This window comes from Diadema antillarum, unplaced genomic scaffold (assembly GCF_040938485.1).
Source record: "Diadema antillarum isolate AM-2024a unplaced genomic scaffold, OU_Dant_1.0 scf00000027, whole genome shotgun sequence".
NCBI lineage: Eukaryota > Metazoa > Echinodermata > Echinoidea > Diadematoida > Diadematidae > Diadema > Diadema antillarum.
The window spans coordinates 2,667,562-2,739,650 of NW_027270916.1; the positions used below are offsets into that span (position 1 = coordinate 2,667,562).

Sequence of the window (72,089 nt, forward strand, 5' to 3'; positions counted from 1 at the left end):
TAATTACACTCCCCCAAAAATCTCTTCATTCTTATATTCATGTTTTTGTTTTATATTAACGTCAAACACACACACACACACACACACACACACACACACACACACACACACACACACACACACACACACACACACACACACACACAAAACCCCGAGAATTTCAGCATAAAGATGATCCACATCCTTAATGTTTTACTATAGTAAAACAGTAAGGAAAGGAAGGAATAGAGAAAAATAAGAATCGATTTAAATCATCGTCTCATCCCCATCTCCTCCCACCTCCCCCTTCCCCCCCCATTCCCCCCACCCCCATTCCCCCCCCCCCCAAAAAAAAAAAAAAAATCGACATGTGTATTCATCACATTCTAATCAGCTGAAATTTGCCTGGTGCTATGCTATGTTGCGATCTGAGCATGCATTTTCTGGATTAATTGTAATAATAACTATCGTTCGTGTAACTCGTGATTACAAGATCCATTGTTTTGCTAAGAAAACATTTTTATCTTCTGATGATTCAAGGGAGCAATAATGTGACATATTAAGCTTTCATAAAGGTCCTCCTAACACAGGTATTTTAAGAGGCTAAATCGACGCAATACTGATATTTTATTTTCGAAGCGCCTATAAATGCATATGCATTTAAAAAAAAAACAGGAGCTATAGGTTCATATTGCTCTGTTTCGATTATTCCTCTATGTGCTTTGAGAGCTAGAAATAGCACAGAAAATCTGATACTTTTGTACACTGCATAAAAGTCCTGGTATATACAGAAATGGTTAAGGGACATCGCTAACGCACCGTCCGATTTTTGGTGCATTTTTTTAGGACACCATAACAATCATCCAAGATGTCGCGAAATTATCCTTAGGCGACAATTGGTACCATAAAACATATACCATGATTTTTTTTTAATCATTTCGAAGGTAATCTAGAGACACTAGACTAACCTTTCGTGTGACTTGGGTGCCGAGTGTACTGTACACACTGCCCAAACTTCCAAAGTCGCGTACATCGACATGCAGAAGGGATTAAACAATTGGCTGATGCGGAAACCTGATAGATCCTGTTTAACAGTCTTTATTGAGTTCTCGGAATTTCGTAGGAAAGAGGTTGAAATGTCGCTTTGGCTTCGGTCATCATGCAGTCCAACCGTATTATTTATCTGCGCATTTCTCAAGGAAACGGATGACACCGTTATTATAAACTGTTATGCTCGTGGATTACAAAATTGAGAAAATGAATAATAATCTGTCTGGCTAAAGAGTAACAAATATCGGGATGATCATTATAGCAGCATCACGAGTGTGTGTGTGTGTGTGTGCGTGTGTGTGTGTGTGTGTGTGTGTGTGTGTGTGTGTGTGTGTGTGTGTGTGTGTGTGTGTGTGTGTGTGTGTGTGTGTGTGTGTGTGTTTGTGTTTAATCTCAAGTTGTAAAAAGTATAGTGGTATTGCAATTTCCTGATATCAGCTCAAGTTTAGACATGTTTTAAATATGACAACAGTGCCAGAAATGACTTTTTTTTTTCTCGTAAAAATAATACCACTCAGAGGTTCGTCACTTTACAGTTTGTTTGGGAAAGAAAACAAATTAGACTTATGAACAAAGGGAGGGAGGAAATTAAAAGCAACCCCAAGAAACAGAGAAATGGAGAAAAATGAGAAGAAGGAGGGGACTCAGTTCTTTAAGTTCCGCATGCAGAGCATGGTCTATGATATATTAATATATGTATGTATGTATATATATATATATATATATATATATATATATATATATATATATATATATATATATATAATATCCATAACGTGATGAGCATATTATTGTAAATAAAACCACTGAAACATTCGTGACAATAGTTTGCTCGACATGAGTTAATGGAGAGCTTGAACCCCCCCCCCCCCCAAAAAAAAAAAAAAATTAGAATCGGTTAAACCAATGCAATGTGTATCATTATTCAAACGTCTCGCGTTGTTTCCCAATCCTTATAGCTATAATATGTCTTAATCACAGAAGGGTCCCCCCCCCCCCATTTACCCCTCCTATTTCTACAACCGAATGCAACATATTTATCGTAAAGCTTCCACCCTCTTACGTCAATATTGGGTGTTGTTTTTTTCTTTGTCAACTACTTTTGTTTACGACACCGAAGCCAACGTAACAAAATAAGATATGCAAACTGCTGTCACTAATTGCATTTCCCCTTCGTTACAAATTACAAGTATTTTGAAACCTTCTTCGCATTGAATCCAACACCTCACAAAAGGTCGTATACACCTCTAGCGTTGTTCTCAAGTAATTAAAACATTGCGAAGTTATCGGCAAAGTATAAAAGCGTGATCGATATTGTAAACAGCTATTTCATATTTCTTGTCACCTAAATTGCGCTGGAATACTTTGAGTGAGAAATACACGAGTTTTAAAATAATAAAACTATGGCGCTGATTGACACATAATTATAGCTAACGGCCTGTATGTACAGTTGTACCTTCAAACCTGTAAATATCACAGTGCAGGGATTGACATTCACTTACTATTCACAACATTGGCAACCTGCTGTTTGTATATGTATATATATTATAGATATATATATATATATATATATATATATATATATATATATATATATATATATATTTTAATGATATGGACTAACTTTCAGTCACAACACACAACACACACACACACACATACACACACGCACATTAAAAACGTACGCACAGACACGTAGCCTACACTCGCACACACACGTATAACACACACGTATACACACACACAGACACGCACTCACAAAACAGTCAACAGAAAAGATTCACCGTATACAACAGAAAGACGGATGCAGATAATTTGATGCCCAAATTAGCAGATGTAAACAAACACTCACCCTCTCTATCTTTCCCCCTCTCTCCTCCTCCCTCTCCCTCTCCCTCCCTCTCCCTCTCTCTCTCTTCTCCCTCCCTATCTCTCTCTATTTCTCCCTTCTCTAAGTCTCTGGCGCCATCTGCATGGCTGTCTGTCCTTGTCATGAACGATAATTTTAAATCTTATTATTCTCTTTCGAATTTAACAGTAGGTTTGGTAACCTGTACACATGACATTTAAATTGTATTCTCCTCAGTTATCATCCTACACAACTTGAAACCCCATTTCCCCTCCAGATTCGGTATATTTAGTTCTATGATTTCATCCTAAATACAAATTTAAGCAGAAACGTTGACTCTGATCCAACTAACCAGCAAACTAGCAAAAATAAGCATTAATGCAACACTACAATTTTGATAACATAAAGTTTATATGATATATATATATATATATATATATATATATATATATATATATACAATGTTTATATTCATATACAATTATAACAAAATCAATCGTCGACATCATCATCTATATTATATAAAAGTCTGATCAAAAGATTATCTTTAAAATTGATGTTACATGCTGTCTTCTTTAGATAACCGTGAAAGGAAAAAAAAGCTTTCTTATAATGATTTCTGATGTTTCTGATATATTTGATCTTTCTTGTATGGAGAAAGAGTCATTCTGAGAGAGATTTTTCTGTCCAAGCAAGCTCTGTAAAAACAACAACGAAGTGTAATAGGCGGCCATGCCAAGTTATAGACGAAGCATCGTATATACTACATAGTATTATAGAAGATGCTGAGAAGACATCAAACTTAAGAGTTTTAGGACGAGCATCGGACTATCACGATTATATAGCAAATGCTCTCTCGTATAGCTAGAATAGAATGCAGTTTGAAAGAGAGAAATATTTGCTTAGTTTCTAATCGTTTTATCAATATCGTGAAGCACGTGATTACATATCTATTTGGAAAAGATGTTGGAAAACGCCCCCTAAAAAACACACACGAACGAACAAACAAACAAACAAACAAACAAACAAACAAACAAACAAACAAACAAACAAACAAACAAACAAACAAAACAAACACATCAAATATTTAAAAAACTCCGACGCGGAAAGGACACCATGTGCCAGTTCATGATGATCAATTATTACACTACTGAGAAGGAGAAGCTGGGATTCAGTGTAAATATGTGTCAATTTTTTAAACACAGAAGAACAGATTTTAAGAAAAAAAAAACACACAACAAACATACAAACAGAGCTTGCTTTTATGTTGCAGTCACAATTATACCACCGTCAAAAGAGACTTAACGATTTCTTCAAATTGCATTATATTTCGTCCATTCCTTCGAATCATTCGTGGAGGGCATTTCATGAAGCATTTTGTCTGATATTTTTTCTGACAAACTGTTATAAGCTATCAAAATCCTTGCATCTGATTGGCTTAGAGCAAATTTGTCCGACAAAGTTGTCGGACAAAACGTTTCATGAAATGCTCCCCGGATCTTGCGTGTTTTATGTACACCGCATCTTCCCATTTGATTCATTCAGACAAGGGTGTGTGTGTTTCCTCTTAGAAGTAGAAAAGCAATCCGGCGGATTAACCAATTAAAGGGATCATACAGTTTTGGTTGAGACCTAATCTTAGGTTTCTAACATTTTTGGTGAGATAATGAGAAACCTCTTATGAAATATAAAAGAGCATGTAATTTTGAGGAATTCAGCGTTTATTTGAGGAAAATTGGTTTTGAAATGGCTGAGATATCCAAAAAAGAGCAATTCTGATAAAGTGTGGGACCCACACTTTATTACGATCACTTTGTTTTACTTTGTTTTTAGATGTTTCAGTAATTCCAAACCTGACTTTCATCAAATAAACTTTGAATTCCTCTTAAAATGGTATGCTCTGTACTATATCATAAGTGTTTTCTTGGTATCTCGCAAAAAGTTAAAAGCCCAATTCTCATCTCCACCAATACTGTACTATCCCTTTAAGCATGTCTTACTACGCATGACTGAATAACAATTAGTCCATTCACAACTAAAAGAAAAAGAAGGAAATACAAAATGACACCTAACCTAAAATATGAACACTCGTTTTGGATGATTTGGACCATGGTATCTCCTGTGTAGCAATGAAGTTGAAATATACAGGAATATGAAAGTGGCAAGACATAAGGTTGCAGAGTTATAATAACAAATAAACTACTAACATTATTAATAGAAAAATACTTACACCATATTATACCACTACAACTACTACTGCCACTGGGGCCTACTACCACTACTACTACTTCTACTACTACTACTACTACTACTACTATATGTACTACTACTACTACTACTATGCAACCAGTATGTTTAACAGCATGGAATTGCGAGCGAGTGACTCTATTATACAAATAAGTAGGACAATAAAATTATAATAATGATTATATAGTGGCTTCTTGTAACACGAACATTCCAGCACATTATACCCGGTCCGGGCACTGATGCTTGTGGCATCTTATTAGATGAGAGCTATCATACAAGTCAAAACAAAATGCCGTGAAAGATCTCTGTATGATTGTTCGTTCAAGAGTTATAGTATAGCTGAATAAATGCACGCATAATCACAGCTAAACACCAAACTCACTAGTCTGTTTTCAAATTCAAATTCAAATTCATTATGAGTTTTCTCCATTGAACAAAGTCGGGAATGAAATACAATGTACATGCATTTTCGTCCATTTTCAACAACAAAAAAGACTTAACAACAATTGGTACATTCAAACAACTGACATGCATTTTAAATTCAATTTCCATTCAATTTCAATTCAGTTGTATTCTGTTTTCATTAAAAAAATACTTACAAAGTATACAATTGTCAACTCGTATTGTTGAGCAATTTGGAAAAAAAAGTACAAGTTGCGAGATATAAAGCAAAATATATGAACAGATGATTAGATAAAGGAAATCAATGCACACTTTGCAATACAGTAACAAAGAGCAAATTAAGCCATGGTATAATAAAGCGAGTGATCTACTGAGAAGCGATGCTCGTAAGACGTAGATCACTGTAAAAAAACACAAACATACAGTATACCAATAACGTATACGCATAATTAATCTAAATATGTACAGTAAAAACATTTGAAATCGTAATATGATATACAGTAGTCTGATATGATGTACAATAAAGTCTGATTATGATGTACAATAGTCTGACAAGATTATGCAATATCGATGTCTGATAAGGGAATGGAAAGATATGTCGATTTTGATCTGTTCCGGATATGATGATCTGACTGAATTACAGTAGAATGTATTGATATGGTTAGAATTCAGAAGGCTGACGTTAAATAAACAAATAGCTTTTCACTGGCTGCTATTGTCGACAAAACCTCAAGGATTTCAACACACTGTATGCAAACCATTCATGTAAATATATATACGAGTATCAAGCACGGGAAATGCATAAATCATCATACACACTGAATTGCACGTATACATCATCCTTTTGCTCACACACACACACACACACACACACACACACACACACACACACACACACACACACACACACACACACACACACACACACACACACACTTATATATATATATACAAAAAAGCGACTAAACGAGTCATTTCCCATGGACGAAATGCAACTTTAAAGTACAGAAGCAAGGTACACTCTGTCGCATGACTTCACACCCGTAACTGCGCATCCGATGCGAGCGGGATTCTAATTATAGTGAACTTGCCTTTTTGTCTCTCTCTTTCTCTCTCTCTTATCTCTCATTTTTTCCTCTCTCTCCCTCTCTCTCCCTCTCTTCCCCTCTCTCTCTCCTTCTCTGTTTCTCTCTCTTACTCGCTCTCCGGGTCAACAGCAGGGTTCTGAACTTGACTTAACGATGTCTATCCGTGCAATGCCACATTCGATGTAGACAGTCCCGAATTGCTGCCATAGTACACTGCCACTTGATTTTGGTACACAAGCCCAGCAATGAATAGACGAGAAAGGTTGTATATTTCGTTCTGCCGGACGCCTCCCCGTCTGAGAAGTTTTCAACCACTAAGTAAGTTAACTATTTTATCATTTAACGTCACGTGACTGGTGTTACATGTTGTCATTGTTTAATTCATTTATTCATGTAGTCTCTGCACGTGAAGACGAGAATAGATGACCGTGTGTTTCTTTCGCACCATGAACTTGTTTGAAGATTTTTAAACAAGTGCATCAAACTTGTGTGTAAATATTGATTGCACTGGGATAAAATTCTGTTTGTGCTCGGTTCTTGGCGTGCGCATTGATTTGCATTCCAGAACGCTTCCGAATTTGACTTTGTGCCATAAACAGTTAACCTTCACTATGTCCGTTATTACACTATATTATTTACGCCAAAGTTACACACGAAGATGCCAAAACTATATTGACGCCTGTCAGTGTTTGCCGCTGCATATATTACGCGCGCTTGAAACATCGCAGATCTATCTCCATTGTCGGGATGTCGCAGATTTTGAGTGATGCTTCCTTCGTTAATGCACTGCTCTTATTTTCCTCTCCCTTTCCCTCACCAATTAGAATGAAACAATAATTACTATACTTTATACGTCATTTATCACATGACGGAATCTTATGATTGGTGAAACAAACCCACACGATTTGGCTCTGGATAGACATTGCGGGACAGAAATATCCATACTCTGCACGTCATCTGCTACGCGACGAAATTCTCGTTGCCAGTTCTGAAATCTAATGGTTTGACCGTAAATGCCAACGTGAATGTAAACCATAAATAATGTAGTTTCGACGAGGAGAGTAAAGCCACAAAAGAGCAACATTATAAACGTGAGGAACAGTTTTGCTTGATGTTTATATCATACCACTGTCTATTAATCAACTTTAGATAGTGTTGTACTGAGAAAAGCAGTCACGTGATTTTTTTCTTTCTTACTTTACAACTCATGATTCCTTGATTCCTGTGTGTATGTCTGTTTGTCTGTCTGTATGTCTATTTGTTTGTCTCATCATCACCGTCTCACTCCGCATTTCTCTTAGCTCGCTACATACGTTACATAGTATAGTTTGCTTCGGGTTTGTTGTGTCCTGAATAAGTGTGCCCAATTGTTTTGTCTTTTCTTTATTATGTGATAAACTGCTTCCTTCGTAATGCCTTACATAATCAACTCTGAAATAATCGCCAATGATGTACAGTTTCAATTTTCTGTCACCTCTCTTAATTTCTAAAATTAACATTGCATTCTATATACAGACTTTGTCGTTATATGTATGTATATATATATATATATATATATATATATATATATATATATATATATATATAACAAGATAAGAAACAAAACTGATTTTCGAGACGCTCGAAAATTTGTGTGCAGAAATAAACCGTTGGTGAATACAGCATGAACTTTGTTCCAGTTTTGTTTCTTATCTTGTTATCTTGCCAACACGTGGACAACCTATATACTCAATATATATATATATATATATATATTTTTTTTTTTTTTTTTTTTTTTTTTTTTTTACATATGCACACATATACACTTGTATTTGCGGAGTGCTCAAAGGATCTAACGTAATATCTCAGTTAGTTTGACAGGGAGGAAATGGGGAAAAAAGTTTTCACTCGTGAGGTCTCAGGGGCGAGGAAACGTCAAAAACCTGGATACTTCCGCTTGCTGGTTGCCACGTTTTGCGAACCATATGTGCACTCGACGTTGCAGATCGAGTGGAAAGTGGAAGCTACTATTTAAGAGAGCACTTTTCATTTTTGCCCCGTTCGTTGCCTTCATCATAATTATAGTCCATGTTGTATAGTTGTTCATCTCTTCTTCTTCTCTATTGGACTTTTTTTTGTACTGAACTGTTTATCAAATTGCAGAATTTTTATTCTCGTTATCATTGTAATCAATAATAACAATAATGATAATAATTATAATTATAATAACAATAATAATGATAATAACAGTAATCATCACTGTCAATATTGATTATCATGGATTGAACCATTATCGATATCAATATCATCATCAGCCTCCTCCCAAGAACCTAAGCATTAACATAACCATTGTATAGTAGAGTAAGCACAATTTTTCCCCTTTAGATTAACATCATAATTTTCTTGATAGTGATCTATCTGTTTTCTACTTACATTATTATAGATTATTATAGATCATAAGCAATTCTGTATTCCACAGATGATGATTCTATAGGCCAACGTGTGTTTATTCTAGAAAATTGTAGAAATAGTTATGGTATGGATACGCTGCATTAGTTTCAATAAGATTTTAACGACGGTTTCACGGAGATTAATTCGCATCGGTGGCTTTTGGCACGGATACTGACGATTTTTGGCTCTAGTTTTTGGCTCATGATGCATGCAAAGTGAACATACACTCTCTTTTAAAGGGTGCGACGCCAATGGATTTTCAAAGGTGTAGTTAAAGGAAACATGCAAGTCCCCTTAAAATAACTTGTTATCTCTATACTTCATAACATAATTTTTTGTGTGCTTTTGTTGTTAATTTTAGTTGTAAATATCCAGCTGGTTAGATTACTTATCTATACTTGTTTGTGATATCAAGTGATTTATCAATTCGATCGATTATATATTTACTCGTGATGACAAAATTCAGAATAGGTATAAGGTGTTTCCAAAAGAAGAAGATGAAGAAGACGAATAAAAATGAAAGTAAGAGGACTACAAAACAGGGGTGGATCTAGATTTTTGCCAAGTGGGTGCAAGGTCGACCCCATGACGATGGGTCATAATAAGCAAAAGAAAAAAAAAAGTCTTCACTTTTTTTTTTGCTGCCATTTCTCTCCCCAAATCGGCTAACACGTAAAAAAGAGAGAAAAATAGTAGTGAAAAAATAGAATAAGAAAGGTCTTCACATTTTTTTATTTACTTTTTTTTCTTGCCTTGGGGCTGAGCCGGAGGCAGAGTTGATAGGGACATACTGTGTGGGTCTGCTCACGTAATGCCGTTTTTCTCAGCACATCACATTTTCACTTGGTATCCCAAGGAGGGGGGGGGGGGGGGGGGTGGGGGTGTGAAATTCCCTTCACCCCCCCCCCCCCCCCCATCCCGTAGATCCGCCGCTGTCAAATAAGAAAAAGAAGAAGGGGAAGTAGAGAAAGACATTCTTTGTTGATAATGAAATAAATGAAATGAAAAGTAGAACAAGAACAAGAAGAAGATAAGAATATGAGGTAGCCGTATAGCAGTAAGAAGAAGAGGAAGAAGAAGGAGGAGGAGGTGAAGAAGGAGGAGGAGGAGGAGGCGGCGGAGGAGGAAGAGGAGGAGGAGAAGAAGAAGATATAGAAGAAGACGAAGATAGGTATGATGATGACGGCTATATATGGAATTTACGAACTTGTTTGGGTATTTCCCTGCATGCCTTGATAGGAATCCGTATATATTTGAGGTTTGCATATACAGTCAGCTGTTTATTCCAGATGAATCTTCCGGATGCATTGTTTACTTTCGGACAAAGAGTTCTCTACGCGTAGCACACGTAATATAATTTCTTTGTTTGCTGATGAATCCAAGAATGACGTCAGTGCTATTTCATAATAGGCGTGACTGTAACTCTTCTTACATTGTACATTGACAAAGAAAGAAAGAAAGAAGAAGAAGAAATATCATTTAGCATAACAGTACAAGTGTTTGAACTATCCCTCTTAGAAAAGAATCCACTCGCAGTAACAAATATCTAACAGACAACCAAAACAACATAACAAATACATATGCAAATGCAAAACAAAAGTTCAAATCCACAGCACTGCATGCACTGTCGGAGAAGTAAAGCTAGATCCTAACCGGGCATGCACTTTTCATAATTCCACATTGTTTTCAAGTTGGCATTAAGAAACAGGGAAAACTTTAATTAGAGAAAGAAAACTTAAAGTCCTTCGAAGTAGACATGAAATTAAAAGGTGTGATTTTTTTTCAACTCAATAAGTTTTATCAAACAGCCATCAATACAGCCACAATATGAGTGAGCGTCATAGCCGGACAAGTCTCCCAATGACATACATAATTAAATCCTTACTAAATTTACATTGTCGGCATGAAAGCAAAGAAATAATCTTGTTGTATCTTCTGCACAAAATTGTGATGTGTTGGCATAACGTGTAATGGCAATCGTGGCTTTTAATATGGAAGAGTTGTAGCTGATAAATCATCGATAAAAAATGGTCATTATAATTTTGATGATGTGAACTTATGATATTCTTTTGCTCGATCAAATGAGAGAATTTGTCTGTTGATGACATTGTTCCCTCAGCTAATTTTGCGCATGTCGTTCCAATTAAGTGTGATTTTTTTTAATGCAAATACGTGAGACTTTCAAATTGCACGTTATTTTGTTTACCCTACAAGCTTTGATTTTAGTGGGACCCTCCATTTCCATTCTAATCTTTGTATTATGTATATGTATATAACTTAAAAAGGAAATTCTGTTGTTACTCGTGACCACTTGTACGTTTTCTTTGAAATTATGTTCTGTAAATGTATTGTATATAATTTTCCCTGTTTATTCAATGGAAATGGAAATGGAAATAAAATTGAAATTCATATTACTTTGTATGTGCCAAGGGTCGAAAAAGTCTGAATTAATTCCGCTGATGCACATGGTGTGGAATTGCAGATATAACCACGACTCCATGCCTTGATACGATTTTGCAAAAGGGTTCGTTTCATTCCGTTATTTCACATATTCAATGAAAGGCACGACTATTGATTATAGTGACATAGGCTGAAAATGGTCCAATTTGTGCGACAATAATATCACCAATTTTTCACTCGCACCAATTAATGTCAATTAAAATCCACCACATTGTGGTTAGATAGTAGACAGCAATTTCAGCATGTATCATACTAGTATACTTACTGGTATGGCTTAATTCGAAATTATCTCCAGGGAAGTGTGAACCCACTTGCACGTACATCTTGGACTTTCCTCAGTAACATAGGTCTAAGCTATCCAATGTGCCACTCAATGATGAGAAGTATTTTAAGATAGGAAGTGTTAATTCCACGTTTCCGCTTGAAACCTACAGTTGTGTCTACTATACGGTGACATGTAGTCAAAAAATCAAACTGCGCATGCGCGTAATTTCCAAGATGTCTTCTCCCTTAGACCTCCGACAAAAATTGAATCAACTTCAAATCAGCATAGAAGATGAAAACAGGGCGCGAAGAGAAAGACCAACCATCGACTTCAATGTAGAATCCCCCAAATTACCTCGTCAGAGGCCAGGTAAGACTGTCAGTAGTAAAATTAATGATCTGTAAATGAAATTGTAATGCGTACTGATTAGTTAGCGCGATATCAATCGTCGCACAGACAGTCGTACAGGCTTCTGTGCAGTTGTACCTGGCAAAATCAGCTGCAGAACACCGTGGCGGTGAACGACGCACGACCGACGCGACAACGCGACTACTACGAGTATTGCGATGGCTTCACACACAGCTAGCTCAACCAGACTCGTCGACATGTATTCAATACAAAATGACAATTGATTGTTATCAGTAGGGCCTTCTACATGCTATGAGATAGACCATATCGTTACTTTAAAACACATTAGGCATTTGAATGTGTATGTTCACTACTTAAATTATGCATGTCTGGTAAATTTTGCACTGTCACCACCACCTCACTCATCTGTGTGTGTGTGCTGTGAACATGACATGTCATGAGCTGCTGGCTGTGTTTTCAATTCGAGTGTGACTGACGCTCTCTTTACAAATGTAGGCCCTGTTACATTTGTCATGTTGTGGTTAGTGGTCCAAGACCTAATTTGTAGACCCAAAATGGTCGTACTATCATTGACTATAAGTAAAGCAACTGCACCAACTAACAAGGTTCAACCTCCGGCCTCCCATGCCCAATTTGAAGGACCAAGCCAAGGTTCGACCATGCGTAAAAGCACACGACCCTTCCGTGAGTCTTTGGGTCTGTCTACTCACTCGACGCTAGTCTACTACTGTATACGCCATATATCAGCGAGTCTAAATTTTCGTTAATCGGGACTTTCTGACGTTTTGGCGAGTGGTTAAATCCGCGATTGTGGAGTCCTGTCCTGTACTGCGTACGTCACAGGACATTCATATCGAGACACTACGGTTTGGCTACCATAGGCCATGTACACAGTTTAAGCAGCGCCTCCGTCAACACAGTGCAAGCGCAGATCCCCGACATGCATAATTCATGTCACCCCGAGCCCACTGAGAAAGCCTGCCGCTCCACCACTCCACTCCCAATTGCGTACAGAATTTCGATATCTCGACTAATATATCGGCTGTGCGATCGCAGCAAGGAGAGAGCTAAAAATATCTTGGCCTCTTCTCTCTCGGGCTCTCTCCGCTCCGCGATGCGCTCGCCGGGTCTTACCTCGTTTCTGATTGGCTGAGCCACGACTGCATTGGCCGTGTGTATTGTGAGCACTGTGTCTCGCTTGCTGCTTCGCTAGTATGCACAGCGTGTGTGGTCACTGCACGCTATCCCGCTCTCGTAACCCGTTTGTATATTATGTACCCTAACAGCCTCGCAGCGCACCGCAGAAGTATCGGGTAGGTCACTACGGAAATCTAACATTTTCAACATTGATCTATGCACTTCAAACATCCTCGCACATACATTGCACATACTCGCACACGGTAAAAGTAGTATCAAAACACAGATAAAATGCTCGAGAATTCATCAAAATATACCACGAGGATGAAAAAAAAATTGCATGTATGACCAAAACTACTCCGTTGATGACATATTCCTGGCACAGATTGCTGAAAATTGCATAATATAGGGCGAAATTATAGGGAAAATCTACATGGTACAGTATACGTCGTTTTCCAATAAGCCACGGAGGTGTACATGGTATCCACGTATTTAAGCTTATGAATGGAAGAAAGCGATGATGTCATTTTCAGAAGGCATTGTGGGAGAACAAGCTGACCAAAGGGGGGAAACCTTTCATAATTGAAAGCGATAGCAAACTGATCATCAACCGATACTAGCTTGCCGTCGTCTGCTATGGTAGGGATCAACGGCATGGTGCGTGCAGTGCGCTGAGCGAGACGTGACGTCATCGCTCGTGAATGGTGGGAGTGCAAACTGTAGTGCCGGATCAGAGTCGATAGTTTCGCATGCGTGTCTTTAGACCATAGCACCTGACTCGCAAAATTGGCGAAAATAAAAACATTGCAAAATATTCGGCATATACAGTATTTGAAAGTCAGTGTAAACTCCCTTTAATATATTGGAAATTTGAACAATTATTGATTTCGCGATTTTCAGCTGTATTTTCAAGGTTATTGTCATGATAGACAAATTAATCAATAACAGATCCTCTAAATACTCGTTACAGAGTACCAATACTGCAAATATAAACTGATCAGACATTCTGTCTTAGAGAAAATCAATTTTGAAATATGGTGTAAATCTTGTATGTTGGGAATACATGTGCAGTTGTATGCTAATATTAAGGAATTTACAGCCATTTTCAGAATAATGTCAAGGTCAAAAGATCTGGAGAGAACTTGAAATATTATTTGTAGCTTAAAATAGAATAAAAGTGGAACATGATCTGCAGTTATTGGCTTTAAGGTTAGGTCACCATTAGTACTGAAATGACACACAACTAAAAATTGTTGAAAACACACTTGGTTACAGAAAATTGACCGATTTATTGTTTTTTGTGATTTTCAGGTGCATTTTCGAGGTCATTGCCAATTGCCAATAAGATAAAACGATTTGTGATGTACAGCTGTACATTTGTATAGCCTTTTAGTACCAATTACAGACTTAGTCACTATCATCACAGAAGATAACATTGTGACATGTCTTGGTGCTTCATCTCTGATTTATCACAAGTTGAAATTTTCTGAAAGCCCCACGTGTCATTTTACATTGATTTCAGGGTGTTACAACCATTTTCAAATGCGTAAACCAGCTATTAAACATTTCGGTACCAAAAGTGTTTAGGTAACCCATGAAAATACTGTAAATGTCTTATCAATACACAAAATCAGTGTAGCTTTTCAATGGGATGAGTGGTGATTTGTGACCTTGAGCTTGGCATCTTTAAAAAAAAAAAGATCCCAATTTGAGGGTGCCCTACATACAAGAAAATAACGCATATTTTTTGGCCGATTTTTGGTAGGTCTATGAGCAAATGAGAGTTTTTATACTATGCATAATGTTGGATTCTGAACTAAATGAATTTTGAAATTTTCAGCTTCCAAACATACACCCCAAAACATTAACTTTGATGCTTAACAAAATTTTTGGTGACCTTGTGCACAGTAATGGATAGTCAGATCTGCGGCATAATATATTGTGCATGTTAAGATCATAAAGTTCTTCCAATTTACAGAAAATGAGCAATGTATGTAACTCATCTAACTTGCCTGCAGCAGTCAATCAAAAAGAGCAAATTTTATTTAAACTTTATTGTTCAACCACGCATTGGTTGCTGAGGGAGGCTGTATCTTAGCAACTGTTTGACCTTGGGGCAAAATGTAAATTTCAGGATCTTCTGTCGGATACTTGGGTTAACATTTGGTGCATGTTTAAAGAAAATTGAAGGGGGTCGGGGTACAAATTGTGTGAAAATTGGTTGATTGGACGTGGATTGACCCATACAGTATGTATCATCTACAGTAGACCTATTGTACATTGTACGTACACTGTACAAAGTGCATTATATTAAAAATTGAGAAAAAAAGAAAGAAATCTACATTGTACATGTCGTCGGGTGCCCGTGCATTGGCCGCTAACGCAATACAAATTGTATTGCGTTAGCGGCCAATGCACGGGCACCCGACGATGTGTAGTGGGGGGATATAGAATATTGTACCTGTACAATGACCCCTTTGATGGCCATTGTGGCATTATCTCATTGTTGGATAGCAGTGCACCCATACAATAGTAAATATGTGGACAAGTTGTATATTGCTGTACATTGTAAGCCTTTCTGTACTATACAACCTCATGTAGTTCTGTATGTCTGCAGCATGGTATCATGCCTCATGACTGATTGAAACCAGGATTCATTGGCCATTTCATCCTTGAACACATGACAATGTACTGTACTAACAAAGAAATATTTCTATCAATATACACCGTATCCATTATTTTGGTTACTTAGCCAGTAGAAAGACTGAAGCCGAGTTTTTCAAATTCAGTAATTACAGATGTAGTTCCTTTTGTCATTAAAATAATTAGTCACATCTACAAAATGCAGACAGGATTGTCTGTCTGCAGTTGGCTGAAGTTTGATGTTAAATTTTTAAGTAAAAAAATGTAATTTACCTTAATTGCACTTGGTACTGTGACTGGCAAAATGTCACTGGAATGACTAAACTTTGCACACTGTATCTCAACCGTTGTACTTGTACATGTAGTTCTGTCAGAAATAACTGGACTGTTTTGACTCGTACATGATATGATCAGGGAGGTGGGAAAATCCCACCTCCCTGATATGATTGTGTACTGTAAAACCAGAAATGTTCTCGTGCATTGTAATTTCGTGATTTTCGCAAGAGCCAAGATTCACAAAATTGAAATGAACATGAAAGTTCTTGTCTACACTATATGCCTTGAATGCCTGTGGCAATTTGCAAAAATTTCATGCCAGGAAGGAGGCTGTATTCGCAAAAAATTTCCTGTTGCAAAATATCTTGCTTTACAGTACATGTACAGCTGTATTTGACATACACAAGTACAGTATTGTACATTGTAGGTAAAAAAATAAAAAGTAAAAAATAACCTGTAATCAGCCTTTGGACTGAAATGTAATGTACACTTGTGGTGTAGCGTACAAAAGGTTGTTCAGGTGGCATCGTACTATGTATTGCCCCTTTTACTGCTTCCTTTGTCATTTCATGAGATAATTCTTGCACTGTCTGAGCAAATATGCAATGCATTTTTGGCATAAATTACTTGCAGTCATTCTAGTATTTCTGGTACATGTACTTGTGTAAGTGTACACCACATGTATAGTGTTTGTGCACATTACATTTCTCTTTCAATATGACATACATATCACATACAAATTCTGTACAATGTATACTGTACACAAATGTACTTTTTTTTAAAATACTATACACCATGGCATAAAATTGTTGCAAAGCAAAGCAGTAGTACACAATATTTTACAATGGAAAGACACAAATTCCCATGAATTTTGTTTGAAGTGCAGCACAGATGAAATCCCTCAGTGCTATCCATGATATGTATTTTGTAATGTCAAGAGAATGTCTCTTACCTAGTCATACAGCTGTATTTGCTCTGTACTTACACAAATTTAAAACATATTGCACAGCTGTAACTAGTTACTATGTACAATATAGAAAATATCAAGCAAAGTTGTACAGTGTGCTAGAGAATTTGTCTGTATTGCTATAATCTTCATATAGGTGTAGCTTCATGTTGTGCAGTTTGGATATCAGTATTCTTTTCCAGTTACAAATTGTAGATTTAATGCCATCTTGTTTAGTATGCCTACATGCACAAATACAAACTACATGTGTAGTACATTTGTACACTGCAATCATTCTACGCATGTTGTAATGTCACTCTATACATTTTGTACACCATGTACATTTGTACATATGTACATTGTACCTCACCTCAGCATGCACTGTACACTGGTTTCACAGAATTGTGTGTTATGTCTTGTTCCTACTGTTGGTAGTACATATTCTGTACATGTACATTTGTCAGTCACATCATCTCCATCACTGATTCAGCTTTAGGCTGTGATTCAAAACTTTAAGCAGGAGTGCTACAATACTGGGCAGCTGTATGCAGTGTCAAACATTTGGATCTGTATTACTAACGACACCATTGTATGTAATACTGCACACTTAATGTTTACCATGTACTGTAATAGTGCCCTCCTAAATGTACATGAGGTGCACATGTTCTTCATGTGTTTGTGTGCATACTGAATTTGCGTCGATGTGACCGGGGCATGGCCTACATATCACTGTGTGCCAGGCATGCAGGCAATGTGTTCCTTCCTGAGGACATAACCTGCCAATCAGCATGCACTCGCCAGTATGTGTGTACTTCAGATAACCAATGTCTAAGCCCTGATAGAAGTCACCCACATTTTCTGTGACTTTCCACTTTCGTCAGTTTACGTCTGCACACATGTAGGCCTACAAGTAACACCACTAGTACTTGTATTTTGCCTGTGTCAATTTATCTTTCATCAGCGTGAAGTTGTACATTAATATGCACTTTCAAATACATACAGTACATTATCAATTACATTCATTGCAAACACACTTTCCGCATCACTCTATGCAGTTTAGGGCCTATAAACAATCCACTTCCAGAAGTCAAGTCAGGGCAAGTCCCATGCAGTCCACAGATAGCAGAAAGTTATCATCTTAGTACCAATCAATTACCAGTTCCATTTCAGTCCTCTGAACCACACTTGTACAGTCTACAATCATGTACACGCTGTGTACAAACATTGTCATTTCTGCATGTATGATGGACTGTACTACGTGTATACTGTATAAAAGTGAAAGTCACAATTGACCAGGGCAAAACGGTTCAACATGATACATTGTTGTAGCTGGCCTCTGAGGGGAAACAAAATATTACTTGAAGGACTTTTTTATATCAAAACCTGCCAAATCACACAAAAAAAGAAAAGAAAATGAGAGAATGAAGAGATTGAAAAAAAAAAGAGACAGAAAGGACTTACTACACATTGTTCTCATGAAAGTAAATGTTACCAAAAAAAGAAGTAATGTACAGAAATATTCAAAAACTGTTTATTGCAGCAATGAGTGTTCTAAGTACATGCAGTGCAGTTACATGTACCTGTTCATTCATTACAGGGGCTTAAAAAAACTAACAAACAAGCAAAAAAAAAAAAAAAAAACCCTCATGGAATATGCTACACCCTTTTGTGTTCCCTGATTCAATGCTCTTTTGAGAGTGGAAACTGGCATGATTGCTTTTCTGTGCTTGGCAAATTTCAGTCAACTTTACTTACAATGGTGTACAATTACAGTATGTGTGTATTCAAATTGTTTCTCCAAAGTTACGTTTTTATTTTTTCACTCTACAGCCATTAAAAGTATGTGATTTGTGATGATTTCCACCCTCCCAAAACTTTGTGCACTTTAACAGTACCTGCAGGGAATACGTGGATGTATTGCATGCTCATCACTCTTGTTGTAAACATCTACAACACTCATAACATTATGTGCATTATACCCTTGTGTCCTTGCATTGTCATTATTTTGTATGATAAAAATATAAAACAAATGATCGTAAAGAACTTCTGGCACATGGTTTAGGGCACTTTCTCAATTTGATGAGACAGGATGGAAAGTGAATCTCATCGTCCATAACAATGCAACTTTTGTGTGTTTGTGTGTTTCCTACCAGCTCTTCCACTGAATCACAATGGGGGTTTATCACCGCGCCCCAGGGACAGGATGGCAATACAAATACCGATGTCAGGAGGGCCTTTAAACAGAAGTACTATCGATGGGTAAGTCGGTGCAGAGTTTCGTCTTCAAACATCTCCTCCAAATGCCCTCAGAGCTGCAGTTGATGAAAATGAAGAGACTCCAAGAAAATTTTCCAGGCATGGCATGTCTTTGAAAACACTTGTAATACTGATGCTGATCATATTGTGTCAATATATTGTATATGGGACAATGTTCCCTCCAGCTATTAATCTTGAAACATTATGTGCATGTACATCAGGAAAACAAATTTGACAAATCAGCATATGTGAGAAAAATGAATGCCATGTCATGTCATTACTCGAAAAGAAAATACAAACAGACATTGCTCAGTTGCCTGTTACAAATTGAAGCTTACTGCTAAAGATGATTTTCACCATTTGAAAGCTGTATGCGTGTATCTCTTGTTATTCATGCTGTTTTTCCAGTAGATGTTTTCTTTTTGTTTTGTTTTGTAATGTGTTTTGCTCTCTGCTCTTTGCTTGTCCAGGCCGGAGATTGACAGGAAGCTACAAGAAATTATGAAACAAACCGGACTCCTCACAACAGAGGGCAAGGTTAGTATCACCATCATACAATGCCTCTTTTGTTTCCTCTTTTTTTTTCTTCTTCTTCTCATCTTTTGATCTTTCATACGAGGTATTAATAGGCATGGTATGAATTCCCCCTTTTTCGACATTCTTTGTGTGACTGTGTAGTGATGTTTCACCTATGGGGTTTTCTCATGATCTAGGGTTCACAACCATGGCTGATGTGAAATTTATGTCCATTCGCAGAGTCACATGAATTTTTTCTTTTCTTTTCTTTTCTTTTTTTTTCTTCTTTCATGAGTGCAATGTGTTTAATTTGCCAAAAGCAGGGGACAGGGAGTGATAAATTCTACCAAGGGCTCAAGGAGACTGTGTTGCAAAAAGTGATATAAATTGTCTTTCGTCAGTTGTGCATGCTGACCATGGCATGTGCAATAATAGCGCTATACAGCCAGAGTGTTTCCATTGTCTTTTATAGAGCTCTAACCTCCCATTCCTTCCAACAAAGGCACACCACAAAATCATGTAGCGTCAATTGCATACAGGCTGCCCCTGCTAACGAAACTTGGTAGAAAGTCTCAGAAAGAGACAAGAAATCTCATAAAAATGTTGAGATATAACCTGATCACATTATTTCAACCTGATCATCAGGTTGAAATGATGTACCACATCATGTGAGTCTTCCCATTGTCTATACGAAAGATTTGGGGAAAATCATCAGATTACAGATTTAACAGACTGCTTTTGCAGGGTACATGAAAAAAAAAATGATAACCCACAATTTCAACCACAAGGTTTACATTGCTATTGTAGAGTTGGCAGCCATTGGCATTCATGGGAAGGTTAATGATATGGGGAGTCGTACGTTACGGTCAATTTGTAACCTTATACAGTGCACAAAAACACAAGTTGCATTTTATTGGGTAAGGCCTTTGCTGATGGCATTGTACAGAACTGTCCTAATTTTAGTTGGGGGGGGGGGGGGGGGCTATTATACAGAACCAGAATTGATATAAACTCTAAACAATAATCACTTCGATCTACACCATACAGATATGTTTAAGGTATTTGTTCGGGTAGGTAATGGAGCATATGATTTCCCATTGCGGTCTTTCATCCAGTTCTGTACATGGGCTGCTTTATTATCTGTGACCTTGTGTTTATGCCAGTGGTATGGTTTTCAACAAACATAATTGGTTTAATAGCCTTGACATGAAACTAGACTTCTAGACATAAAGTCAGCGCTCTGTCTGCCTCTGACATCTATTGTACACTTGTAACACCCAGGCTGTATGTACACGTACATGTACATGCTTAGATCTACACATCTTTCAGTGTATAAGAGGAATAAACAGTGTTTTACTGTACATGCAATGTATACAAGTACATGTATACTGTTTCTGGCTCTATGCTGCTGCTTTTTGTTGGTGGGATGTTCTTTTAATGGCTAAAAACTTCACAAATCCTCGTACAAATTGTAGTTCATAGCTAAACTTACTAAATACCCACCATGTGTGAGTACAATTTACACACATTGTATAGATACCACCTATAGGTTAATAGTAGGTTGACAAATATATCGGTTTTTATTCACGTACAAAAGATTGGCATTGTATTGTTCAATGGAATGGTGTACAGGTTGTACATTGTTGTTTTGAGCACTTGCTCCAAATTGAATACCAAGTTTAATACATACGGTACTACAAGTACGGTAAAGCGATACACCTTGTCAATAGGTTTGATCTCAGTTTCTATGAGCTACTCTGTCTTTGTTTCCTGGTTAAATGTCACAGACAGTTGAGATGTGTATTTTCTAGTGTACAAATTGTAGGCCTACATCAAGTTGTTGTTTTTAGAATGAATATCAATTAAGAACTAATCCTGTACACCTACAAATGTGCATACAATGTACTTCATACATAGAAAAAGATTGTGGCTCGTATTAGGGATTTTTGGATACAAATAAGGCAAAGGAGCCAATATCTTGCCATCCTCTTTGATATAAGGTAGTTGAGCATTTGTATTGGAGAGATAGAGCCCTCTTTATTCTATTGCACCCATCCTCTAATTGCAGCAAATTTTGAGTATAAAGGGCATGTACACTCTTGTACTGTGTAGAAGTGTACCAGCAGTACATACTATTGCAGTGAAATGAAAAAGGTTTACAAGGTGTTCTAGACACACACACACACACACACACACACACACACACACACACACACACACACACACACTTACACACATGTAAATCAGTACACAAGAAGAAGTACATTGTAATTGCACTGGACAACAGGCACACAAGAGCAGATGAACATTGGTAATTAGTATAATACCTTATCTAATTTTTAATAAGCATGAAGCAATGCCTACTTAAACACATTTACTCATAATGAAAGGTTTGGTTTACAGTACATCCCAAAAAATCTTCTATCCTGAGGATGATAATAGCGCTGTTTGCTATCAAAGATGTACAGATCAGAACACCCATCCCTTTGTAAACCTGTCTTTAAAAAAACAACAACAACACAGCAACAACAATAAAAAAGCAATACATGTACAATGGTTTTGATTGTTGGATATCCGAAGACCAAATTCTCCATGCACCGCAGGTTGTGTCCGCTTCAGAAAACGCAGCTGAGCATGACAGGCGGCAATGTCTAGATGCAACCTGCGAGAAGAATCCAAGAATGAAAACAACAAAAGTCCTATTAACCACTACTGCCTGCCCCCCTGTCAGAGTTGGGGGAAGTGCGGGCCATGGATACACATGTGAGACCCCGCATGTCCCTCTTCAGGAAATTAAGCATTAATTTCAATTACCTGAATTGCCAACGCAGAGAAGTGCAACACTTCCTGTTCTCAACGGGGCCTGAATCGGTTGCCATGACGATGTCAGTAATGGGACATGTCAAAAGGACTCCTGAAGGTGCGGACTTTTGGAGGGAGGAGTAGGAAAAAAAATGAAAATAAGAATAAAAAATAAGGCAAAAATAAAAAGTTTCAGTCAGTTTACTATTAAACATATTTCTTAGTGTATCTGGCGGACTATTAATTAAAGGGAACACAAACCCAAAGAGCAATGTGGATTGAGTGAAAGCAGCAACATTAGTAGAACACATCAGTGAAAGTTTGAGGAAAATCGGACAATTGATGCAAAAGTTTTGGTGTTGGAACCGCTGGATGAGGAGACTTTTAGAGGTTATGACGTATGAGTGGTCAACAATATAAAGGAAATTCCACAAAAATTCACTTTTCTAGCATTATGAAAGAGCACTTACTGTAACTGTATAAACCGCTTTCAGAAAACGGGGGAATAATTGCTTCTCTAAACATATGTCAGTATCAAGTTGATGGAATTTGTAATTTTCATGAAAAATTTTTTTTGTGTGTGGAATTTTCTTTATATTTTCTGTATATTGTTATCCACTCATACGTCATAACCTGTAGTAGTCTCCTCATCCAGCGGTTCCAACACCAAAGCTTTAAAAAATCATAACTTTTGCATCGATTATCCGATTTTCTTCAAATTATCACTGATGTGTTCTACTAATGTTGCTGCTTTCACTAAATTCACATTGCTCTTTGGGTTTGCGTTCCCTTTAAAGATGAAGATTCCCAAATGCGTTTAATATGTTTTACATCGATATATGTGAGGCGAGACTTGAGGAAGTGCATGCAACACTATAGATCTAGACCATGTGTGTTCCTGTTTGCGATTTCCATAAAAAACCAGAGTGCCGAACCATCTAGAGAGTATGCGGTCTTGTTTTGAATGTACATACACTGTATCTGGTACAGATGTACATTTCGATGAGGATGTGTTAAGATCTGTAGTCCAGATACATTAAAGGTACTTTATATACAATATGATCCCACTATTGGATTTAAGTGGATTTCAGCACTGGACTTCACCTCAGTCGTCCATAAGATGTATCTGACCCATGCTCACGTTAAGGAATTAACTCTACATGTGTACAAGCTTTAGGACTCCTTGAAAAGTCAGAGTTATGGTTTAAAGCAGCTTTCAGTTTACCAGTGTTCTATTTTCTGTGATACACTAAATTGAAATAACGTGCAATTATACTTAGTAGTACTTTTTCTGGCTAGGAACATTGACTCACAGATGCATGAAGGAAGCAACAATGTAGATTATAATCATGAAAGGAGCATATAATTTTTCTTCCACTCACAAACCTGGCTCTTCTGGGAATCGATGAAATTCTTTGACTCTGCATATATCTGTTGTTTAATTTTACCTTCAGAAACAATGTACAAATTTGTATACTGAGCTTGCCATGAAAGTCTTCAATGCTTACAATTTTGTACGTACTGTAATAGTGTTAGTGAAATTTTGATATCTGGCTTTTAATAGTCTACATGAAAATTTGTAGCAACTAGTGTAACATACTGTATGTTCCCAGCTCATCCATTTCGTGCACGTTTCTCATTTCTACTGTCGAAACATAGTACAGTGAACTTTGTGTTAATAGCAACTGCTATTACAGGTGGTTCTCTGGCAAGCTGACGAGATGTACTTATGCCAGGCACGATATTCTGTAGATTTAAATGTGATTTCAGATTTTTTTTTTGTTCTCAAGTCTATACACATTTGCTTTTTCCATGTATCAAAGTCACCTGAAAATTTTGATTTCCGATTTTTTCAACAAACCTCAACATCATCCCTGTTATGCATGAGTAGTGTACATTGCTGATATTGTACCGGTATTCCATTCCAGATAATTCATGTACAGTGTACATTGTGTATACCAGGGTATTTGGAAACTGCCCCACCTTCCCATCTTTCATAATGAAAGAAAAACACCGCGGAGGAACTTTAAATGTCATTCTTTCCATCATGAAGCATTTGTGTATTAAACATTGTAGGTAACAGAACATGGAAATTAGAAAAATAATACTTGTACACTGTAGAATTTTTTTTTAAAAAAAGTGTGATTTCTAACAAATGCAGCAGATGTAGTTGGTACTTGGACTAGAACTAGCCTAGGCTGTACAATATTTTATGTCATGTAATACACTGAGTACCAAATGGTATTTCACACTTGACTGATATGCAAGTTAAGGATGCTGTATACTGTATCTGTAGACTTTTACTTTGGTTTAATAGCACTTCATATCTGGTACTCCATGAAGTATTTCATCCACTGTATATTAAACATAAATTCATCAGTAGCCATGTGTACATGTATTTCAGGTTTATTGGGCATTACATAAATGTATTAGATATTACATTGTATGCCTTGTTAGCCATCATATTGCCCTGTGAATACAATGTAAGTTTGAACTTTCTGTGTGCAGATATCTGTACTTGAGTTGAATAAGAAGATACATGTATTGCTGTAAATACAATGAAGATGAAATCTGATTATCACCGAGGAGGGACCCTGACCTGCACATGTTAACCAGGGCATTGTTAGGAATGTCATCTGAAAGCTTTCTTCATGTGTATAGTTTTGCTTTCAACCCTGTCATGCTTCTAAAGGCCACCGCACACTATACAATTTTCGTTCGCTTGACTGACAGACTTTGGATCGGAAATAAATCACAATAGCCTCAGAATATTAAGCAAACGCTTGTCTATTTCAGATCCAAAGTCGGTCAGTGGTGCGACTGAAAGTTACCAAATGGTAGATGTATAGTGTGTGGTGGCCTTAAGATCAATGCCTTCACAGTGCCTTCAATGTGCTGAAATATCCAATGTCCTGTCCATTGCTCACTACAGGATGTATGCTCCATGTTTGACCCTCTATAGTGTCAATCCACTTTGGCAGCATCTTCTTCAATATATTATGCTGATTCTGTGTGCTGTTTCTCCTTTGCTGAACATCTTTGTCTTTGCTTTTATTTTTCTTCTCTGTCTTTCTCTTTGAGTCCTTGACGTCAAAACTTCTTTTAGTTTTAAATAGCTAGTCTGGAAAATGTCTTTAAAGTGTTTTTTTTAGTGGATTCATGTTGATGTGGAATATTGTTCATAATATGTACTAGTAGTACAATAAAGGCTATTGCATGGTGAGATTTTCTGAGAGATGATAATGAATGTCTACAGTGTAATGGTTGTAAATTGTGTCATTATGCGACCTTGAACCAGTAGCCAAAAAGACCTTGCATGGGTTCCTGTGTTATTCTTTTTAACGGGGACATTACAAATTTTTGAATTACTCCCTTAATTGGACATTTTGGCAAGACAAAGGCAAGTGCTCATTCATATTACTTGTGTGATAGTGAGCTTAATTTGCTCAGGCAAGTGCGGGTGTTGGTTTGTTGTTAACATCCTGACACTCCATAGTAGTAAGTTGTTATGCAGCCATTTGGAACCCTCCACAATATTTTCTTATCTTTGATCCAAGTCTTTTTGATAATGTACACAATGTAATTTTACAACAAAACATGGAACTTTATGGTATTAAGCTGCAATATGTTGGAGATAGCTTTTAACTGGGTACTGTATGTGTGCATTTCTTTGTGTTTTTATATCACAGCGGTATCATATCACAGTAGAAAGCCTGGAATCAATAGGAGAGCTTGGCTTCGGGAGCTGTGGTCATGTGATTCGAATGAGACACAAGGAGAGTGGAACAATACTTGCAGTGAAGGTAAAAGTTCATCACTGTTTATGAAGTCAATACTAATTACCTCCGCCCAGGGAGGAGGTTATGTTTTCCTCGGCGTTTGTTTGTTTGCTGGTTGGTTTGACGTGTGCAAGATAACTCAAAAAGTAGTGAATGGATTTGGATGAAACGTACAATTGTACAGGAAAGGTTGAGAATGACACAAGGTACAGATGATTAAATTTTGGTAGTGATCCTGGAATTTTTATAGATTTTATGAAGGATTTTCGATATTTTGGCAGGTTGGGTGACAATGAACTTGGGAGTTCAAGCAGTGCATTTTTGAGGTTTGCATGTACGTGCACTAAAAGCAGGGGCAGATTCAGGAATTCCATCAAGGGGAGGCGCCTTTACAAAATTAAAGGGGGCACATGCCCCCCCCCCATTTTTCTCTTTTTTATTGCTTTTGTTTTAACAAAAAATAAAGAGAGGGCGCGCGCCCGGTGCACACCCCCCCCCCCCCCTTTGGATCCGCCACTGCTAAAAGTGTGTGCTCTAGTTTGTGCTAGGGCAAGGTGCACCGCGCAGCGGGAAGTTGATGACGTAACAAAAGGCTTCTATATTGTGAACAGGGCGATTTTTCAGCATGCGTACATATGGATAGAAATGAGCTGCTTGGCAGGGGTTTGTGCTCTCAGAGTGTTTCTTTTGTTATTAAGTAGAATTGCAGTTCAATACAAATAGTGAATGGTCACTGGTGTGAAATCTTGTTTTATTGTGAGAGGACAATTTTAAGAAGCTCTTAAAAAAATCATGTGTTTCAGTATTAAATGCTTTCTATATTTTTTGTTGGGACAACTCTACATGTGTTTCTATTTTCATTCAATGAGTGTTATTGTATGTTTGCACATAAGTATGTACACTGTATAAGATAATGTTCCAGTGCCTTGTACTGCTATAGATGAAAAGGGGCAACTGCTTTGTAAATGCTATTGTTGTCATAATGAAAGATACATTGTACAAGGACATTTACACATGGACGAATTAGGGGAAACCCCAGATTCAGCTGCATTTTAATAGGGATACGCAGCTCCATTATTCTTTGGAGTTCCGCATTCACAGTATAGATTTGTACATGAATATTTGTCCAACTGCATGTATGCAAATCAGAACAATGCTCGGAATGTATACCAGAGACCCCACTTCTAACCATCCGTAATTGAAGAAAGCTGTGAGAAATACTGAATGCAGAATCACTACAGAACCACAAGCAGTCTTAACAAATGTTGTGAATGTACAGATGAAGGGCTACAAGTGTACCCTGTTACCAATAAAACATCCCTATTTGTATCCTGTGGAAACCATGCAGCACAGCATATTTGCCATGAACACTTGACTATGAATCTCTCAGGGAGCAATTTGTCTTTTGCCATGTGTGCAAAAACATGGCCCAAAATGATTTTGTTTTCCATTTCTACAAAGGAGTTGACCTTTCTTCTTTTCGATGGTATACGACTTTTAAATACATTGTGGAATCTTTGAGAAAGCATTTCAAGCAAGTGTACCATTTAATGTTTTATGGATAGAACTATTGCACAGGCTTCCACAAGTATCACAAGTCATGTGAACCTGAAATGGTTCTGTACTTTTCCCATTGGACATGTGCAACAGTACAGAATCATTAGAGAAAATAACAGGCCATTTCTTTTTTGTTGCTGTTGTTTTGTTTTGTTTTGTTTTGTTTTGTTGATCATATTTTTCTGTAGTGCACATCATATGGATATAGAACCTGAGCTCGTAAATTCTTCTCTAACATAGTTGTAGCTACCACAGATCTCTCATCGTGCATAGAGGAGTGTAAGAAATATATATGTGGATGTTTTGATTGAAGTAGTGATTTACACGTGTAGACCTGTGCCAGTCTGTTATGCCCAGAACCAAATTTCCACGCAAACCTTATGACCACAAACAATGGCATAGCAATCTGCAGATAACATGGTTATGGATACTCTATTGGGTGAAGTACGATGTATATGTATGCCTTGTGTTCATTTTAATATGTTAGTCTCTCACTCCCTCTCTGTCTGTTCCCTCTTTCTCATTGTTAAATATTCCAGCAAATGAGGAGATCTGGAAACAAGGAAGAAAACAAGAGGATTCTAATGGATCTGGACGTTGTACTCAAAAGCCACAATTGCCCATTCATTGTGCAATGCCTTGGAGCGATAGTCACACCGGTGAGTATGAGGAATAGTGTCAGTGGTATGATTCAGTGTGAAATAGTCACATCACATTTTTTGGTATATAACGAGTTGAGATGTAGATTTATTACAGCATATTCCAATACATGAATGATAGTAAATTGCTGTGAGGAAATTTCACACTGTGGTACCAGCATGAAAATAAAAATGTACAAATATTTTGTTTACTTTGATGCAATATCACTGATCATAAAAAGTGTCAGCAGTCAGCAAAAGTTAAAATGTGCTAAATTTCATCTCACAAAACAAAGTACACAAAATTTAAATCTACAATGAGTGTTTCCACATATGTATGCACCTGAGAAGTACAAGTGTACAATATATCTGAAAAGGACAGGGTGAGCTTACATGCATTAGAGAGCCACCTTTATCATATGATTGTTAATATTATTTGCCACAAAGAAACGTGTGTCAGATTGTCCAGGGTGAAGCCATTAGCAAACATACGACATGTATCTGATGGGGCAAAGCTATGTGGTTAGTGCTTGCAACAAACAGAGGAAACTCCTGCTTAGGAATATTGTCTCTCGATTATGTCATTATGCAAGCAGATGAATGTTGCTAGCCACATACATGTTAGGCAGCGACCTACTGTATTGCCAGCTAACAATGGGTTTACTCATGTGCATGTCTAAATTTAATGATTGCAATTCCAGCTCACTGGGTACACATACATGCACACATATACACGCACACCCACATGACCAAGAAATGGAGCAGCATTCTTTGTTTCAAATGAACATTGACTAGCCAATTGAGTAGCCATTGAGTACCATAGTCAATTTTCACACTTTTGGTTTACAACTCTATTTCTGTCTATTTCTTGCTTCATTTTTCTCCATTTTCCAGAGTGAAGTGTGGATCTGCATGGAACAGATGGCTACGTGTCTAGACAAGCTAATCAAGAAATTAAGAGAGCCTATACCAGAGCAAATAATCGGAAAAATGGTTGTAGCGGTGAGACAATACCTTTCATCTATCTAAAATGGTTTGCAGTTTTGTTATTCCAGATGTTCATTAATGCCAAAATGGCATAAGGTTTTAGTAGAGTTATTCCAAAGGTTTGATGTTCAATCTGAAAAATAGAATGGGATTCATACTTCTGAAGGGTAGTACGCACCTTCATTTCATTTTGGATTAACAAACCTGATTTCATTTTTGGATTAATGGACCTTCAGAATAACAAACCTTATTTTCAGTTTTAGATTAAAGAACATTGGGAATAACACCACAAATGTTTGGATTAAGAAAGCCTATCTTATTTGTGGATGAACGAACATCTAGGTATACAGTAGGCAATTTATGTGTGTCAGAATAACAAACAGTATGTCTTTTTGGGATTAACGAACCTTCAGAATAACGGACATCACCCATTCTAAATAATGCATGCTTGATGAGAGATGCTGAGAATGACTTTATTCTCACACTCACATGTTTCATATTGCATGAGTTTCAAGTATTTATCAAGTAACTGTAGGTCAACATGTGTAAGTAGTACGTGGTGCCTCTGTTTGAAGAGTCTGATACCCTTTACAAAGAGTTCAGTAGGAGTATTGTCTTTGATATTGTTAGCTCAGTTCTTTTGTCTTTTTTTTGTGTCTCAAGGAGCATTCTCCCAAATTTCATCAAAATTGTAAAGCAAAAAGTTAAAGAATCTTGCCTATCAGAGGGGTCTAAAGGTCATGGTGCACTCTGAGGTGTTCTAATAGCTGATCAGAAAGTAATATTTTTTAATGGTTGAAGTCAAGGTCATTGTTACAGTGCAGACAAAAGCAGTACTGGTAGTCAATGCAGTCAAGATAGAATTTGGTTTATGGACAGTTTAGCTACAGTAAAGGTGTGGAAAGACACAGTGATAAGCATCACAATGTTTGAATCTTGTGTTGTCATGTGTTTAAAAATGATGCCACATTGTGGTGAGTGTGAAAGCTTTTTCAAGGATTGAATCCGCTGAAAGCACACTCCAACAAATCCCTGGCAATTGAGAGGCCAAGACTGATATCCTTGCAGTACAGTCTAATTATTAACCATCTTTTGACTTCTTTATAAATTCCCAATTATCTGTTCTTTTCTGAGAAGCCAAAATTGTACACAATTGCAGAAATGATGTGGCACTCCATACAAAACATTGGTTAACGTTATACCCTGACTTATGGCATTGTGTAGCGCTACATCGTTTCTCTGTGTAATTTACAACTTGTATGTATGTACATGCACATCTACACACTGCTCTAATAGTAATGGCAGCCAGATATTAGCGATCTCAGAAAACAATCCCAATGCCATTTCATCCCTGCTATTAAAAAGACACATTTGACATATTAGACGTAATTGCAATAACATATATCGATTTTTTTTTTCTTTCTAAAAACTTTATTATAATATTGGACAATAAGTTGCATTTAAGACCATTTTAATCCACTAGCTTGGCACATGATTGCTTGCATTTGTACAGCTGTAAATTGACTGATAAATAATGCAAAGAGCAGTGGTACATGTAATGGTGCTACTGCTACCGAGTGCTGCTGCTGAGCTGCACATGCATGCACTACGTACACACTGCCACTATAGCAGCAGGGCATTAGCAATAATGATAGAATTTATACGGGATTCATTTCATGTATTAGCATTTATTCATTTTTGTGTTAAGATCGCTCACGTAACAAAATCTGGCATAAAGGACTAAAATGTCGAGAACTCATTTCATGGAAACCTGGGGTGCTCAAAAATATAAGTAATTTACCCCCCTCCCCCCCCCCCCCAAAAAAAAAAAAAAAAAAAAAAAAAAAGAACAAATGTTTGGTAAGCTAAGGTACCAAATACCTCATGAAATGGCTGTTTCCTAGGGCAGTCCTTTTTTTTCTCTCTCTCTCTGTCTCTTTAAGAACACAGTTGTAGGGCTTCATTTTTTTTTTATCATATGTACAAGAGAAAGAAGGGGAAAAAAGATAATCAGTCTCTCAAAGAAAAAAAAAATGGGGCAGAAATTAGGAATTAGCAAATTGCTGCAATTCAGGGAAAAGGAGGAGGCCAGCGGCTTGCTGAAGGGTGGCTTGTCGGTTGCCCCACCTTCAGTGCTGCCTGCTGCTGGAATTTGATTAGGGGTTGTGCATTTAGCTTCCCCTTTGCTTGGGAGGATCACGCACCAGAACTCCAGCTGCAGCACTCAAATCGAGCACATCCTCCAGTCGGCTTGACGTAAATACCGCCCATCCTGTCTCACTCGAAGAGAGAGGCTAGAATTAGGAGGACTGTACAAGAGACTATTTAAAAGGAATTAAATAAAACAGCAGTAAAATATACAAACAAAAGGAAAGTGAGAAAGTTTATAAAAGAGCAAAATTTGTGCTGTTTGAAAATAGGAATGCATCTACACACACATATGTACATGTACTCCTTGTGTGCTGTTGAATACTGATATACATCTGTGTTAGTGTGTATATGTGTGTTTGTGTGTGTGTGTGTTTGTGTCTACAACATACAAATGTACATCTGGTATTACTGATGAAAAAAAAAATACTGTATTGAAAGTGGAAAAAACTAACAGCAGAGATGCAGAATTGATAAGATTTTCATAGCTATTACTTGTAATCTTGATATTGTCAGGTTTAGTTTTAAGATGTGAATTCCTTCACTTGGTCCTTTTCATTGTTTATTTGGATGGAAATGTTGCGCAATCCATCACCGCGACATTGAATTGGCATGATCGATGGAACAGTAGCCAAATTCGTTCAGTGATTGATAGACCGTATGTAAATACAATGCACAAACAAGCAAGGCAAGTAGATATTTACAGATTGCCAATGAACAACGATGAAGTATGCCAGGAATGTGTATTTCAGTGCATGCATGGCAAATGAGGTAACTGTTTTGTATTTAAACACCTTTAATAGTGACCTCCTTGTGTGTTACATGCCCCTGATGTAGGAAGGTTTGCTGGATTAAGTTCTAGAGGAAGCTTATTGCTACTCTAACTTGTAAACATGCTACCTCTCTTCAAAATAAAAACACTCTGACCTTTGACGGCGCTGTTTAGGGAGGTTATACAGTAGGGGAGCCACAAGCCATACCCTTGGAAAATAAGAATGAGGAGAGAGTGCATGGAATAACACTCTCACCTACTTTTTGTGACCCTGTCCCTGAATGCATGCCAGAGGCATACTATGTATCTTTTTGTGTTGTCTGTCTGTCCGTCTGTTCATCCATCCATGCATCCATCTGTCCATCCAAGGAGGTTTTATACATGGAGTTCCAACTGGATGTAATTATTCAAACAGTTGTCAGATTTCTATTGATGTACAAAAGAATTCCACAGGTGCACTTGTGCCTTTGATGATCGATGTTTGACGCCACCGTCTTGCTGAGCAATCTGAAGATTCATTTTGAACGTTATCATAATGTTGGCCATATTTTGCTTATTTATTTATTAAATGAAATGAAATTTCTCTTAATGATAAAGCATGTAAAACAAAAGTCAATTCCGTCCAGAAATTTGTGCAAAAGTGTAAATCAGAGCTGTATCATGTGAAAATGTTTAAAAGTGTAAATCAGAGCTGTATCATGTGAAAATGTTTAAAACTGTACCATCCTGGAAAGCTGGTTTTATCACTTTTCCGCTTAATTTCCACAAATGAAGCTAATATGGAATAATCTTCAAGTATAATTCTTTATTGATAGATATATCAGATTAGTGCCGGGGTATGCCCAGTCTAGTAATTTTCATCTTCATTTCAGCATTTTTGGCTCAATTTCTATTTGCGCATCCTCTTGTCTGTACCACCTACCATGCCTACCTTTATAAGAAGGGATAGCGAAAAGCAATTACCATTACAAAGATATATCTTCCTTTGAAAGTGGCTGGTGATTATGCAATGAGACACGAGTCAGTTCTCTTCGTATCTGCACGGCAGATCCTGTTTGGCACATGCTTCTAGTATTTTTGAGTGGCGGCTTCGAACATGGGATCGAAGGGAATAACACTGTTGTTACTCCATCTCTTGAACCTCCTTGGTCCATCCAGCCCTCATCTCAATAGCAATTGAAGGGGAAAAAAAGAAAGAAAAACTCCAACTGAATTCTTTAAGTTCCTTTCCCAAGTATGCTACATGTGGTGTAGGTGTGCTTTGGATTTTGAGCAGAATCCCCCAAGGTCAAAGTTCAAAGGTCACCTAATGACATTTATTCAAGGGTGACTTCATTTTTATCCAGTGGTAGTATAATGTGGCAGAAAGAGTAGAACTGATAGTGGTAAAAGGTCAAAATAAAATTTCAGTGTGATACAAATGTAGGTCAATGTCAATGGTGAAAATGTCAATGAAGAGCATACTTACGGCAGATATACACGTCATGTACACCGTGTGGTGATTGCATGAGAAGTGGAGGCATCCCAGTCGACTGAGTGCAGCGGTCAAATTGCTTTTTGTTTCAAGTTTATTTTCTGCTCCAAGTTTTAAAGATACATGTACAAATACTGGACTGTATCTCTCTTCAGCCAGTCATGCAGAAAAACAAAATGACTGTATTGCAATGGAGTCTACGTGGAATCAATTACAGACCAAAAGAGACTTAGACATACATTGTATGAAGAGAAAGGGAGGGCAACAACCATAACACAGCAGTTTTGTCTTTTCTTCTGAATAGCCAAGATGAGATGCTTGCAATTACAAAAGTAGTTTTACAAAGTATGGCAAAGATAATGATCATGTCTCCAAGGGTATTATGAGTATTTGACTCAGTTCTTTTCACATTCATCATGCTGGTGTTTGATGTCCATTACACGTAATTAAATAAATGTACACTTGTTGGACATGCGGTGTTTTTTTTTTTTTTTACTTTTATGAAATGTAAAATAAAGAAAAAAATAATGGGGCAATCATTAAAGCTTCTGAATAGATACACGTAGTTTGATATAATTCTAATCTGGGAATAGTGCAGATAGGTTTCTTAGTCATATGATTTTAGAGAGTACACATGCATGTCTCAATTGTGATTATCGGTAGACAATGTACACCTTAATATTGTCTGTAACTTGCTTTTACACAGATTGTCAATGCACTGGACTACCTGAAGGAAAAACATGGTGTTATGCACAGAGGTAAGGATGCAAACTTGTCTGTGTTTGAGTGAAACTTTGTTGTGAGTTCAACCTGCTGGTGTGAAACTATTCACAGCTCTTGATTTTACTTGTGTAAATTGAAATAAAGAAATCATCTTTTCTTTGATGTAATCTTCATTTTTTTTTATTGGACAAAAAATAGAAATAACCCGTCAGAAAGAAGATATTTTTGTCAGAGTAACATTGCTAAAAACTCATAATTTGTTAAAAGTGTGATTTATTTTTAATCAAACTGTTAGCAGCACATATCAACAAGTTATGCAAGAACTATGCTACAATGTACAGGCTGCGTAGACATGTTTTAACATGTCTATGCAACTTCGACTACCTCAATATTAGGGACTTATTTTGATTGCAAGTAGGGAAACAGTGATATGCCATTGAATTTTGCGATAATCAAACTCAAACAAAAAAATGAAAAGTTTCTCTCCATTTGAAAGCTAGAATAACATCTTTTACGGCAGTCTGTTGGTACCTCACCCTAGTCACATGTCTTACAGTCCCCATAAAGTACAGTGATATCACTTGCTTCAGAAATGACACTAATCTTCTCAAAGGAAAGGAAACATTTTGTTGAAGGAAGTACTTCTTTATGGACTGTGTCCAAGTCGTGCCAGGGAGATTCTACACTTGTGCTGTAGAATCTACATTGAAAGAAGTTCACTCCGCTGAACAACGTGTATAACATGATACTGTATGCACCACATTTTTCGCAGGGTTACTATTACCTCCGCCAATGGGGGAGGTTATGTTTTCGTTACCGTTGGTTTGTTAGTTAGTTAGTTAGTTTAGTTAGTTTGTCCGTGTGCAAAATAACTCAAAAAGTTGTGAACGGATTGGGATGAAACTTGCAGGAAAGGTTGAGAATGACACAAGTAACAAACGATTAACTTTTGGTAGTGATCCGAGAATTTTGGGGGAATTTATGAAGGATTTTTGATATTTTGGCAGGTAGGGTCAATGAACCTGCGTGTATTTGAGGTTTCAATGCGCGCACTAAAGTGCATGCTCTAGTTTCTGCTAGGGCGAGGCGCGCCATGCAGCTGAGGGTTTATGACGTAGCAAAGGCTTCTATATTGGGAAATCGGGCGACTCTCAGCACACAATGCTGTAATAAGTATGGGTGGGAAATCACTGATATCTCTATGAAAGAACAAGATCAGTGGTGGAAATGAGCTGCATAGGACCTACTTGGCAGAGGTCTGCACTCTCAGAGTGCTTCTCTAGTTGTTACTGATTTTGCGAATTAGGTGCTATTTGCGAATTTAACAACACACAAAAAGTGTTCACTCTGATATTGACATGAATGTGATGTGCATGCATGCATTTCTACATCCACCATTGTACTCCACGATCGCAAAATAAACCAATCGCGAAATTGTTGGAAAGTGTGATTCGTAAAAAATTACGCTCGCTATTTAAAGTATATGGCATATATAGTATTTTATGTGTGAAGCAGGTGACAAGGCATGCTAGTCACGTGGCTGATGTCAGTGTTGAGATGCTCAGATAATGACAGTGTGATGTCAGCCCAGTTGCTGACTTTTGGACATTTCAGTAATTCTTAAAGTGCGTCCGTTGTTTGCTCAAATTTCTACTCATTCACTGCAATCATGCCACTGCTTGTAAACCAAACTGCAGTTATCCAAAGGATGAATTCTCCCTCAATAATATTTCTAAAGCAATATGAAGGAATGTCCAGGGTGTTTTTTTTTTTGTGTGTGTGTGGTGTGTGTGTGTGTGTGTGTGCTGTAATCAATGTTTCCCCTCAGTTCCTCTTTTTTTTAAAAAGTCCCAATACACGTGGCAGCCTTTCTCATTGTTTTTTGACGCTCAGCAACGATGCTGAATACACGTAGGACACTGCTACAAAGATTACATTTAGTTTGAAGGAACTCACATCTGCAGCTGGTGAAATGTTTTCCTACCACACACACACAATGGGTGGGTGTGGGATGTGTTGTTCATTTGCTTCCATGCTGCCCACACTGCCAGAAATGGGTTAGGTTTGTTATACATATGTCTGCATCCTGACCCAACCACAAGAACCTTTACAAAACATGTCATGGGATTCTCCTTTCAGATAACAGTGTTTGCAGACATTGCCACTTATTAGAGGGTGTGACATTAACCCGTTCCTTACGGGAACCAGGTGTTATACTGCCTAGAAAAATAAGTTTGACAAAAAGATAGACTTTAATCTATCAACATTTGTTCTCTTTCCGTTGGAAAACTCCATAAATATCATGATATTAGTATCTTTTTTTCCGATTTAGTTTGCGCTTGTTCTGATTTAAAACTCATATGAACAGCAATCAAGGCTGAGCTCCATAGATTTCTGTGTTTTGCTGACTCCATTCAGGTGCCTGGTTTGGTGTAGAACAAAAGAGTCTGTGAGCCATCAGTGCACGCTCTATTCATACCTCACACCCGATCGATAATTTTATTGTTTAATGGCCCATGTAGTTGACTGTGGAAAGGGGTGTAATGTTTTGTACCGCTTTGGATTTCCAACCTGTCTGTTCTCTGTCGACAGGCAACAGAATCTCGTTTGGGGGCATTACAGGCACTTGGAGAATTGTAGGATGAATGGGTTAATGGCAGACTGGATTAAAACTTTTACTGTAGCTCTGCTGGCCAGTCATGCTTGGCATATCATTTTCTTTTCCTTCAAGATGGGAAATACACTGGAACAAACTACACCCATTGACTTGATAAAAATGCAAGATGTGAAGTACAGGAGGTTGTGTAATATACCCCGTGAAGTTGAATATCAAGGAAGAATGTCATAAGAAATTAGGTAATAGTGATTATTGTGATATACATTTGTTGATAAGTGTTAGCCCATAAATCCTTCCAAGGGGGTAGATAATACATCTGGTTGGTAACATGTATGCATTTATGAATGTGTTGAAGATTGCTGTGCAAGCCATGAAATGGTTGTTCCTCTTTGGGGGTAGTGATTTTTTTTTTTTTTTTTTTTGGACAGGTAGAGGGAAATTTGTACAAAGGAACCCAGAGAATTGTAGTGATGCTTTTAATGACATTAGATGCATTCATACTTGTGGTGACATTCGTATTGTTAAGGTATGGGAATCCCTATCAATGAGTAAGTCATTGTTTCAATGGTAATTGACCTGTATTGTAATATTGGTAGGAATCTTGAAGGGATACTTTGTGGTAATTTTCATGTGTTTGTCCTCTTTTGCATCAGATGTGAAGCCATCCAACATGCTCCTGGATGAAAAGGGTGTGGTCAAGCTGTGTGACTTTGGGATCAGTGGTCGACTGGTAGACAGCAAGGCCAGGACGAGGAGTGCAGGCTGCGCAGCTTACATGGCGGTGAGTATGAGGCACCCTTTGTGTGTATCAGATGACTCGTCAGGTGACACACTGGTATCAGGTGACACAGTGATGTCAGGTGACACGACCCAGTCACCATGTGGGACAGCAGTGGCTTGATGTGGTTCTTGTGATGAGTACATAGATTTGTGTTAGTATTTTTTTGTGTGTGCTCTTTATCAAGATCTCTTTGTCTTATTCAGCAGCCCCAAGAAAGACCTCCTAAGCGTTGCCAATTGTGGTTTTACAGAGGTTAAAAATATCTCTCTGGGGTATGAATTGTTCTTAAGGGGAGGATGTATGCTTTTAGACATGTGCTTCTGTGTATATGGTACCTATAGTATGTGCTCTAATACTTGACACAGGCTGCAAATTATTATTGTCCTTTTTTTTAATATTCTAGGATTCCAAAAAGCAAGTTTGTCAAAGTGTTATAACCTACCTCTGTGTTCTATGGCATGATTCTGGCAAAGATACAGCAGATGCTACAAGAGTGATGAATGATAACTTCTCTTAATTTAAGATATTGAGCTCATTCTAACCAATAGTCCATGCCCATCAATCATTACCAGTTGATCTGCATTGATTGTTTGACTTCAGAATTATATCCCTTGAGTTGGTAAATATCCAGAAGTTTATTGACCTCAAATGGCCTTGCTGAACTTTTGTCTTTTCGTGTACATTCCCTTTCTATGTATCTGAAGGTAGTTCTTTGCACTACGGATCCAAAATTTGTAAAGATAGCCCATTTTCCTCACACCGTATTAAAGAGTCTTTCTTCTGCTAGCACTGCTATACTTAGACAATGTAAACTGAGCCAGCTGAAATCACAGATATTTGGTGTTAGACCTCATTATTTTGTTGACCTTATCAACAAAGAAAGTAGACCTACACGTCTGTTTATCAATGCCTCATTTGTGTTTATTGTCTGTTTTCTGTTGCTCTGTCAGCAGGTACCCTGTAGTTCTTTGCACTATAAAGGTACTGGAAATTTTTATCCTCCTCGGCTATTGTACATGGTGCTCGGTCGGTGCAACATAGCTTACCCCAGAAAACAGATATTTGCTTTGAGACCTTGATTTTACATTGACCCTGGTGTGCAGGATGATATCTTTGACAAACTGGGTTGCGTAGCCAATATCTGCACTTTCACTGTCTATTTCCATGCACTTGATGTCTGGCCAAAGTTCTATTTTCAGCAAGGCCCTTTTGTTGTTGTTTGAAACTGCTGCCATTTGCCTTCACACATCCCACTTGCAGTAGCGTGCCAGATGAGATTTCGGTGTGGGGTAATGGAAAAATCCCAGCTTTCATGGGGGGCATTTGAAAGTCATGTGTGGTCAGATTGTAGCTTTCATACTCCCGAGTGTGTGTGGTTTCCCATTATGACATACACAGGGGTTGGTTTACTCAACTACAGTTTGAGAAGAACAGTGGAGAATGAAAGAAAATATTTGGTTAAGTGTGCCAAGACAATCTTACACTAAACTCGCTGATAAAAAACAGCAGTCAAATAAACCAGAATGATTGTTCTAATTATCTGCTACAAGTTGTAAAAGCAAGTATTGTATGTCAATGTTACCTGTAGAGTATTAAAACAGAAACTGCTTTGTCAGTTCATGGCACTGGATGTGTTGTAAATATTCTTGTTTTCTCTCAAATTGATCTTTGCTTTGCAGCCTGAGCGGATCGATCCTCCCGACCCAAACAACCCAGACTATGACGTCCGTGCTGACGTGTGGAGTTTAGGCATTTCACTGGTGAGAGTAATTTGAATTCGGACTGTATGGATTCTAGTATTGCAAACATATGGTTGTAATTGAAAGACAAATGTGCATTTTTTTTTTTTTTTCGGAAGACTGCAAACTCTCAGATGCTACATCTTTTACTCTTATAGAAGGAAGTTAAATTACACGCTTGCCAGCCCTGTTTCATAGAATGAACACATACAGCAAGTGTAGCAAATATGATTGCATCATCACTACTGCAAATTGATTCTTTCCACCTCTTCCTCTTTCTCCCTGTCTTCCTTCCTTACTTCCTCTCCCAACCCCCATGCTTCTACTTATATCCTTACCTTTATTGTCCTTCCTCAAATCCTTCACCTTTTTCATCTTTTTTACTTTTTATTCCCCTCTTCTTTCCCTTCCCTCTCCTCCCCCTCCCGTTCCCCCTCTCTCTGTCCTCTAATTCTCACCTTCCTCCATACTCCTTCCTCTCTTCCTCATCACTGGCCTCCTTTTTTGTCACCCTGCCCACCTTTCTCCTGTCTCATCCCTTCTTTTGCCCTCTTCCTCCCTTCGTCTTTATTGTCCTTCCCTGTCTCTTCCTCCTCACCCTCCTCCTCCTCCTTTGCCTGATCCTCCCCCTCCCTTTCCCCCCTTCCTTTCATCTACTTCTTGCCTTCTCCTGTAACCCCATTCCCTCAACCTCGGGCCTCCTCCTTTGCATGATCCTCCCCCTCCCTTTCCCCCTATTCCTTTCATTTACATCTTGCCTTCCCCTGTACCCCAATTCCCTCCTTCTCATCCTCTGGCCTCCTCTTTTCCCTCTCCCTTCTCTCTTCTCTTCATCTCCTGTATTTTCCCTCCTCTTCCATTCTTCCTGTTGTCCTACTCTTGATATCTTTCCTTTTCTCCAACTCCTCCCTTTCCTTCTCCTCTTCCTGCCACGTCCGCCCCCTATTGTCCCACCCCCTATTATCCCACCCCTATCCTTCTCCCCTTCTGCCCCAATCCTCCCATACTACCCCATCCTCCTCCCCCTTCCCCCTTCCTATTTTCTTCCTTCATTGTTTCATCGATCCTTCATGTCTTCCTTGCGCCTCCTCTTGGTACCCCCTTCCCCTCCTCTTTCTTCCATTGCCCCTCCTCCTTTTCATCATGCTTTTCTTCATTGCCCCACCCTTGCTCTTTGCCATCTGTCATTCCATCTGCTTCTCCTCTGCAGGTTGAACTAGCCACTGGGGAATTCCCGTACAAGAACTGTACAAATGACTTTGAGGTACTAGCACGAGTGTTATCCGAGGATCCCCCGAGGCTCCCCCTGAAGAGGGGCTTTTCTGTGGACTTTCACTCCTTCATCCAGTGCTGGTATGTACCAGTTTCATCAACTGAAGTCCAGTGCCACATGAAAGAGTCAAATCCTCTAACTTGAAATTGTTGCTATGTTTCCATGTGTTTAGTTGTTTGATCCCATTTTCCTTCCCTGTAGTCAGAGTCATAAAGGCCCGGTCACACTACCCAAAAGTCGCGTAAACGCATGAATCACGTAAGAAATTCGAGCCTTACGCGATACATGCGCGATTTGCGCATTTCATGAGTTTGTCTGACGTGGAACCTTCGTAGATGTCCGCCGATGTGCGCTGGATCGGCGCTTTATCCGATTCCAGGTTTTGAACAGCTCAAAACGCGGCTTCGCGTAAAAGTTTACGCAGTATTGCACTGTTTCACATAATTTTTGCGTAGTTTGCATAGTACTTACGCAAACAATGCGCGAAATATCAGTGATTGTTCACGAAAATGTTGCCGTTATCGTGTTCATGCGCGAATCATGCGCGATTCATACGCAGTTCATTAGTGATAATGTGCAGATTATGCGTAGTTTTCCATGGACCTCAGTTGTCGCGCACAACCATGAATTCGCCCTAATTGGGCCTTTGCCTGCCTATGCGCTGAAAGTGCTTGGTTTGTTAGTGATTTTTGCGTGATCTTTCCGTAGCTCTTGCGGAATTCATCGGTGATTTTCATCGTGTAAATCAGCGAAAATTCTCAACGGACAAGCACACACAACCAAATTTCTTGCGTGATTCATGCATTTATGCGACTTTCGGGCAGTGTGACCGGGCCTTTAGGGGCAATCTTTATTAAAAGGAGAAAAAAAAAGAAGAAGAAAAATGATTCCAGCACTTCATTTCTGCCTCAAGTTTTAGGAAACATTTACACATTTGCTTTGTGCAGTTCTGATTAATCTGGTTATAAATAATACAAACCAATGTTCATCTGGAAGATATTGCAATCTAGATATTGTATATTATACAGTGCACTCCCGTTACAACGAACACGATTATAACGAAATTTCATTATAATGAAGTAAAACTTGTGGTCCCAAAATTATCGCCATTAATGTCTATGGTACAAAGTTCGCTTATAACAAACACGGTTATAACGAAATTTTCATTATAATGGAGTCTTTTCCGAGCCCCATGGACAAAGAAAAAGAAAAGAAATATGCTCCGTTATAACGAAATGCGGATCGCTTTTGAAAATACGTAGCGGAACAAGCATGGGCGAACGCTTCCAATCACGGTGTGTTCGCTCCGTGTGTCACGCACAGTTTCCATCAATTTTATGCTCTCTTTAATGTAATATCCAAACGAAATTTAAAAGGTACAGTGCATTTCCGTTACACATAGCTGCACAGTGTAATATGAATATTCAACGAACAGAATGTGATATATGAGTGGTTTCCTAGTTTTTGTTATATGTTGTATTTGTTCGGTTATAACAAAATTTCGTTATAACGAAAGAAAACTGCCGGTCCCGAGCATTTTGTTATAATGGGAGTGCACTGTATTGTAAAGAGAGTCTAATTCCCGTTTCTTTTCCTGAAACCCATATTACTTTTCATATGAATGGGTTACATCATTGCTTCATGTCCATGTTATTAGTTCATGTTTCAAGCTGATGAAAGTATGTACATGCCTTTGATTATGCCTTCATTGACTGACATGAGATAGGGATACAAGTGTTTGTATGCCGATAAACCAAACTTCATATGAATTTCTTTTGCAGGTGTCTGAATGTTGTTTTTATCATCTGTATTGCAATGGTATGGTTTGTGCAGAACTGGTACGGCATTTAGTCTCCCACAAACATTTCCTCAATGATGAGCAATAGCAAAATTTTTTTGCTTGTTCGGATTTTTTTGGAGCCACTTTTGACTTACCAGATATTAAGTGCATAGCTATATAAAGACTTTTTTCCCCCTCTTCATTGCAGTTTGACAAAGGATTACAACAAGAGACCGAAGTACATTCAACTCAAGGTGAGCACATTTAAAAAGAACATGAGTATGTGTCCTAGTTTCACATGAAATATCCTGATGACATTGTTCAGTGTTTCATGGACATTTTGCCAAGTTGTCCATATCTTTTTGAAGGAAACAAAAACCTTATAGACCATTAGAGCTAAATTTCTGTCTATGTGAGGTTTAAAGAAAATGAAAGAATCAGTGAAAATCTGAACACAGTGGTACAAAGAAAAGGGAAGGAACACCTTTCTTTGATATATTACAGTCATTAGAGGACAATATTATTGACAGTTTAATAAGTTTTTGTTACATCTCCTATGTGTTTGGTACTTGAAAATTTCTTGTGTTTATCTGCCTTTCTTGTGATTGAGATGATCTCCCCTTCGTAGAGTCTAGATACCTGTGTAGCATTTAGAAATGCATTCTTCGAGAGTGTATTATGCATTTACAGTCTGTAAAAGCAAGAGACTCAAAAGGAATGAGAACCATAGGAATGTTTTGTTTACCAAAGGAATGGAGAGTTGGAGAGTTGTTTACAACTCTTAAATGTAATCATGCTGGAGAGCTCATTTTGTCTTCAGTTGTTCTCTGATTCATTGAAACATGTACACGCTTTATCATAAAAAAAATAACAAATTTAGACTTTCTGGTTTAAAAGTACTGTTTTCCACCAAAAATATACCTTTTTTAGCCCTCAGAATACTACAGTGCTGTTTTGAAGGTTGGCATCCCTGACTAAGGGCTGCGATTTGAAATTCAAGGTAATCAGGATGATAAATATGTGCATGTCCAAGGAGCTATGTCAGCTTGTAAGGCCTTTAAAATTAATATTGTGCAGCGCGAAGCATGTAATGAACCTGTCCCCCATTTCACACTTGATATTTTTTACCCTACAGGAGCACAGCTTCTTCAAGAGGTATCTCATAGCAAAAGTCGACGTGGCGTCGTGGTTCGCGTCGGTCATGCACAAGGTGAGGACGCAAACGAGCCGCCACGACCGGCACACCCCCTAGTATGAACTCTGACCTCAACGACGCGTTTTGGAAATTTGACATTTTTTTGTGTGCACAGGATTTGCACAGGACTCGATGTATTTTTCTTGACCGAGTTGCGGACTCTCCTTTTCTCGTCCGGCGACCATCAGTGGGCAATACTACTGGTCGAGGGGGCTGCAGAAGGCTGTGTTGGCCGTCGGGCCTCCGCGGCTGTCCAGTCCTGCTGTTCCTTTTGCCTGGAGAATCAGAGACAGCGACCGGTGATAAGATGATATTTGCAAGGAACATATGAAAGTATATGTACTGTCCTCAAGTTGTCTCTCTCCTTTTCTCTTCTTCCATTTCTCTCTATCTCTCACTCTCTCCCTTCCATCTCTCTATCACTTATCAATCTATCTCTTTCATATACTCTCTTCTTGAAATTACGTTTATGCTACTGTGTCGGACACTTATTCCGACTTCAATGAGGCAACCATGAGACACTATAAGTTACGGTCTTCAGATACATTATGTAATTAATGCTCCTAATTAGCAAGGAGATGTATGAGCGTTAACATGTTATGCATTGACTTTTCAAAGTACAATGAGGCGCATTGAAGGAGACCCCCTTCTTTATCCTTTATTTAATGTTGTTTTCCTTTATAAGAAATTTCTCCTTTTTTTTGGGGATGTATCTATCAAAGTGTACTTGGTTATGCTCGTCATAACTGGATGCCATTAGAAATGCCGAGTAGTCTTGTACAAGACTGGGCAAGTGAGCAAAAATGATTTGTTTATCGTGCAAAACACAATGTTGTAGGCATTAAGTTTTACCTTTGCTCTGAAAATTACAAGTATTTTATGACACGCTTGTATTGTGTCAACTGTGTGTGTACAATTATGCACAATTGTCCAAGAGAAAGAGAGCCCTACTTTAGCTGTCAGTCATAAAGTATGTCTCTTGTGCACTTGTTTTTTTTAATTATTATTTTTTTGGGGGGGGGGGGGGGGTCAATGCCTTTTCAGAGGTGTGAACATGTTATGCAGATGATAGTCATTCATTAAGTTCTCTGTATTGTGATATGCAGTCATTATTGCATTTAGCTGATGCATAAATGGCATATGACATTCAACTTACAACTACTGTATGTTTTGGTTTTCAAATAAGATTGTCTTTTGCTTTGCAGTATCATTTCACAAGCAAAGTGCAATTTTTCTAATGCAGCTCAGAAAGATTGCAAACAGGTTGACCTGGTGTCACTCGGATAAGATTTCAATTCAAAACTTTTATTCAGATAATGTTACTGAATTTGTACTTGCAGGGGAAAAAAAGTAGAAGTTTGCGTCCCTCAGTCAGGAAACTGAGACGTGTCCTATATTTTTACCCAATTTGAGTTTCGTTTTTCTGATTGTTCCTTTCATTCAGGAACAGCAGCAGCATCCCATTTTTTGCCATGACTTGTTTTTTGAGTGGGATATTTGTTTAACACATACCCATTTCCAAACAAAGCATTGCATTGTGCTCGATCATAAAAACCATCAGTAGTAGCAGCTCATGTAGTGGGCCTTTGGCTTGTGAGAGTCAGACAGCCTTAACTAACTATTGCAAATGTGTCCTTCTGCTTCTCAAGGGATTTGTTTTTGCTTGTGAGCTGGTGTATGCTGCTCTTCTATCTAAAATGACTAAGCATATTTTGTCATTTCACAGAACTGCCAAGATAAAATCGCAACTATAAATAGAGACAAAAATCCTTGGCTTCTCCTACGAGTTGAACTTGAGGGAAAGTTTGTCATCTGAATAAGATATTTGAGATAACTTACCCTTGAAGATATTTGAGATAACTTACCCCCCCCCCCCCCCACACTCCTCCCATGGTGCAAGAAAATGTGGTTTGCATGAAAGAATTAGAAAGAAGTTGACACATTGCTAGTGGCATCATGTGAAAAGCACATTCAGACACCATGGCCTAATTCATGAAGGTGGTTTACATTTAGACCGTGGTTCAAATTTAGCCCATGGTCTAAAATAGGCATAAAATAGGCATACCTTTGACGTCATATCTGCCAATCACATTTACGCAGAAGAAACCACCTTCATTAATTTGGGCCCAAGAGTGCATCATTATCAAAGTTTTATTGTTGGTTCTGTGCAAATTGTCAAGAATTTATTCTGAACCATCTCTCAGATGTAGAGATTCATTTCAATGTGATGTAGAGAGGTTCCTTTGCAGATACATTTTTTTTTTTTTTTGTTCCCCAAGAGGGCACACCTTGCGCAAACAGAAGTTCTCTGTATGTCATATGTATAATGAATGCAGACACAGTCCTTAAGAATCAAAATGCGTCTTGCATTTCTTCTTTCCTTAGAGGGTTGAATTTATGGCTGAAAGAGCTGTGGCATTTAATTTGATGAATAATTGATCGAGGGACCCTTTTTGTGCATGGACATTGTTGCCTAGTGTAGCCATTTTGTTTAAACTGACTGTCAGAGACTTAAGTTGCACTTTCTACATATGGAAGGAAATAAATGTGCCCAGATGCCCATATTGAAAAAAAAAAAAAATGTTTTAAAAAAAGCCTTTCTAGCTACAGGTTAGCTGATGTAATCTCACTGATCCCCATTGCAATGAAGCCACCATTTGATTTGCTCGTTTTGAGGGTCTTCGAAGAGTGCAAGTGTCATCACATGTGCACCATTTCTTGACGCCTTCCTAGAGTACAAACCATTTGTAACTTTTATATGGATCTCTTGTCCTTCTGTTTTAAATCAGCTTTAAAAGATCTTAAAAGACTTAAAAGAATGTGCCAGTAGAGAGATCATAATGTCCTGCTAATCAGACCCTTTTAAGCTGTACTAAGTCACTGAGACTGTGTAGTATGGATGCACATATGAGGAACAGGAATTTTCAGGATGGGCATGTAATTTTATTTATCAATTTATATGGAGTATCAGCTTTTGAATAAGTTTGTCAACCACCAGATTGAGTTGGGTATTGTGAGTGGGCTCTCTCGAAATTGTTCTACTGATGAGAATTTAAGGGAATCTGGCAGGGATGATGTACAGTTTTGTACAAAGACACTCAATGTAGAGTTGACAAGTGAATGGAACCAACAACCACTCTTCCTTTTATATTTGCGCAGCAAAGCTTATCAGGCACAATCCCCCAAAATATCCCCAGACACAAGCTGTTGAAAAACACTCTCACAAGTAGTTTGGCAGATACTCCTGTATCAGTTTAACCGATTTTAGATTGATTTAAATCGTGATTTGAATCATTTTTCTTTTGTGGAAAAAAAAAAAAATCATAGTGATTTGAATCGACTTGAATCAACAAATCATCCTGGTTTTTAACCGTGTAAGCTTGTCCTGTTCAAAATGTGATATCGTCTTCAGAGATCATGCTCAGTTTTTTTGTCGTCGTGTGATCTTTGCTTTGTGCATTATAAGAATTAGAGAAGAGTCACTAATAATGTTTCCACATATTTTTTTTTTTTATAACATGTTATGAAATTTACTCTGTTTACTGCTTCAAATGTGACCTTATACCACCATGCCCTCCTGTGAACAAAACAGCATGTCAAATAGACATCAACATTCTTGTTTGGTCAGACTTTGCTTGTTTACTTGGCATCTGGCATCTTTAGCAAGAGGTGCAGTCCATCACGTCGTTACAGCACATTAGTACAGATAATGGAGCAAATATCTATAATCAAGTCCATGACTTAACATTTTTTTGGTTGCTCTGGATGTGTTTTTCTTCCCCCTGCAAAGCTTAGATACAAGGCAGAGATAATACAGATGCTATAAACAGCCATGCACCAAACAACCCTGTGTGGTAAACAACTCGTTTTTTTTTTCCTTTTTCTTTTTTTGCCAGAAGATATGCGCTGTTGTTGTGCCATAGAAAAGAAGTAGCAAAATGTCACAAGTTTGGGATGAGTTTTGTGGGCTCAAGCAGAGGCCTGTTGACGTCTAAGAGATGTTGGAAAGTGTGCAGTCAGCAGTTATTACGCAGCTGGGCACTGGAATGAGATAGGCCCTGCGTCTGGTCTCTCGTAAGGACAGAATTCAGAGTTGATAGATATAGCTGAGAAGCTCTAGTTTCTCTGTCTAACCACGTGGCAACAATAAGCCAGTTTTAGGATTTCACTTCGTGAGTGAGCAGAAAAAGACCATTTGTACCAACCAACAGGGCATGATGGTTTTTACATTTACTGAGATAAGCATCTGCGATGCACTGATTATTCAAGTAATGGTGCTTGCAAGTACATCCGCCTGACAGCAAAAGTGATATTTGGCAATACCAGTACCAGAAGATTGTTAATGCATTCAATGCAAGGTATTGACATGTCTGTTTTCCCAAGATGGACAATTTTGGTCACCTGGTCTACGCAAGTTTATCCTTTGTTTGAACATGATTGATGAATATCATACATCGAGCAAGCTTACGCATTGTGTCACTTTTAAAACAAATGAAGTGCCTAATTTACATCGAGGAAAAAACAAAAACAAAAGAAAGGTTAGTTGTACCCATGTACACATGAGCTACGTAACACTGAACTGGCTTATTAATGTAGGCTCCAGCCTCCAGGAGTGTTGCAAGGCAACAGACTAATAAGTTCTGTTTCTGTTCCTTCCAATGAATGTGACCTGCCTTCATGATGCTCTGATAAAGCCTCAATCCATTCCGCTGGGGAGATGCCCAAAGGAGTGATCTCGATGAAAACAAACAAACAAACAGAAGAATTTTGACAGTTGAGGTGTGTTACCAGCTCAAAAGTGTAATATCATCACTACCTCTTTTTAAGGAGTTGAAATTCTTCGTATATTTTTGTCATGAAGCATGTTACCATGTTTTCAACACCTAATCCCATGCATGCTTGACTGCATCTGAACTCTGAAGCAGATTTCTTCAAAACCGTGTTTCTGTTTGCTAGCTTTAATTCTCACCACTTCTGTTGCAGGAATGGAGAACTCAAATGGGATGATGAAAACGTATTCATGGCCAACAGTGTTATGAATTTTTTAGTTACCACTATTAAAAAAAAACCACGCACACATACACACACAAAAAAAAACTAGGGTTCGGCAACTTTATCAAGCTCTCTTGGCAATGTGTTGCATTTAGTTTGGAGAAAGTTTGGAGATCACCATCTTCATTGAAAACAAAAAGAAGAGAAGAAATGCTTTTTACTCTATGGCATGATAAACATAGCTCACTGGCTATTTATGAATTGGTGACAAAAACCCTTCTGTAATGTAGCAGTAGCCACCCATTTTTTACCTTTGGTGAGTTTAGAATGGCACCCGTGACAGGCAGCGCGGTATCATAATGATGATTGTGAAAGTATTAGGACTGTTATGACAGATGGAAAAAAAGAATGTTTTCAGATCATGTGTTGCCCTCTCTAAGTATATGTTTCTCTGTTAAACAAAAAGACAGAAATAATGACCGAAAATCATGACTTTTCCATATATGAACTCTTATACAGTTTACCAGGCATCAAATAATCAAGACAGTGTTAAATATTTCATTGTATTTAAAGATGTGGAAACACCTTGTACAGTACATTAGTGATGGAAAACCACATGTTATATATTACTTGTAAACTTCCTCAAAAGTCTCTAACTGGTAAAGAGAAAGAATTATGACAAGGATATAGTAAATGGGCTTAAAACGCAGTGCCTCCCGTGGCACAAAAGAGAGGATGTTCATTGTTTTGTCTGCTATCAAATGAATTCTAAATCAAAATGTTGTCTCTAGGGAAAAAAAAAAATGCACTCCGTCAATTCCAGATATTGACACAGAGTAATATTTCTAAGCATAATTTATCAAATGTATATATATTTTCTGAATTTGTATGTATCTCTCCTTTTTTTTTTTCTAGTGCATGTTGCAAACTTGTATTGTTAACTTGCATACTAGTTCTGTTGTCAAGGACATGTCTTAATGCATTGCTCCAAATCATTATTTTTATTGTTTATTTAACTCTCGTCTCTGAGACAGCAGTTTGTATATTATATGTCTGTGCATAGCTGGATTTGATAGATTCACAGTCAAGGAAGGAATTCTGTATATGTAATCCTTCTGATGTTATATCTCCTTTTTGTTTTGTTTCGTTTTGTTTTTTGATTGGAGAGCAGGTCTCTGAAAGAGTTATGATTTTGATTGGATTCTTTGTCAGTTTTCATTTCTGCAAATAGTCTCGATATTCACATGGAAAGCGTCATGAGCGCACGTCTAGAACAAACAAATGAAAGGAAGTCTGGCCCAAACTTGTTTTTTTTTTCTTAGAGAGAGAGTTTTAACAATCAAGGTATCTGTTGTGATGTGCTTTTCCTCGAAAGGAAGTTGGAAAGAAAAGGAAGTCATATAATAAGGTCATCATGTTGTTCATTCTTCCTTAATATGCAGGAATCATTCTTGATAGCATGTTCATCAGGACTAGATGCAGACATAATGTACTCGCGGTGTATAGCTGTATAAGAGAAAAGTGTACCCCCTGGACATTCATGTTAGGAGAGAAAGAAGTCCTAAGTCCACAGACTTGACCTTCTGAGTAAAATTGAACTCGCAGGACTCGATGCCTCTCATGTACTTCTTGTTAGTACTTGCTCATAATTCTTTCTTTCTTTGCACAAAGTGGCAGAAATCCTGATTTTTCTTATATTCACCTCCACGTTGTAAGTTTCAAATATTGTTTGGAATATATATTCAGTGGACTCTAGCAGACAATATTTCTTTAAAGAAAATATAAACTTTTTTTTGACAAAATGCAACTTGCTAGTCATGCAACTGTGGTTGTTAGTTTACTCCTATTCCAACATGGTATGTTGACTGGAGAAATTTCTAATCGTCAGAATATGGGACATAATTGTTGAACATCACTCGAGATTCCAGTGAGTCGCTGATTTTGCATGACTGCTGGCATTTATGATAAATGTAAAGTGAATTTACATGCGGCATAGATATTGTGCATCTCTTCATTCATGACTTGGGGGTTTTGTAGTTTGACACTGGAGATAACTTTCATGCATTCTATGGAACGGTTTTCAGTATGGCGGATTATTAAATGTGCTCATGTTTTGATTTGTTGCCAAAATTTGGTGAAACTGAGGTGAAGTGATGATAATTTCTTGCTTGAAATTGTCCTGCATTGGTTGCTCATCAACTTTGCAAGCAACATTTTCTCCTTTTTTTTCAATTCTTTTTTTTTTTTTTTTTTTTTTTTTTTTTTTTTAGTGTGCAACGTGGTTATCCAACCATGGATTTTTTTTTAAATAAAAAATTGTTTCTTTCATGTTTACAAAGATGCCCCTAAATTAGCTTGTTTGTGAAATGGGTAGCTGTGTTTTGCAATTCTCAGGAAAGGTCATGTTTTTTGACGAGGTATATCACACTCTCTGTCACACAGAAAAGCTTGAATGCTTTTTTTGTTGTTGTTGCACATATATGCAATACTCTAGTGCGATCAGGTGCATTTCTCTGGAGGCTCCTACTACTATGTCCACTCCATGTAGAATATCTAAACATTAAAGAAAGCCCTCAGATTTGAAGACTTTGAGCACTAAGCAGTCTTCATGCAATTTCCAGATGTAAGTTGTGATAATCTGAATTTTGTTGTTCATTCATACTTATTGAACATTTGTGTAGCTCAGTGTTTCACCACTGCTGGTTAAATGGCTAATCGGCTAATATTTAGTTATTTAGCATGGTTTTTTTTTTTAATGTTTCTGATTATCATATTGTTTGTGAGAAAAAAAAAAGAATCTACCCTATTCATATATATTATACTGAGACGAGTTTCCATCTAAACAATAAATTTAATATAACAATTATGTGGTCAATGAACTATGTAAGTGTATGTGTGATTATTGTTTTCAGAGTTTTGCGTGTACGTTGGACTGTCCTTGTGCTTTGGATATTAAAGTCAACTCGTGTTTTTATATAAACATCTTGTTTAAACTCTGGAGACTCCGAAAGAGACAATAATACAAATAAAAATAAAGATCAAATTTCAAACAGGCAAGTTCTCATTTAATCTTTCTATCATATCGGGGTTTGAAACACAACATAAAACAAGTAAAACTCTGAGTATGGGGCAAGAGGATAGTTGGTACAGCGAGTGCCTCGGAGGCTCTCCCCCACCGCCCCCCGATCTCGTTAACGCAATGTGCAATAAGCTTGAAAGTATGCGTGCCGGTGGATCTTCATGTGTCAAACCGGTGGCATAATTCATTTAATTTAGATATGCAAATTTTGTGAATCATTTGCTAATGATTTATTGACTGTGCAACATTATACATACTATTCTGATACATTCTATATTGTTTTTGAAGTTTTTGCTCGGTAAGTCTTTTACCATGTGGAAGCATAAAACAATTATTGGAATCATTTCTGTTTATAGAAACTCAAATTTTCCCTCTCTCAACAAGAATGTATCTTTTGTGTTATGTTTTTCATTGTTTATAATAATTTCTTATGTTTTTATTGTTTTCTACTTTTGTTGTATTTTATAGTTACAAACTTTTTTTTCAGTTTCTTTTTAAACCCCCTCAAAAAATGAAGAACATAAAGCAAGTTCAGCATCAATTTCTGTGCAAGATTTATAAAGAAATGCAAGCCATTGGTTTTGGCAATTTCTGCACAAATATATGTGCCCAATATGATAATTGTTGTACACAAAATATACAATGTATGTAGTAGTGGGCAAGTTTAGTGACAATCATGATTATGAATGCTGATTGACATGTAACACTCACCAGGTATATCATTCCCTCCCCCACCCCGTCCCCGTGCAGCTAAGGTGTTGTCACGAAAGCCCTGTTTTCACAGACCCTACCATACTACTACCACTTTTACTACTACTACTACTACTACTACTACTACTACTACTACTACTACTACTACTACTACTACTACTACTACTACTACTACAACTACTACTACCACCACCACCACCACTATTACTACTGCTACTACAGTACTGCTACTACTACTACCACTATTACTACTACTACTACTACTATACCTATACTACTACTACTACTACTACTACTACTACTACTACTACTACTACTACTACTACTACTACTACTACTCTACTACTACTACTACAATGCTACTACTACTACTACTACTGCTACTACTACTACTACTACTACTACTGCTACTACTACTACTACTGCTACTACTACTACTACTACTACTACTACTGCTACTACTACTACTACAGCAACCACCAATACTAGGACCTACTACTTGTCACGAGGATAGGATAACGATGACAATGCTAACATTCTACTAGGTAAGAATGCCGGTCATTTCACGTGAAAGGTACGTAAATGTGTGAATGAGAAAGTGGTGAAGGCAAGCATACAGTCATGTAATACTACCTCTCTGCTCAGTACCAGACGCAGAAAAACAAAATGCCGAAGACAATAAAACCGAGGAGTAAACCCTGCGTGAGGAAGGTGTGGGTGCTATATCAAAGGAAAAAAATGACAGAAAGAAATTTAAAGAAGAGAAAGAACGAAAGACCAACAGACATAACTGAAAAGGAACGTACATGTATCTGAAAAACGTGTTAATCCATGCGTGCATGGTTCCTTCAAACCTAATCAGCAGTGATTCAAATCGTGTATGAAGAGCTTCTTTGAAGCAATTACATTGAATCAAGATAATGTTCGTCATGAATATATCTATGACTTCCCTCATGCGTGTTTTTTTTTTTGTACTCATATGTTTTACTCCTTTTTTTAACCTTTACTTAGGTACTTTTTAGTGCGACCTATAACACAACCCTGTTTCACCGTTCTCTACGTTTTCACTGTTTTGCATTCGCTTCTGTTACTTGAAACTGGAGCACTGGCAGAAGAAAAGGAAAGACGTTCAGTGAAAAGAAAAATGAAGAAGAAAGAGTATAGCAAAACATAAGGATGAATGAATCACTCTCTTAGGCCCTGTTTTAACATGCCTTACCGCGACAACGTCGCGACAACGTCCGGAGAACAAATCGCCTCGGGTATTAAAACCGTATAGGAGAGAGGGAGGGACCGTTTTAACAGACACACACCGAAAATTTCCAGGCAGGTTTCCATGGAGGGACCCTGTCCACCCGATGCGACTCCCCCGCCTACTGGCCATCGCCGCCTATTGTCCTAGATTGTGCACATCTACAGGTAGGCAATCGTGTTTTTATAGTAAACAAACGTGGTTACGATCACTGATCTCAACTACACCGTACATAATGAGATCAGTGGTTACAATCCATGCACGTGATCAGCTGTGTGTCAATCATTCTCTGTTTGCAATGTTGTGCATGCGTTTCGATTGTATCAAAGGAGTGTTACCGCGATTGCGTTCTAATAGAAGGTTTGTCGGGGTAATTTAGGGGTATTGTCAGGGTAATTTAGGGGTAATGTCGGAGTAAATATCCTAGCTATATAGAGGGTAGAGTTTGGCAGAAGTTACCGCGACAATGTACGAGCAGCATTTTGCGGCAGTATTAAAAAAAAAAAACTAAAACAAAACAGACGCTATCCGGACGTTGTCGAGGTAACTCTAGTGTAAAAGGCTCTAGACATTCCATCCCCAAGCATCTCGTAAACGGGATATTCTCCCGCCTGGAGCCCATAGCAAGCTGACAACTCTGATTTCGCAAACCCACAAAATTTAAACTCAAGTGCGTGAGAGCGGGAGATTTTTGAAAAATGACCTGAAAGCGGGAGATCTCCCGCCGAAAGCGAGAGAGTTAGAGTCTTTTTGCCCCGGATCTCTCCCATTGCTAAAAATGCAAGAAAATTCTGACATTTTGGCACTGACATTTGCTGCCGCGTCTCGACAGAGTTTGGCGGTTAGCTACTATAGTAGCACGCGGCTCAGATCTAGACCCGCACTCACCAACAAAACAAGTGTTTAGCCATATACACACGCAGCGCCCAATCACGTTTGTATTCCAATGGACTTTGCCAGCTCTCTCATTTTTTATCCCCTGCCATGCACGTCAAGTGTTAACCGATACAATGGCACCAGTCCTCCAAGAGTTCACACGGAAGTCAGCGAGAAAGGCTGACCTATTTTAAGTCGAACGAGTGGGTGTGTTTTAAGTATTGCAAAATTATAAGTTATTACTTGCACCATTTTTGTTTTGTTGACATCATTTTGCGATGACGTGCTCCCCCCCCCCCCGTCCACAGCGTCCCGCTTCCCGCCTTACCCTATCCCTCTTCCCCTCCCCCATCCCCATCTGCATCCGTCTGTTTCTCCCTTCTCTCCCTGTATACCTATAGGCGTACCTTGCCAACACGTGGACTACCTTATCAACAAATATATATATATATATATATATATATATATATATACTTATATAAGACTGTGTTGAATTGCTGATTATGTATCATTACTCTGTAGTTCAAATGACGTTATTGCACCAAAGAGTGTTGTATGATAATTATGAAAATCTGCACTGGCATCGAAGAGGCGTGGCTACTGTGGGATTCCTTGCTGGTTTGTGTTACATACTTACGGTCATAACTGACATTTTCGTTACTTGCTCGCCCTCAATATGTCAATTCTCCGTCGCTTGTCATTTCAGCCCTTCGCGAGATATTAAAAATACACTGTCGGGATTAAAGTAAAAACATCGCTCATATACAACGCATAATATGGCACCATTTTGGTGGATTAAATGCTCTATGCCTGCAGTCATTCATGTAATGGGTGATTTTTCTTTTTCAACAGACTCCTCTTTTCAATATAGTGTATTACAGAGTGATGTAGGGGAAGACACACGTTTTACTCTATCAATGTCTATCGTGATATAGCAATAGCTTATTGTGTGTTTGTGTGTGTGTGTGTGTGTGCGTGCGTGTGTGTGTATATATATGTGTGTGTGTGTGTGTGTTTGTGTGTGTTCTTTTTGTGAGCAATCGGTAGAAACATAATTATAAACATTTATTTTGGGATTGTGTGTTATATGTTAAGAATTTGTGGCAGAAAGTGATAGATAGGTTTGAGTTGGCAGATCTTCGAAATATTATAGAGTGGAGAGATGTTTATTTCGGTGTTATGGATAGGGATCCAAAAGTAAAATTCTATATAATTTTCATTTTGAAATATATCATTTTTAGATCTAGGTCGGAGGGAAAAATTCCTACTTTTGAGGAAATTTATAAAAGAATAAGTTTTCGAGATGAAGAAAAAGAAATTGCTTTAAAAAGAAATAAGTTGGGATTACATTTGCTGAAATGGGAAAATGTTTCTGAAACAAGAGCTTAAGTATTGTTTTGTTTTGTTTTTCTTTTTAGTACAGTGTAGTTATCAGTGGTGAAGGCAATATAACGTGTTATTGGCCACGTGCGGGGAGGGATACGTTTTTGTTGGCATAAAGGTTTAGGGATTTTATCAGCAGCTAGGAGTTTGCCGAGTTTTATTTGATGAATTTGAATGTGAATTTGGAGCGGTATTTGGGTGCGGGCGGACGATGCTCTTCTGCATATACGGTCCATTACACGCTTGTATGTTTTACATATCAATCAACATTTGGAAGTCGTTTTCATTAGGAAGGAAGGTGGTATCGCTTCGGGTGTGTTTGTGTGTGGGGTGTATGTGTGTTGGTGTTTGGTGTGTATGTGTGTTGGTGTTTGGTGTGTATGTGTGTGGTGGTTGTGGGTGTATGTGTTTGATGGTTGTGGGTGTGGGTGTGGGGTAGGTTTTAGGGAATCGGGGTTGGTGGGGATGGGGATTTTATTTTCAATGAAATGATTTCATTCTAGTTTTGTATAACGTATTTTTGTTGCTTTTTTATGTATATACCCTTGTGAGTGTGAGTAACATGATTCAGTATGGTCAAAGAATATAGATTTTGTACATGTCATTACTTTCTAGTGAAGAAATGGTCAGTAGGATTGATTTATAATCGAGTTGTTATGTTGAAGAGAGATGATTGGCAGTATAAGTTGATAAATGGATTTGTGTTTTGAATGGCATTTGTACCGTTTTATGTTCATGGTACACCCAGAATGGGTTGATTTATGAATTATTCGAATGAAATCAATGAAATATCATTGAAAAAAAAAGTGTTTCAGCTACGTGTGAGTCTATGCGTTTAATGTAAGTTGTTTTAGGATCAAACATTGCCGATTGTATATTGTGTTTATACATTCAAGATGAATGTTTTGTCATGTGAAATAGATTATAGAAATCAAATAAAGATTACTGAAAAACAAAAAACAAAAAGAAATATGTGTGTGTGTGTGTGTGTATGTGTGTGTGTGCGCGCATAATGAACCATGAAGCAACGTGAAAGTATCTACTTCACTTTCCAGTTTCCTCGGTGCAGTAACTCTTAAAGTGGTCTTGATGGGTGGTTGCAGCATACATCATGGCGTATTCTCATTCGATGGATTTAAGTTCACCTTCAAAGAATATTATATACATCATTTTTTTTTTGGCTGCTTTCCTACAAAGTTTCTCTTTTTTACGCAAGATAATTAATTTAGCCGTTCTTCCCATGCATTACGTTAATTGTCAAACGGTGCGGTGTGCAGTGTTTTAAACCACCTTGGCACGCGCTGTTCAAACAAGTTCATCGAATTAAACATTCATTCATACCTCGTATATACAGACTGTCGTAAGCGTCCAAATTTTGCTCGTCGCTGAATGTAGTAGGCCCATGATATCCAAACGCTGCTCTTATGTTACTCGGAAATAATATCTGTTCAATCATTACACTGTAAAAACATCGGTGTTAGATTTAACACCACGGGTGTTAAATCTAACACCGATCAAACTTCAATAAAGGACCACACCCACAGGTGTTAAAAATGCACTGTGATGGTGTTGAAAAGTATTCACCTGACACTTCGTGGTGTTAATTTGACACTGTACCTGGTGTTATTTTGACACTGTACTGGTGTTAATTCAAAAATGACACCACATGGTGTTGATTTGATATTTGCTGGTGTTAATATCAATGGTTTAACACCCGTCCAGCTTCAATAAGGGACCACACCAGCTGGTGTTACTTTGGTGTAAATTTATTTTCACATTTTTTCAAAAATCTAGTATTTTAATGTAAAATTCTTGATCGTCTTGTTTAAATTAAAAATCAACAAGAAGTGCAGTTACTAAGAAACTCTTCAAAAAACAGTTTAAAATTTGGAAATGACACCCGTAGGTGTTAATTTAACACCATAAATGAGCACCGAAAATTTAACACCAGCTCGGTGTTCACTATTTAACACCGGACTTTTTGCAGTGTACACAGGTTCTTCTGAGAAGGACCATATCCAAGAGCAATATTGGTTTGTATAATTACTGCGTGCTCAGGTCTGCTCCATATGAGTTATCTATGCCTCCTTTATACCTCCACTGTAAAAACATCGGTGTTAGATTTAACACCACGGGTGTTAGATCTAACACCGATCAAACTTCAATAAAGGACCACACCCACAGGTGTTAGAAATGCACTGTGATGGTGTTGAAAAGTGTTCACCTGACACTTCGTGGTGTTAATTTGACACTGTTATACCTGGTGTTAATTTGACACTGTTATACCTGGTGTTATTTTGACACTGTACTGGTGTTAATTAAAAAATGACACCACATGGTGTTGATTTGATATTTGTTGGTGTTAATATCAATGGTTTAACACCCGTCCAGCTTCAATAAGAGACCACAACAGCTGGTGTTACTTTGGTGTAAATTTATTTTCACATTTTTTCAAAAATCTAGTATTTTAATGTAAAATTCTTTATCGTCTTGTTTAAATTGAAAATCAACATGAAGTGCAGTTACCAAGAAACTCTTCAAAAAACAGTTTAAAATTTGGAAATGACACCCGGAGGTGTTAATTTAACACCATAAATGAGCACCGAAAATTTAACACCAGCTCGGTGTTCACTATTTAACACCGGACTTTTTGCAGTGCCCCATACATGCAAAGCTAAACAGATCATGTTTAATACTCAAATCTATGGACTGTTTGAAGACTTTGGGAATAAACCACACTAATCCCTAACAAGAATTACTTTTTTGTCAGCTTTTTTTTTTTCATGAGATTTACTCTTCCTCTTGAGTACCAACGACTCACGGAAATTTTATAAATTATACCGTATTCATTCCCAGTGATGTGTGGCATTACGTACAGATGTGAGTTTTCCAGAGGGCAACACTGTTCGTCATCTCATTTTAAAGAGATCGCTTCAAACTCCCGTTTGCGTTCGTTCTGATATGCCCATTCCATAATCAATAGAAACTCTATTTTGTATTGCAAATAAAATTGATTTTAAACAGGAATATACAGCGTCATAGTTCACATTAATTGATTTTGTAGGGGGAAAATGTGTATAAAACACACGATCACATCAGCAGTCTCTCCTTGTCATTGTTTTATTTTCAGCGTGTGTATTGTTTTATTTCACAACTCCGTTTTATAGTCAGCTGAAAAACAATTTACTCTCCTATACTAGTAATAAGATTTGTATGTATGAACATATTTTTCCTGACAATCCTTCACTCTTTTGTTATGGAACGCACTGCCTTGATAAAAGTGAGTAGGAGTAAACTGTCCTCTCACTCAGGTTATTGTAAAGGTATTCATTGGTGTTCAGCTTTAAATGTCATCCAGAAGCGTTTCAATCACCACTCCCATCATTGCTGCTACCGATCGGGGCAAAGAAAAAATGCCTCGAAGCTAGGGTCTGAAAATTAATCATAGATATAGAGTGACAACGAAAAGTAACGACGATGTAAAATGTAATACGAGGAACAATGAATCCAAGTTCAGTAACGTCGGTCATCGATTGTGGACCAGAGAACAATGCGAGCCCTGCTCATCACTTATCATCATCAGTGAGCGCAATGCTTCTGAAGAGTAGATCACAGAAAACCAAAGTAAAAAAAAAAAAAACACGAAAGCTTTAGTAATTGAAAGCGGCAATGAAACAACTACAAAGAAACAAGTTAAAATAGAAAAGAAATAAAATAGAAATATCGGTCATCGACTTGCTCAACTACGGATGACACAGGTGAAGAGGAGGCATATATTCATACACGCCTAGCATTTTGAAACTTACAAAAGGATTAATGTCATAAAATGTACAGGAGACATAACATTATTTTGATGATTACTGTTGTGATTAATGGCTCATGTACTTTTGTAGTCTATTTTCTTTTCAGCAAAACTATTTCTTCTCACCTCCCTGTTTTAGCGCATCATTTCGATTTGTACATGCTGTAAGGACGGTCAAGTGTTGTGCCGGAATGTCGTTTCATTTGCTTGTAGTGTGTTATTTTCGAATGTGTTTTGTTCAGTATATAAAAAAGCTACAAGGTTTCGATTCAGTTTCTAAAGCTAAAATACACACACACACACACACACACACACACACACACACACACACACACACAAAACGCTCAGCATGATCAACATTTCTACGACAATAGACAATTGGAGAAGGAGAGAGAGGGCGAAAGGGGGGGGGGCAAGGAGGAGTTTGTTCGGTGGAAAGCATGTAATGGCGAATAGATTGAGTTGTAATGTGGTTCCTGATTTTTCTTTTGTTAGCTTTTCTTGGACAAGGGGGAACTATTTTGTGACAAAGCGAAAGATGAACAGCGTGTACCAGTTGAAGGTGATAGGGTTATGTATACATTTTGTAGTAGATTATTTGTATTCTAACAAGCTGATTTATATGTTTGTTTGTTGTGCTAATTGTAAAGCGCTTCGAAACAAATTGTATTAAGCGCTATATAAAAATGTCATATTATTATTATTATTATTATTATTATTACTATTATTACTATCTGTTCAAGACCACGAAACCGACACCTTTAAGCCTCGTGATGTAATGGAGGTCTCGTGGGCCGCTTTTGCCTTGTGTCGAACTCGTGGGCTTTGTTTGTTTAGTGTCGAACTCGTGGGCCTTGTTTGCCTAGTGTCGTATTCGTGGGCCTTATTTGCCTAGTGTCGAAGCCATGGGGTGTGTGAATCGTATGGGCCGTATGACGCATGGACCTTATTTTTTCAATGTCGAACTCGTGAGCCTTATGATTTGTGGGTGTCGGTCTCATGGTATGACCCCTTGCCAGTTACCAATTGACGAACCTGGTTCAAAAAGGAAAATGGTGGATCAAAATCATGTACAATTATGGAGAATTTTGAATTCATGATTTAAAAAGATAACCGGTGTGCTTGTTTTGTTTATTTTTGCATTTATATAACGTGGCAGCTAAGAAGGAAGCCCCCTGGATGAATGTTTTAAGCAAATTACCAACTGACTGATAGCTTTACGTCCAATAAGGAGGACTTTATGAAAACTGCGTCTCTTGTTTTTCTTCTCAAAATGTATCTACTTAGAGTAGTAAACACCTCATGGGAGGCCTACTGCAGGGATGAGCTGCCGCTTTTACTTTTTATACACAGAGCACGTTGATGGATTTGATTGGGCCTACTTTTGCACAAAACAAGTGATGACAGTTTACATTAGATAAATGGAGAAAGGTGGGTAATGGATTGGGTATGTGTATCCTATATATCGTGTTGGCACAGTGTTAATGGAGTTGTACAAAAGGGATAGTTCACGACTTAAGTGTCGTTAGTGCGGGTGTCGTGTTGCTGTAGATGATTAGCACGTGACAGTGACTGTTTAGCGCCTTGGTGTTGCAATGATGAATGATTTAGTGCGCTTGCGCAGCTCCAGAGATGGGTGTGCTTAGATTCCTTTGACAATGTACCGTCTTATGCAGTGGCGTATCTTGGGGGGGGGGGGGGGGGGGGGCAAGGGGAGCACGTGCCCCGGGCGCCACTCCTTGAGGGCGCCAAAACCGAAAAAACGGGGGGAAAACGAAGAAGAAGAAAACAAAAACGAAGAAAAAAACCCGAAAAAAAACCTCGCCCGGACGGAGGGAGGTTGGTTCAGAAAACCAAATCAAACAAGATAAAAACAAAACATGATGATGACGCGGACAAAATGACAATGTTTATTATGTTCACACAAGAATTCCATGTTTTGTAAGCTAAAATACAAAAATTTTCGGCTCGCTCGCCAAAATTTATATTTAAAAAAAAGGAGATAAGATCAAAACGTGATGATGATGCGGACAAAATGACAATGTATATTGTTGTCACACATGTCATTTTATATTAAGCAGGCAAAATGTTACACGGAGCAGCGGCTGCAATAGTCTTATTTCTTTCGTTTTGAAGCGATCGCCGATTGGATCAAAAGAGGGCGCCAACGGTTTCGAACATACGGGGGGGGGGGGGGGGCGCAAAAAATCCCAAATCAAACAAGATAAGAACAAAACGTAATGATGACGCGGAAATATACAACTCGCTCGTGCTAATTCAGAGTATTTTTTCAAGTCCTCAGTTTGTTGGTATAAATCGTTACCTATAAGGCCGTCACTATATCTTGATTAGAATTGTAAGATTTAATAAGCAAAAGATGACAAGAATTCCATGTTTTGTAAGCTGAAATACAAAATTATTCGGCTCGCTCGCTGCGCTCGCTCGCCAAAATTTATCCAAAAAAAAGAGAGAAGAAGATAAGAACGAAACGTAATGATGACGCGGAAATATACAAATTTCGGCTCACTCGCTCGTACTAATTTAGAGTATTTTTTTCAAATCCTTAGTTTGTTGGTATGAATCATTATCTATAGGGCTGTCACTATATCGTGATTAGAATTGTAAGATTTCATAAGCAAAAAATGACAAGAATTCCACGTTTTGTAAGCTGAAATACAAATTTTTTTTTGGCTCGCTCACCAAAATTTGTCAAAATTTATTACATTTAAATCACCCTCAAAAGACCCCTTTTAAGTTTTTGAAAAAGTATATCATGTGGACTTTTTTTCAAAGTCCCTACCGGGATGGGGTTGGGGTTGAACACTTTTTCAGAAATTAGGGACGCAATTATCGCGCTTGCCCCTGGCGCCGTTTTCTCTAGATACGCCACTGCGTCTTATGCCGATATCATCAGTCGTTAAAGGCAGTTTTTTGCTTGCTTACGTGGGTGACCGTAAGAGAGAAGCCATTAGATGATGCGAGTCATGTTTATATACAGCAATAAATGAACTAAATAGCTGACATGGGTGAAGGCTACGAGTGTGGTGCTGCATGGTCAGAATTGTCGGTATTTGGGTAGTGTTGACAGCATTCAGACACGTTGTAAAAGTTGTTCTGAGTTGTGTTTCTTAATTTTACGCTTCTGTTTGTTTGTTGTATTTTCTTTCTGTTGTTTTTACTTTGTTTCAGAGACTACATGTACACTGCAAAAACATCGATGTTAGATTTAACACCTTTGTGATCTCAATATTTCACTTTTCCGCAGCTTATTCCAAAAAATGGATGGTAATGGTAGAGAACAGGTATATCTTGCCATTAGGCAAGGTCTTGTGCGTGTGCGAAAATATGCGAATCAGCAACTGCCCATCTTTTGACACAAAATTTGTCATGATCTCAGGTTTTGCCGCTCCTCATCATCTGTATTTATTCAAAGACAGTTCCGTCTGAAAAAGGCACATCAGCGAAACCAGACTGAAATGAGGGAAACGATTCTTTTGTTAGTGACGATACATGATTACACAATCGTTATTGTCAAGACACCTGAATGTACTCATTAAGATGCACATAATCATTTGTTGGTGACGATCATTACATCAAAGAAAGACTGCCGTGAATAGTCCATGCTATATTAGGTCCATGATCAGACAAGATATGGATTTTTTACGTTCTGAGATTTGTGAAAAAACTGTGACTTCCTTTCACAATCTCAAGTGTAAATTAAACAAGGCGATTACAGGGGCGGATCCAGGAATTCCATAAAGGGGAGGCGCCTTTTCAAATTTAATGCGGGTGCCCCCATTTTTTCTTTTTATTTCATTTGTTGTAACAACAAATAAAGAGGGGGCGCGCGCCCGGTGCACCCCCTCTGGATCCGCCACTGGATTAATACACCACCTTACAGTCCTTCGAGTGCATGGGCCATACATTAGAATATTATGAAACGACCCATTTTGTCATACGCTGAATTAAGACACTTCAAAACAACCTCCGTTTTAGTCGTCATTGCTACGTTTTCTTAACTCGAGAAAGGAAATCATCGTGCTTTTCTTTAAATAAAAGGGAAACCAACATGTGAAATCCCTTGTGACGCTTGAATTGTCTGGTGTTCTTACTTGTTTATATAGGTGCCTACATACTGTTATTCAGCCCTCTTTTCGTACATAGTCAAAGGGCTCTCTTTATGTCCTAAAAGGTACAGCTGCAATATCAATGAAGACACAACGTGATGTGAAAGATCGCTCCGTTCCATGGCCTTTAACCACCCTGAATGAATAACATTGACCTATAAGCTGTTATCTGTAACAACCATGAATCAGCATATACTTTATGGAATGACCTCTTAGCTATATGTAGGCTACTTGTACAGGATAGAAAGGGAAGTTTGCCGATTGAGTTCTGTAATGGCCATTCAGGAACTTGTAAGTGTCAACAAGGTTTGCTCTCCCTAAAAAGAGGTCAAAGGGTTGCAAAGACGTAGTCGCGTCTTGGCTATATGCACATTTCACCCTAAGTATACCTCTGATACTTTTGGTGGTGAGTGGGCTCCAAGCCGGAGAGAAATTATCGAATCTAACGCCGGTCTTACTGAGGACTGTTGCACAATCTTAAAGGGATGGCATAGTTTGTTTGAGAACTGGCTTCAGATTCCTGACTTTATTCAATGAGATAAGCTAAAACCTCTGATGAAATATAAAAGAACAAGTAATTTCAAGAGAAATTCCATGTTTATTGATTTAAGAAAACTGCTATGGAAATCGCCGAGATATCCAAATAAAACAATCCAAATAAAAAGTGGGCCCCACCTTTTATTAGAATCGCTTTGTTTTGCTTTGTTTTTTGTTTTTAGATATCTCAGCCCTTTCGAAATTTTTAATTTCAAAATTTTCTTCAAATAAGCTTTGAATTCCTCCTATAGAATGATACTCTGTAACATTTCATAAGTGGTTTCTTGGTATATCTCAAAAAGTTAGACTCTCATTCCTCATCTCCACCAATACTATACCATCCCTTAACTTATGACCTAGAAACGTAACACAGTGAAACGGTGTCGAAACTGTTACTATATCGTGCGATGAACATTCACTATATATAATTCTTAGATAATCATTATTTGGTTGGAGGATCATGGCATTTCTGATAGTTTTATCGAGATCTTTTTGGATTACCACTTCCTGCAAGTTCACAATATTAACAGTATACTGATAGCCCGAGGCTGATCAAGCAAGGAAAACATCATATTTCCCGGAATAACATACTGTTTACCACTATTTCGTCAATTAAAGTTATTGACCTATAGGGAAAACTTTTAGCGTCACTTATAATCCGAGGATTAGAATTTCTGTGTCGTCAGCAAACATCCTGCAGGTGGAAGAACTCATGCCCATAACATCGTTCAGAAGAAACAGAAATAGCTCTGGGTCTCATAGGAACTTCTGCGGTATACACCGCTCGTCGCCTTTCTCCATGGCGAAATTCTGGCGTGTATAGAACAACTCTTTACCTATACCCTCTCTGAGGAATGGCTCAAACCACACTAGGCATCGATCACGAATTCGAAGGCTTTTCCATTCATGGCATCAAAATGACCGTCGAAAATCGAAATAAATAACATCCATTCTTTCTTCTTCACGTAATTGTAAAGCCCTGGTGCTGTCGTAGAGATGTTTAAGTACTGGAGTGACACAGATACAGACTTCTTCCGGAAACTGTGCCGAAGACAAAATGATAGTTAGATTACCGGTATTTTATCAGCTAACTCCATCTTCAAATCTTTCACAGATTGTGTAACCCTCTTTTCTATGTCGACTTTTATCTTTGTATCCAGGCTTTTGAGTGAAATTGGGCGGTAATAATGACTGTTTCGGCACAAGCGTGATCCTTTCTTATAGGCAGGTGTTCAATGTATTTTTACAAGTTCTGCTTTTTAGGGGACCCCTCAATTATCTTTTTTCGTAAGAGCATCGATAATGTAACAAATTTTGTTTTAATCTACCTCTAACATTTATCGTACAGTCAACTATTGTGTACTCAAGATCATTTGTAATTTTCATATTATCATTCTATGTTCTGCGGAAGAAGAAAAATGAAAATGAATCAACTGAACTGAATTGGAATCTAGCCGACAAGGAATCTATAGCTTAAAACTTGAGTAAAATAAATAGACAAACCACTCGCAAGAAACAAAAACATCTTATGTAGTGACCTAAAAAGAGTACTGCTCCATGCGCCCTTACCACACCTTAGAGAAATGGATTGACCTGTAAGTGGAACAGAAGAAAAAAGATAGTTGAATTGAGAGCAACATATAAATTGTTACTGTCAATACAATATCAACAATAAAAACATTCAGTCGTTCCCCTTTTCTCTGTTTCTTATCGTTCCCTCCCCTATATACACACATAAAAATGACTTAAATCAACCAGCTCACTTAGCACAAATACATCGAAACATGTTCTTGCTATGTTCGTAATTGGTGCAAAATTGTCTGAAAAATATCGGTAATTGAATAAACAACATATGCTGCGTTTATCAACTTTCCCCTGTTTAAACGGCTTTCAAAAGCCGTTTCCAAAGCCCTTTAGGGTGCGTTTATCAACTCCTTTTCTCCGCGGAAACAGGTTTTCCAAACAGCTTTCAAGGAATTTTTACGAGTTGATAAACGCAAAACTGTTTTGAAAGCCCTTTCGGAAAGCCTTTTCGAAAGGGTGCGTTTATCAACTCTCCTTTTCTCGGCAGAAACAGGTCTTCCAAACAGCTTTCAAGGAATTTTTACGAGTTGATAAACGCAAAGCTATTTTGAAAGCCCTTTCGGAAAGCCTTTTCGAAAGGGTGCGTTTATCAACTCTCCTTTTCTCGGCAGAAACAGGTTTTCCAAACAGCTTTCAAGGAATTTTTACGAGTTGATAAACGCAAAGCTGTTTTGAAAGCCCTTTCGGAAAGCCTTTTCGAAAGCCGCAAATTTGTGGCTTTCCAAACAGGTTTCCTAAACAAGTTTTCAGAAACCTGTTTGCAAAACCCTTTTAAAGTTGATAAACGCAAAGCTGTTTTGAAACGACTTTGTAGTATTGTACTGCAGTTACGAACAATGCACGCCATGACCTCTTCTCCTCGGGTCGAATTGCGCAATGCAGCTGTGCAGTGACAGGCCAGTTATCGTGTTCGCGAAGACTTGATAAACGCAATTATTTTGGAAGCCGTTTCTAAAGGGCTTTGGAAACGGCTTTTGACAGCCGTTTAAACAGGGGAAAGTTGATAAACGCAGCCAAAGTCTCATGCCGCCACTCAGAAATATTTGAAGTATGTGCTAAACTGGAGCTGCCTCACAGATAGGAAGACAGTTGATTCATGTGGCATTGTATCATGACTCGTCACTCTCAAAGGAGGATATGTCTTTATGATGGTAATTGCTTTGCGCCGTCCCTTCTTAGAAAACAAGCGGCACATTCAGGGCTTTGGAAAGGGCTTTGGAAAGGGCTTTGGAAAGAGCTTCTGAAAGGGCTTTGGAAAGGGCTTTGGAAAGCCGTTTAAACAGGGGAAAGTTGATAAATACAGCCTTAGAACGGCTTCCAAAATAGTTGCGTTTATCAACTCTTCGCGAACACGATAACTGGCCTGTCACTGCACAGCAGCACTGCGTAATTCGACCCGAGGAGAAGAGGTCATATAAGGCGTGCATTGTTCGTAACTGCAGTACAATACTACAAAGCCGTTTCAAAGCAGCTTTGCGTTTATCAACTTCAAAAGGCTTTCACAAACAGGTTTCTGAAAACCTGTTTAGGAAACCTGTTTGGAAAGCCACAAATTTGCGGCTTTCGAAAAGGCTTTCCGAAAGGGCTTTCAAAACAGCTTTGCGTTTATCAACTCGTAAAATTCCTTGAAAGCTGTTTGGAAAACCTGTTTCTGCCGAGAAAAAGAGTTGATAAACGCAGCCATAGTCTCATACACAGTATAGCAAAAACCTTTGCCAACGTATACGTGCGAGAAGGAGCATATTATAGATTTAGACATTTCACTTACCCTGTATTAATCAGTAATGTTGCTTTCGGATATCAGAGAGAGAGAGAGAGAGAGAGAGAGAGAGGGAGGGAGAGAGAGGGAGAGAGAGAGGGAGGGAGAGAGAGAAAGAAAGAAAAAATGACTAACATGAGGGTCGTCTGAAGTTTCTACTTTGATTTCCTATTGGAACATTGCCCACCGCCATAAATCGCTCGTAGCTCGCTGAGTGGCGCTCTGCACGTCGCTATGAAAAACACTGCCGCCAGCGGTTCTCGTCTGTGCATGGCTTGGACACAGTGTAGAGATTTGGTACGCCGCCGAAGCGCACAGTTTGTGCATTTCTTTTCTCCACCGCCCCTCAACGGCGCTACTCTGAGCAATATCGCATGGTCTAACGAGGACCCTTAAGTGAGACAGAGCTTTCTCTCACCTTGCATTGGTGTCAAGTTCTACCGTTGAGAGTCGCAGCGGAGTACCCCCGAAGTCTGATGGTTTGAAATCAAGATGCCCTTTCGTCAAGTGACCCGCGGAGTCAACCTCTCAACCAGAGTCCAGCGTGACCACGAATTTCTGCCATTCACTCTCAATAGAGAGAAAACAAAGTGAAAGGCCTGCGTAATAAGTTTTGTTTTCAGGGATTATCATGCGGTTAATAAAAAATGGCGTTATTTTTTTTTACTTCATCAAAGGTATAAAAGTGAGAAGTAATTTTTCCATCCTTTAAATGTTAAACGAATGATGTCAATAACCTCTCTACTTTAAAATGTACACTTCTAATGAAACTATGCGTAGAAACATGACAAAATGTCTTGATACCTGAATATATGTAGGGCTCTGTATTGATTGAAAGTTACTTAATAACCTAAGTGAACCTTGTAAACATGAGTATAGTAATACAAACTGCATAACATCTCACAGAAAATGAAGAAATTAGAGTTCAAGTTATCATTCTTATGGAAAACAGACAAGTGTATTACATCAATCATTTCTGTCGGTAGCTATGTAAAAGAACAAACTCGATAAATTAATCATGGTTTAACAATAAAGAAATTCCGTTTGGGACGGTGATCCCGATATTATACCATGTTTTTCCCCAGGATTAATGTCTGCGGTCAATTGTTCATCTGTCTGTAAATCAACCTATTTGCAACAGATACAAAATAAAAATGAAAATGAAAATACCATTCCACATTCACAATGTTGAAAAAGCCACAATGCTCATAACGGTGTTTGTTCATTATTTTGTTTGTTTTGTTCTTTTTTTTTCAATTCAGGTTAAATCAAAGTCAATTTGGTATAATTTTTGCTATTATAATGGAATTTGCAATCAATCTATGGCGAGGACTGTGGCTGTACATGTCCTGAACACTATGTAGGCTAAAGCAAACTAACAGCTAACATACCCGTATAAGGCCCCTGTTATGAAGATGAACGAAGATTGAGGTATATTCCACATTCTTAAGTGATTAGAGGGGATGTCATCTATTTAAAAAAAACAACAACATAGTGGATAGATTTCCCATTAATCTTTTCCTCTATAAAATTAAACTGCGGTCATGCAGAAAAGTGGCTGAAGTCATGGAGGAATGCAATTAACCATTAAAGCATTTCACCTCCTCAGAGGGAGGGTCGTTGTTTTTAATGCCTAATGGAGAAAGAAAACCAGCTTCCTCTCTCTTCTCGCTTTTTCTCGTCTGGAGGCCTATCCTCGCGAGATTACAGGCCTCGGTCGTCTGTTGACGAAAACAACAAAACCTATCACGTTCTCCTAAGTCGAGTTCCATTACAGAATCGACTCTAAGAAGACCGATGTAGTTCTTCACCTCGCAGCTTTGTTCTCATCAGACTCGTCTTGCTGCCATGCGCTCATCACCCAGCTTAACACCAGGGTAAAGGTATTCTATTCTTCCCATCAATGGCCATACTTGCTTGAGACACTGACTGCGATAGTCGACCACTTCAGTGTCTGAAGTCTGTTAATATGTCCGAAGTCTGCCAATAACGAGATGCGTTTCTATATGTTACTACATTACCTGGAATGTACTGTTATTTTGACATTACTATACAGATCTAAAATGTTGTTTGGAAATTAAGATAAGAAAGAAATGAATGAATGAATGAATGAATGAATGAATGAATGAATGAATGAATGAACGAATGAATGAATGAGTGAATAATAATGAATTAATTAATTAATTGATATAATAACAATCATTTTTTATTTGTCATTCACAATCGACGCGAAAGCTATACCCTAAAGGAGATGGAGAGGGTAGTATCCCCCAAACACACACACACACACACACACACACACACACACACACACACACTCACATTCACAAACTTTTTTGTAATATTCTGAATTAGAATTTCATTCTTTATCAGGCTCATTTTGATGATGATGATGATCCACAGCATTTGTATGGCGCCATATATCTGTCACAGAAACATTCAAAGGCCCCCCTTTCATTTTCACAATGAAATTAAGTTTGAACAAGAATAAGCAGCTGTATTTTTCTCACTTGTGCTGCTGAATCATTTTTAACATACATTATACAATTCATACCACGATACAAAATTGATATAAACACACACACACACACATATACACACACATACGCACTCGCACACAATTTGGCAACAATAACAACAAAATATGTTCCTTTTTTACAAGATGAAAACAAAATCTGCCCTTAACTACAACCTCTTCTGAAAATCAGTATTTGCTGAGGGTTTCGTCTTTTGACCCCCTCCCATTAGGGCCAGGCATTGCCTTTTGGACCCCATTAGGAGCAGTGATAATGTCTCTGCAACCCCCTTCCATTCATTTCGCGGCTCTTATTTTAGAAACATTATTCTGCCATTCCTCTTACGGCAGATAAAATGAATTCTTTATGTAGACTTATTGTGATAAAAAGATTTGTTTTAGTAATCAGCGTAGCAGAGGTATATGTTTCAGCAAACGATTACAATTTCACAATTGCGAAGTAAATATCATTGATATTTTTTCACTTTAATCTTCAACCTGTTTTCATATTTCTTCTGAAAATGTCATACAAAACAGTAAGATTATACAATAGGAAAAATTACAAAGTACAAATTAGGTATGACATTCACCTGAATGTACAATAAACGGACAGACAAACAAACATTTAGGGCCTACTTCACAAGTAAGACATCAGGACCTCACTCTGAGTTCGATATATTGTCAGTCGAGGGGAAAAATCAACGTGATGCTTCACTGGTCCAATCTGCTAAAGGTTACTAAGCTGTTCCTTATTCCAAAGGTTCATTAATCCGAAAATGAAATAAAGTTTGTTATTTCATCGGCTCGTTATTTCGAGGGTTCGTCATTCCGAAGGTTCGGTAATCCGAGTACGCACGGTCTTTACACATTTTAGGATTAATGAACGTAATTTCATTTCCGGATAAACGAACCTTTGGGATTACGAACCTTCGGTACAACGAACCTTTGGAAAAACGAATGTCACCCTCTTCTAACTACGACGCAAATCGTATGCATAATACAAATGTATGTCATGAATTTTGAGGGAATTTTGCAATGATTACGTTTTCTCCTCTCATCAGATATCACCTGCCTGAAAATTTGACTGCAGAATTCTTGATTGCGTCTTCCTAGAAACAAGGTCATCAGCAGATGATATTTATAGCCGGAAGTATGTACCACGCCCTTAAGAAACCATCCCATTGTAATGACTTTTTGTCATTTCCGTTTTGTTGCAAGTAAAGAGAGTGCTGGTCCAGTCAATTTGACTTCTCCGTCACTAACGATCAGTTGTCCTCTTGAGCGAATATGACGG

General features: G+C 38.0%; 1 protein-coding gene across 2 annotated transcripts; it reads left to right on the forward strand.

The window, feature by feature from the left end:
- The first annotated feature begins 6,708 nt into the window (after positions 1–6,708).
- On the forward strand, positions 6,709–45,183 carry LOC139734965 (dual specificity mitogen-activated protein kinase kinase 7-like). Of its 2 annotated transcripts, none has more exons than XM_071645752.1 (12): positions 6,709–6,933; positions 19,295–19,400; positions 19,868–19,934; positions 26,405–26,518; positions 28,591–28,710; positions 29,584–29,691; positions 34,777–34,828; positions 38,064–38,191; positions 39,871–39,951; positions 41,141–41,283; positions 43,192–43,237; positions 44,119–45,183. In XM_071645752.1, exons 1-12 carry the CDS (start codon positions 6,861–6,863, stop codon positions 44,233–44,235), a joined length of 1,155 nt encoding a protein of 384 aa, XP_071501853.1. In that variant the 5' UTR covers positions 6,709–6,860; the 3' UTR covers positions 44,236–45,183. The 2 variants fall into 2 exon arrangements, with proteins under 2 accessions (XP_071501853.1, XP_071501846.1); XM_071645745.1 differs by lacking the exon at positions 6,709–6,933 and adding an exon at positions 12,004–12,139.
- Positions 45,184–72,089: the final 26,906 nt, after the last annotated feature.

Excerpts from the sequence above, each read along its gene's own strand:
- LOC139734965 (XM_071645745.1), top strand. The coding sequence starts at position 12,004 with ATGTCTTCTCCCTTAGACCTCCGACAAAAATTGAATCAACTTCAAATC. Across the intron at positions 28,711-29,583 it reads TTGGAGCGATAGTCACACCG|AGTGAAGTGTGGATCTGCAT; the intron begins GTGAGTATGAGG and ends TCCATTTTCCAG. Across the intron at positions 39,952-41,140 it reads GGAGTTTAGGCATTTCACTG|GTTGAACTAGCCACTGGGGA; the intron begins GTGAGAGTAATT and ends TCTCCTCTGCAG.